Genomic DNA, 72,089 nt, shown 5'->3' on the forward strand with positions numbered 1-72,089 from the left:
TTGTGTGGCTTGGAGGAAAGCGTTCAAGTCGCATTTTTCCGATCCGTTTGCTATTCTTGTTTTTCCCTTCAAAATAATTGCGGTTTCGTGTTTGGATTGTCCTTTCGAAGATGTCTCTGCAAATTACTGTACACTCTTCAACAACCTGGCCATACATTAAAGTAAGATCAGTAAAGCCCAAATGTTATCTTTGAAATAAAAGATGGCATGCAAACAATATGAATGAAATAGCAATTCTTTAACTGCGTTCTTGGCAGTAAAACTTTGCTCATTTTTGCTGTGATCGTTTGACTTTCAGTTATACATTGCATTGTGCACGCGAATTGTGCAAACACTTTTGATAGGTTTCCACTGCAGAATCGGCAAAGGTATTAGCCAAAACATAATTACTAAGATTTTCCAAATTGCTTCATGTTCTGTCTGCTTTACTGGCTATCTTTGCATGTATTGCTTCTTTGACACTGAAGATGCTTTTCGAAAGGGCAAACAGAGGTCTCAGTTCGATTGCAAATGTGTAAATAAAATATTCCACAGGAATCTGTTTTTGGCCATGTTCGTCTACTCAATATATCCAATTTTTTAAATCAACCCTGCTCCAAAAATCCTTTACCTACCGTCAGACTGTGTCCTTTACCATGCAGCAAGCTTACATTAAACATGTCTCTTAGCAACTCTGATGATAAATTAAATCACTAAGGAGTTTTCCACTTCATATTTGCAATATCACTAAGACCCCTTATTTGCAATCCAAAAGCAGCCCGATTCACCTATATCTCAGCTCGCCTTGCATGGACCCCTCATCTTTGTCTCCCTTACCTCTATATTTCATCATTTCAACATATTCCGATCTCCCACACAATAGCCACAGTAAATTTAAGGTGATGTCAGCGTCTAATGTCCATATCATAACACGCTTTAGCTCCCATTTTCCTACAACACCTTTCATTTCAATAATGTCATCCTTGTTTACAAGACCCTTTCATGCTTCAGATTTTTGTATCACTGTAATCTCCACCAAACGCTCATCGACGATGTACATGCCTCTAATTGTAGTCTCCAGTACACTCCCAGTTTTAATTACTCCACCACCTGTGGGATACAAACTGTTTACTTGTCTGCCGCACGACTTTGCTTTCCCATTTTAATACAGTTATTATAAGTTGCCTCTTTATCAGGACTTGCATAAAATGACCTAATATTTCCTTACTTGCCCCAGTCCCATTCTTTCTTTCTTAAGGAACAAGTGGTAGTTGTTGCGACATCCGTTATATTGAAGGTATTGGATAAATATTAGTTGTTTTATGCAGTGGCGCTTTGGAGAGTGTTCCAGAAGGTGGGCGTGACATTGGAATTAAAAGCAAATGCATATTGTTAATAATTAGAAGATCAAAGTTATTTTTTAAATGGAACAATGAGCTAAAAAGTGACAGAAGTCATTCAATCAGTAACTTTGAGATGAGTAAACAAAAAAATATACTGGGAATGAAACCCAGAATAGAACTTTGTTCGGTGTTTGGAACGAGCAGAGGGATTAAGTGATATTGGGTCCGTTAATATGGCATGGAGATTGAGGCTTTAAATACTGCACAAGACATAACATAGTTTTATTCATTCAAAGATTCACATGTGTCTGGGAAAACCAGTATTAATTGTCTATCCCTCGTTACACATGATAAATTGTCATGAGTTTCTTTCTGAGCAGGATGGCTCTGTTAGATAGAATTTAAGTGGAAATTACATTGTTGCGTTTTTGGGGCTTTTTTTAACAAGTGATTTCGGTTCGGAACAGTAGGTATTGTTCCATAATGGAGAATATACCCTAAAAAGTATCATTTTTGACAATTGTGTATCTTCATGGTCAGCATTGCAAATTGTAGCATTTTATTACAGACTTACTCATTTTGTTTTTTTGAACTCGAAAGCTGTTATGGTGTTTTTTGAAATGACCTCTCTATTATTAGGCCAGCTGAAAAGTGTTTGTTCTGCACCGTAGTCAGACTGCTGTCACTCAGTTCACCAGAGATTCCGCCAGAAACAGGCTAAATAGATACAAATAAACAAATAAGTGAATTGCTCAAATTCCTTCAAAAGACATTTGAGTCCGGGTCGATACAATAAGAATGTTTTAAAATATTGAAAAGGGGGAAAGAAAAAATGCGATTTTAATTGTTCGAAGGTGTCAGAGATACATTGTTAATTTTTTAATAAGTTTAGAATAATTATCGAGTCTTCATCATTGTCTTCATCATTACAGTTGTGAATCTGTGAAATTTCCCAACATGTTTAATGTTTCGTTCATTAACCATGTCAACATCCACAATAAGCCTGGGTTGTTTGGTGAATGGAAGGCGTGTGGAGTCGTCAGCAATCTTTGATCTCCCGAACAGAACTCAAGAAACAAAATTATTCTTATGGGGTTAGGCGGGGTAAATTTTCAAAGGATATTTGCACTCGTGTGAGAGTAGAGGACCAGAGAATATAGTTGCAGGATAAAGTTGTGATCATGGAAGACGGAATTGGAGAAGAATTTCTTTTCTCAAAGGTTTGTGAATCTTTGTAATTCTTTACCCCAAGCTGCAGAAATCTAACAGTTGAGCATTTTCAAGGCTCAGATTGGCAGGTTCTAAATAAAATGCTGGAATTAAGGGTGACAGAGATAAAACAGGAACGAGGATTGTGTGAGTAGTAAATCAGCTTTAATATTATTAAATGACGGAGCATAGAACCATAGAAGCATAGAAAATGACAGCTCAGAAACAGGCCTTTTGACCCTTCTTGTCTGTGCCAAACCATTTTTTGCGTAGCCCCACTGACCTGCACTTGAACCATATCCCTCCAAATCCCTCTCATCCATGAACACGTCCAAGTTTTTCTTAAATATTAAAAGTGACCGCGCATTTACCACTTTATCCTGCATTCCACACTCCCACCACTCTCTGCGTGAAGAAGCCGCCCCCACCCCCCCAACCCTCACTTAATATTCCCTTTAAGTTTGTCTGCTTTCACCCGTAACCCATGCCCTCTGTTTTTTTTTTCTCCCCTAGCCTCAGTGGAAAAAGCCTGCTTGCATTCATTCCATCTTTACCCATCAAAATCTGACACACCTCTATCAAATCTCCCCTCATTCTTCAACGCTGCAGGGAATAAAGTCCTAACCTATTCAATCTCTCTCTGTAACTCAACTTCTCAAGTCCTGGCAACATCCTCGTGAACATTCTCTGCACTTTTTCAACCTTATTTACATCCTTCCTGCAACTAGGTGACAAAACTGTACACAACGCTCTAAATTCGGCCTCACCAATGCCTTATATAACCTCATCATAATCCTCCAACGTTTGTACTCTACACTCCGATTTATAAAGGCCAATGTACCAAAAGCACTCTTTCCGACCCTAACCACCTGTGACGTAACTTTTAGGGAATTCTGGACTTGTATTCCCAGATCCCTCTGTTCAACTGCATTCTTCAGAGTCCTGCCATTTAGCCTGTACGTTCCACTCTAATTTGTCCTTCCAAAGTGCAATACCTCACACATGACATGAAGAATTGAATGGTCTATTTCTGTTCTTATCTCTAATATTCTTAAGTTCATTGCCTCTGTCAGAAGTAAACATGCATTACCTCCTGACAAGTGCTGGGACATATTTTTGTTGGAATGCAAAAGTTGATATCACATTGAGAGTAGTGATGGGTACTTTGACAGCCCTCCACTCTTGTTGACGATCAGTACACTGGGGAATTTTTCGGGTGAATTACTGGAGCTAATTGAAATTTCTGGAAGGGTTGAAAGATATATTTCCTCTGTTATTCTGTTAACGTTGTTTTGGCACTCGAACTGTGATAATACGACTGACGTCAGGAGATCTTTGATCTTTAATATCTATGGGTGTTAAATCACAGTCTTGAAGCACGTTATGATACAAGAGCAGAGTTAGGCAATTCAATCCCTGAAGCCTTTTCCGCCATTGGACAACATGCTGGTTAATCTCTTTGTGTTTTAAGTGCTACAATCCTCTAACTTTTGGCCTCTTTCCGAACAATAATCTATCTACTTCCGCCTTGAACAGATTCAATGATCTGGCTTCCTTATCACTTCATTGCTGTCCCAAAAATCAGACCACTGATTTGAAAACGATGCCTCTTCAGTTATGGGTTCACCCATAAGACTCAGAATGTCATCTTTTCCACGTCTGATGCGTGAACGCTATTTCGAATCGTAAGCACTTCAACTAGGTCACAGTCCACAGTTCGAAATTCCACTGGAAACAAACATAATTTTTCGACATTACCCTCATAAGAAAACCCACTCATTCCAGGAATAAATTCAGCAAACCTGTTCCAACCCATTTATATCCTTATATAAATAAGGAGACGAAATCTGCTCACATTATCCAAAATGCAGTCTCACCAATGCCTTGCATAACTGAAGCATAATATCTTTATTATTTATAAGTTCATATCCTCTCTTGCTAAATTATGCATTTGCTTTACTCTTCTTAATTAATAGGTTTTGGGGCTCATGCACAGAATAATTAGATCCCTCCGAAATTTGGAATTTTGCAGCAGTTCTTCGCGTCAGTCATAGTTTTTTCTCCCTCACAATCTTATTCATAAGGCAGCAGTGTAAAAATACCACAGGTAGCCGAATGTGAAATGGTAGAATTAAATCTTCTGGCACCTGATGCTTAGATGAAAAATCCAGGCCAATGTAAGGTCAGGTGAGATTCATTATCCATAAACATGCTGCGTGACGAGGATTCAAATGTGCAGATTTTTTTTTTAATTGAGTGAAGTATTCGAAAATCGTAGCATGCATACCTGGTAAAGCCGACGTCCATAATTCTGCTTTGAATCGCGTGCAAGTATAATTACCCTCCTGCATTTAACGCTCCATTATTCCAAATTCTATTTTTTTTCCTCTCAACGATGTCACATGTGTTTGGCTGAGTTTACACAGACTCATTATACGTCAGATGTCGAGTGTCCAGGTTCGTCTGCTAAGCCTATGCGAGGTATTACTAATCTCTTTGATTTTTTACGGATTATGCCAATAAGTAGAAATTATTTCTAGTTATGGGTTCACCCATAAGACTCAGGATGTCATCTTTTCCACGTCTACTGTGTGAGTATTATTTCGAATGGTATATAATTCAGCAAGGTCAACAACAACTAAAATGCCATAAGTAGAGATTAGTGAGTCCCGCGATATTTACTGTAAGGGAATCTGCAGACGTTCCATAATCTTCCACAACTAAACTCAGAAAATAAGTTGCATAAGGAAGGATAGAGGAAGTTGGGATAAATGTTGGAGATTCAGATTCATAGAACCTTACAAATGGTAGTTTACCTGGAATCTGCACTGGTGTTTCAAATATCCACTATATGTGTTCATGACTTGGGCGACAGATTCCTAATTTTGCATATCAGTGTCCGAAGGGGAAATAAGCACGTGTCACAATAAGTGGTACAGGTGGGATCACAACTTTTCAATGGTAAATATACGGTTTAAAAATGTGCATCCGACAGTACAGCAGTCGCAGATAAATTCGAGCGAGATTTTCACATGCATTTCCTGCAAGTACAGCAAATGTATATACATTCTAAATGCTGAAGGATTATGATCGGCAGAAGAAGAAATCCGTTTCCAACTACACACAGAAGCAAACAAAGTAATTGCAGGAGTGGGCCATTCGGACCTTCGATCCTGCACTGTCTTTCAATGTAATCTTGGCCAATCATGCACCTTCAATGGCCGACTCACGCTTTCCCTCCATATCCCTCGATCCCTTCAGCCGGAAGGGTCACGTCCAGTCCATCTTGAATATTTCTGACGAACTGACCCCAACAGCGTTCTGTGGTAGATAATTCCACAGGTTCATAATTCTGAATAAGGGTTATCTCCAATAATCTCCGATTGCAACGGGAGCTTGATCAATTAGGCCAGTAGGCTGACGAATGGAAGATGGAATTTAATTTTGATAAAAGTGAGGTGATGCATTTTGGTAGATTGAACCAGGGCAGAACTTACTCAGTTAATGGTAGGGCATTGGGTTGAGTTACAGAACAAAGAGATTTAGCGTACAGGTTCATAGATTCTTGAAAGCGATGTCACAGCTGGACAGGGTGATGAAGAAGACATTCAACATGCTTGGTTTCATTGGTCAGAACATTGACTACAGGAGTTGGGACTTTTGTTGAAGTTGTACAAGACATTGGTAAGACCACACTTGGAGTACTATGTACAGTTCTGGTCACCCTATTAGAGAAAGGAAATTATTAAACTAGAAAGAGTGCAGAAAGACTTACTGGGATGCTATCGGTTCTTGATGGTTTGCGTTATAAGGAGAGGCTGGATAGACTGAGAGTTTTTTTTTCTCTGGAGAATCGAAGGCAGAGGGGTGATCTGATCGACGTCTATAAAATAATCAGGGGCATAGATCAACCAGATAGTCAACATCTTTTCCCAAAGGTAGGGGAGTCTAAAGCTAGAGGGCATAGGTTTAAGGTGAAAGGGGAAGCTTACAAAAGAGTCCAGAGGGGCTTTTTTTCACACAGAGAGTGATGAGTGTCTGGAACAAGCTGCCAGAGGTGATAGTAGAGGCGGGTACAATTTTGTCTTTTAAAAATCATTTCGCCCATTACATGGGTAAGATGGGAATGGGGGATACGGGCCAAACACGCACAATTGGGATTATTTAGGGGTTTAAAAAATGGACGCCTGGACATGTTGGGTCAAACGGCCTGTTTCCATGCTGCAAAACTCTATGAAAGATGTTCACCCTCATCTCAGTCCTGAATGCCATATCTTTTTTTCTGAGGCTGTGTTCCCTCGTTCTGGACTCCCCAACATGGGAACATTCTTCCCGCATCTAGCCTGCCCAGTCCCATTTGATGTGATACGTTTCGATTAGATCCCCTCTCATTCTTCTAAATTCCAGTGAGTAGAAGTCCAGTTGATCCAGACTTTCTTCATATGTCAGTCCTGCCACTGGGGGAATCGGTCTGGTGAACCTTTGCTGGACTCTCTTAATAGCAAGTATGTCCTTCCTCAGACCAGGAGATCGAAAATGCACACAGTACTCAAAATGTTGCCTACCCAAGGCTCTGTATAACTGCAGCAAGTCATCCCTACTCCTATACTCAAATTGTCTTGCTATGAAGGCCAGCATGCCATTAGCTTTCCTCACTGCCTGTTGTGCCTGCATGCAAACCTTCAGCGACTGTTCTACCATAAAACCCAGATTGTGTTGCACTTCCTTTTTTCCATTCAGATAATAACCTTCCTTCCAGTTTTTGCCACCAGAGTGAATAACCTCACAGTCATCCACATTATATTGCATTCACCCACTCACTCAGCCTGCCCAAGTCACCCTACAGCATCTTACCATCCTCCTCATAGCACACACATCGTCACCAAGCTTGATGTATTCTGCAAATTTGGAGAAATTGCATTGAATTTCTTCGTCCAAACCATTAGTGTATATTGTAAATAGTTGGGGTCCCAGCACTGAACCATGTGGTGCATGAGTCAATATCTGCCATTCTGAAAAAAAAGAGCTGTTTATTCCCACTCTCTGTTTTGACTCTGGCAACAAATTCTCTGTCCACATTGCCCCCAATACCATGAGAATTGGTTTTGCTCACTAATCTCTTGTTTGGGACCTTGTCAATGTCTTTTGGAAATCCCAATACATAACATCCACTGGTTCACCCTTGTACGCTCTGCAAGTCACGACCTTAAAAAAAAAACACACACACTCAAGATTTGTCAAGTTCCATTTTCCTTTCGTGAGTCCACGCCGACTTGGAGGCAACCAATTACTGCTTTCCAAATCCTCAGCTGATACATCCTTAATAACATATGACAGAATTCTCCCCGCTGCCAATGTCAGGCTAAACCGTAATTCTCCGTTTTGTCTCTCCCGACTCTTTGAAAAAGTGAGGCTGCATGAACTACCCTTCAATCCATTTGAACTCTTCCAGAATCTATAGAATGCTTAAAAATGATCACCAGTGCGTTCACTATTTCTCGCGCCACGTCAATAAGCTCTCTGAGATTCAGATCATCAGGTCCTGGGATCTTTCGGGTTTTAATTCCAGGAAATTCCAAAATACAATTCCCTGACGAATATCGATTTCCTTCAGCTCCTCCTTCATGCTAAACTCCATCTCCCTTAGTAGTTATGGAAGGTTTTTTGTGTCCTCCTCAATTAATACACCTGCAAAGTATTTGTTCAGATGCTCTGTCATCTCTCTGTTGCCCATGTGAATTCATTTGATTCTAATGCAGGAAACACCCTTCGTCTCCAGCAGCCTTTTTTTTGGTCTTTGCATATCTATCGAAACTATTGCAGTCAGCTTTTATGTTTTCCACAAGCATGCTCTCCTCTTGTATTTTCCCCTTCCGAATTAAACCGCTTGTCCTCGTCTGCTGAATATTTAAGTTTTCCCAGTGGTCAGGTTTGCTGTTTTGGCTGGCCAATTATTATGCCTCTCCTTTCACTTTAAAGCTATCCCTGATTTCCCTTGTTATCCATGGTTGAACCATCTTCCCCGTTTTCCTTATACGCCAGAGAGGAATGTACAGTGGTTGAAGGTCATTCATCTGTCATTAAAATCTCTGTTATTTCCTGTCCACTAATAACCCTTTCAGTATCCTTTGCAAGCTTAACCTAGCCAGCATGGTAGCACAGTGCTTCATAGCTCCAGTGATCTGGGTTTGATCGCCAACTTGGGTCACTGTCTGTGTGGAGTTTGCACATTCTCCTTATATCTGCGTGGGTTTCCTCTGGGTGCTCCGATTTCCTCCCACAGTCCAGAGATCTGCAGGTTAGGTTGGTTGGCCATACTAAAATTGCCCTTTAGTGTTTTGAGATGTGTGGGTTAGAGGAGTTAGCGAGTAAATGTGGGAATATGCGGGTAGGGCCTCGTTGAGTTGTGGTCGGTGCAGACTCGATGGTCTGAATGGCCTGTTTCTGTACTGTGGGGTTTCCATGATTCTATGAATATGCAGGTTGAAGTCACACAACAACAACTGCTGTACCATTACTGCACGCATCACTACTACTGTTTGATGGCCTGTGTACAACTCCCACTGACGTTTTTTGTCCTATGGTGTTCCACGCGTCCACCCATTAGATTCAACATTGTCCAGGTGAATGCCCTTCCTAACTATTGCGTTAAGCTCCTCTTTAACCAGCAGCGCTACTCCACCCTCTTCCGTTCCGTCTACCTTTCCTGAATACTGAATACACCTGGATGTTGAGTTCCCATCATTCTTCACGCCGGAGCCAGGCCTGTCATTGCTCTTCCATGATATCCGTTAATGGCTGTCTGTACAGATAATTCTTCCACTTGATTACAAGTGTTCCTCACATTACGGCAAAGAATCTCTAGGCCTTTTTTGGGTGATGCATTTAATGCCCTCTCAGAATTCGGACATAAGTGGCCCTTCGTAATTTTTGTCTTTGGTTTCCCTGTCTTCCACTTTTCCCCTTACTGCTTGCTGTTTCTGTCTCCACTTCCGTCTGACTTCCTACATCAGTCCCAATCCCCTTGCCAAATTAGTTTAAAGTCTCCCCAACATATTTGTATAATTGTTTTCAAAGGTACAACAATGAATCAGATAAAAAGCTAATTGAACGTTATTTCAATTAATATAATTACAAAGGGCGTCAAGATATTCGTTTCTTAGCCCAAAAGATGAGTGTTGGCATTTACTCAGCACGGCGCTCTGAGGTGTTTAGCATTTCTCACTCAGTCTTATTAAGATATCCCTTGTCCTATTTAGCTCAACAGTTAGAATTTGTTAAAACAAACCCAGACGTTCTACGCATTTATAGTGCTAAGGTGCAAGCTGTGAGCTGTCTCCATTTTTGTTTCTATTACTGGTTCGGTCAACGGAGCGCTGACCTCTGAGGGCATGTCTCCCTTCACATCATTTTTTTGGATGCTGCTGCACAGAGTTCCATGTTAACCCTTCATGTGCCAGAGCGCTAAACTATACAGAGAGGCTAATGCCCACATTATATGATCTCAGTCCAAAAAAAAATTGCTTATAAGCTGTTCACCCTCAATTCCCTTGCTGCTCCTTAACGGCAGCTAAAATATCCACCTTAATCTAATCGCGCAGATGCATGTGCTGATTTGTTGCCATTTTTTCTGGTTTCCAGAAAATGACAAATTGCATTTTAATAGGGAATGGAATCTACCTGTTAGTTGAAGTTTGCACATTGTCACATGGTAGAAAAATGGAGGCCGAGATTCTCCGGCCTCCGAAGGACGTGTTTCCCGCTGGCGGGAAGTGATGTGTTGTTTGCCAGCGGTGAGATTGTCAGGTCGCCACTATCAATGAGAATTCTCAATCACCCCAAACTGGCGGGAAACCCAAAGGCAGGGGGCCGCAGTCAGCGGGGCAGGAAAAACCCGCCAGCTTGAATGCGGCTGGGGAATTCTTGCCAAAGTGTCGGGGAAGCAGAAAGAATCACTTTCATATCGTTGTGCCACAGGTTATTAAGACAGTAAAGCAATGAATGTTTCAATTTGAGGTATATTAGTGAAAAGTCAGCAAATTATGATAAACCTGTAAATCAAATTGTTTAGTCCACCGTTAAATAATTGGATAGTTCTGTATGACACATTATAAAATAAATTCAAACTGAGGCATTGAAGATAATGCAGAAAATATGCTCAAGGATGATATTGAAATACTTCAATTTACAATCCAGCTTGCTGCTAACAGCCTGCTTCACCTCCGTCTCCATCATGGTGAGGTAATACCGGCCACTGAAGAAAGGAATGTTTCAGAGGCTGTACAGAGGAAATGTTTTCTTTGTAAGAAAGGACATAATTCGAGGCCACAAGTATAAAAAGGGTCAGCAAGAAGTCGAACTTGGACTTCGAATGAAACTTATTCAGTCGAAGAGTTGTGAGAAGGCAACATTCGCTACCCCGAGTTTGAATTGAACGTTATGCTGGTGTTTCAATGGAATCTGAACAGTGAAACCCTGCAAAAGGGGATAGAAGGTTGCACTGTTAGAAGTAGGAAGGAAGAATAAACTACAGTGAAGCAACGGAATGCCGCATCGACAGGTTAGAATTAACATCCTGCTTCGATGCCATAAAACTTGTGTTCGTTTTTTTGCGAAAATCTCTACTGAATTAAAATTTTATTTATTAATCACTATATTCTCAATATTTTCCCGAACTTATGAATGATCTACAAATGGGAAAGCATTCAAGAGAAATACCAGATTAATTATTCACATGATTAAATTTTGTCCGAAAAATAACAGCGCTCCATTCATGCAGCACCTCTGACTAAAGTGACCAGATTTCCATTAATGTAGTGAACTTCACAGAGGAATTTCACAGGAAATTTAGCAGATCAAATTTGTGTTTGAAGAAAAGGAGAGACGTGAGACATGGCAGGAGAAAGATGGGTCAGTGATGTTTTAGGACAAATGTTACTTGAAGACTGGAATTGTTGAAAGTCAGAAGATTTTTATTCGATTTACTTTGATTTATTATTGCCGCATGTATTAGCATATAGTGGAAAGTTTTTTTTGCGTTGCAATACAGACAAAACATACGGTTCTTAGAGAAGGAAACGAGAGACAGTGCAGAATGTCATGTTACAGTCATAGTTAAGCTGAAGAGAAAGATCTACTTAATGCAAGGTAGGTCCATGAAGCAGGAAAGATGCTTTTCTTGAGTCGGTTGGTCTCAGAGTTTTGTACCTTTTTTTCCCCGACGGGAGAAGGTGGAAGAGAGAATGCCAGGGATGCGCTAAGTTTTTAATTATGCTGGCTGCTTTATCGAGGCAGCGGGAAATGTAGACAGTAATGGAGAAACATTCACATGACAGAATATCTGATAGGACAGAGACAATGGCATGTATTAGTCTACTATATTAATTTGGCAATTTGGTGAGATTTTGCGAGCCCAGGCAAGTCGTGGAGCTTCCAGATAGTGTGACATGAACCCAAGATTCTGGTTGAGGCCATCCTCATGTGTGCGGAATTTGGCTATCGGTTTCTGCTCAGCGACTCTGCGCTGTCCTGAAGGCCGCCTTGGAGAATGCTTCCCCGAAGATCAGAGGCCGAATGTCCGTGACCGCTGAAGTGTTCCCCAACAAGGAGAGAACAGTCTTGCCTGGTGATTGTTGAGCAATGTTCATTCATCCGTTGTCGTAGAATCTGTATGGTCTCCCACGCCTCGGGACATGCTTTCCTGCAGCGTATCTGGTAGACAACGTTGGCCGAGTTGTAGGAGTATGTACCGTGCACCTGATAGATGGTGTTCTCACGTGAGATGATGGCATCCATGTCGATGATCAGGCACATCTTGCCGAGATTGCTGTGGCAGGGTTGTGTAGTGTCGTGGTCCCTGTTCTCCTGAAGATTGGGTCGTAGCTTGCTGTGGGCAATTGTCTGTTTGAAGTTGCGTGGTTGTTTGAAGGCAAGAAGTGGGCTTCTTATAAGACCATACGACACAGGAGCAGAATTAGGCTACTTGGCTTAGACTATGCCATCGAGCCTGCTCCGCCATTCAATCATGGCTTTTATTTTTATCATCCCCATTCTCCTGCCTTTTCCTCATAACCCCCAACCCACTTCTTAACCAAGAACCTATTTATCTCTGCCTTAAAGATATTCAACGGCTTCTGCAGCAAAGTGTCCCACAGATTCATCACTCTCTGGCTGAAGGAACACCTCCTCATGTCTGTCTTAAGGATCATCCCTTTAACCGGAGGTTGAACCCCTGCTTCTAGTTTTTCCTCCTAGTGGAAACATCATCTCCACATTCACTCTATCCCGCCCTCGCAGTGTCATGTACGTTTCAATGTGATTCCCCCCTCATTCTTTAAAACTCCAACTAATACAGACCCAAAGTTCTCAACCATTCCTCATACGTTAAGCTCTTCGTTCTGGGAACATTCTTGTGAACGCCCTCTGGACCTTTTCCAAGGCCAGTACATCATTCCTTAGATACGGGGCCCAAAACTGCTCACAATGCTCCAAATGGGTTCTGACAAGAGCCTCATCCAGCCTCAGTTCACGCCTGCTCTTCTGCTCGAGCCCTCTCGACATGAATGTTAACATTACATTTGCTTTCCTAACTACCAACTGAAACTTTCACCTTAAACTTACGAGAATTTTGAGCAAGGATTCCAAAGTCCCTTTGTGTTTCTGACTTCCTAAGTATTTCCCCATTTAGAAAATAGTCTATGACTCCATTTCTCCTTCCAAAGTGCAGAGCCTTGCATATTTCTCTGGGGCCGATCTTTTTGTGCATCTTTTCGTGGTCTTCCTGTGCATGTGGTAAGAATATTCTATAATATTTTCCTGGACTGACAAGCTACAGGAACATATGAGGTTTAAAAGGCTAGATGTTTTCAGACACGGTGACACTATTTCCAGCAAAATACATAATACATTTGCACACTGTGATGGGAAAATATAATGAAACTGCTTCATATGTGTAGCTCAGAGTAATTGCAATAAGCGTAGTAATCAGCCTTTATTTCCCACATCACTGTTAATAACTACTACAAATCACCTTGAAGCAGGGAAGGGAGTAGAGATCTGGAGAGCTGTTGGAATAAAATTACAGAGATTAACCCCTGCTAATTGAAAGCCCAATACTGTAGTGATTAAAATTGACGATGCACAAAAGGAGAATGGACGGCTTGGAACAACTTCAGAGAGTTGGAGTTTATTTTTCATGCTGCTGGCCCTGAGTAATTGGTGACCAATTAATTGGCTTGCAGCTCCCGAAGGCATGATTCCTTCCCAAATGCAGGTGGAAATCTGCCACTGAACCAATTGGCAAACCGCTGCCAGTTAAATCAATTGGATTATTTCGAAGTTTACTTTGCTGGACCTGACCGCAGTTGGATTACTCTGCACCATTCTTGTCTCCGTTCCTCAGGAAATTTCTACGTGTCCTATTTTGAAACAAAGGATCGAAAGGAAGATCTTCCTGATGAGATGAATGTGCTGTGAGGATAAATGGAGCCTACGCTTTCTGAAGGTTTGAAAATGAAGGATGTTTGCATTGAAAGGCAGAAACAAATAAATCTCTTGGGAGGACAAACAAGATAAATGGTTCGATATTTCTCTTTGAAGTTTGTTGCATCAGAAATTGACGGTGACGGTCACTTATGCTTAGGTTTTTACGATTGTTAAGTAAAACGTCTTAACTCCATTGCACATCTCAGTGTGTTTCTACCACAGAGACAAAGATCACCACTTGGTCGCTAACCCTTGTTTCGTTGCTGTTGCTGGTTAAAATCCTGGAACTCCCTTTCTAACGTCACTCTTTTATCGCAATGCCATGCGACTCGACCAGGGCAGTGGGAAGGGAAAATTCCGCCCGATGTGTTCCAAATCCAAGTGGACTGCAACCGTTCTATAAGGTAACTCATCACCACCTCCGCAATGGCAGCAATGAATTAGTCAAAGCTAGCATACCCTTATCCGATGACCAACTTTTTTTTCCCAAAAACATTGATTGAATTAGTTTTCGGAAGGAGAGATATTCAGGAACTAAAGGAACCAAATGACGGGTGCAGCTGAAATACCTGATTTGTAAAAGCATTTCAATAAACTGTTTCTTCATGTTTACATGGTAGCTTCTCATCCTTACGGAATTGTGTACCAGAAATTGATGAAATTTTCAGTTATCCGCTTAACCATCTTGCCATATTTCAAACATTAGTTTCTGCAGGTCTATGTTCAGGTCCCTCTGAGCCTGCATTCCATTCAGAACAGTATGTTTAATTATTTTGGTCGTCCCTCATTCCTCCTACCAAAACCGACACTTCAAGCGTCTCTACAATGAATTCCTCCCGCCACATGACTACACGTTCCAAACAATATTGCTAGATGCTCTTCAGCTAACGTGCTGTCCATTTAAATGTTGTTGCACAATCTATCTATTTCAAAATTCAGTCTAATTAAATCACATTCTAAGTCCTTAGTAAATGCCAAGGGAAACAGTCCGTCTCGAATATGTCACTTGAAAAATCTACTGTATACCTTCCTCCAGTGATAATAATCACTGATGTTAGACTGCACGTCTCTATACAAGGAATAACCAATCTTTGGAATGACCTTTTAGAAAAGTCGAAATCAATTCTCTTATTGACACTGAGATTGCTAAGGACGAGTGAATCACGAGAACTAATTCACTCATTTATTGTTCATGGCTGAAGTTTATCCAATTTATATAATCCTGGCATTAATAATAACATTGAAACGATTGGGACACCCATGCCCAGTATTGGCTCTATCCTCGTTTATCTCGTCACAGATTGATAAGGAATCTAGATTTCATACACTTCCCATTCTGTTTATGGCCACCTTATTGAGGGACGGAGGCTTTCTTTATGACTAAGGTATGATCACCTGACGTCTCAATGCAAAACTTACTTATTTTTTTCTGAGGTTTAGCCACTCCAGTTGTATTCACGTCCCTTGGAATGTCACATTTATTAAATTCCTCAATAAAATAATCCGTTTCTACCTGAAAACCTGAAAGTGATCATGTCCATTCATAACCGGATTTTGTACTCATGGTACGATTGTAGGAATCGTAATACAGTTGTCAAGGGTCAGACATTATTATTTTTGATTGATGAATGTTTCAGGAACGTGAGTCAATGAATGGAAGTCCAGTGAAAGACGGCATTATCCCTGAGCACAAATGTGTTGACTTGTATATTTTCTCTATGGGTATTTCTTTTTCTTCAGCTGTTATGTGTTTTTTAAAAACTACTGATAACTGGTGCTGTGCTGTGAAATATCATGTGATAGGGAAAGATGCTATATATGTATGTATTATTTATGTATATGCTATGTATATATATATATATATATTATACACAAAACCAATCCGTGTCAGTGACATTCACTGCAATATGCAGCGGGATTTCGCCCCGATGTCACTAATAACCTGCGGTTCTGTATCATAAGGAACTAAAACAAGGAACTGATTCTCTCCTTCCAACTAGATGCGCTTATCTCTGCTTTCATGTCACCAACCGATACAAAACATGTGCCCCCATTTTAGTCACAGCCCAAATTATCTTTATTTATGAAAAAACACAGTTTGCTTGCGATAGGTGCAGAGTGAACCAATGCCATGCAGCTCAGTCCATGCTATTTTCAGTCCATGTCACTTAGATGGCGTTATCTCAGCTATATTGCTGGGCGCGCCAATATACTTATTCGGTTCCTCTTCAATTTCTCAGACGGAAATTGCTGTAAAAGTGAGTGACCGTGAAGAATAAATTGTGGGGCAGGGAACTGAAAATACCCCTTTGTAAACATCTCAGTTCCGCATTTTTTTTCTTGCCAAGTAGTTGACAATAGTGTACAACATACTTCACATCTTAACTGAAACAAATAGTCAGCAAGGGTCTAAAAGTGGATTAGTCGGACGGATAGATTAATAAATGTTTAAATATTTGTATCCATAAAAATCAGTCAAAGAATTGGAAAGAATGCATCGCAGTAGAATCAGGCAATATCAATTCAACATGTTTTCAATTCCACCAGTTGTCTGATTCTGATATCGATGTACATGAGGCAGGTGATTGCTCACCCACGCTCAGTGATGTGAAAGTAACTTGCATGAGCGCTAATTTTCAGTTTCTGATACAATTACAGTTTTTTAACCGAAAGATTAGATCACAAATGAGTGTCTTTGCGTAAGGAGTCACCGATAAATGTGATTATTAAATTCTATTCCTGTTTGTCCATCAACTAACCTCAATTCAGCTAAATTGATTGACTTACAATTATAAAGAAGTAGCGATGCAGAATTTATGAATCATTTCATAATTGTAATTTTCAGCTCACATGAAATAGAACATAAATATGTAAATTGGGGACGAAGCCGCCCCATGTTGATTTGTTTTAACATCTGCAACTTCGACTGATATTTCCGGCGAACCATGTAATTTGGAAGGCGGGGAAGGGGGCATGGGCGGTGTTGTTGGGTTCGCACAGTTGGATAAGAAGCAGAAAGCAAAGAAACGTGTCGACCCACCCATTCCATCCCTTTCCCAGGAATTGGATTTTCCGTCCACTCTTATATGTTCATTTTCCTTTGGTATACTCATCAGAAAAATGTTTAATTTTCCAAATCTTCTCTCGTGTGCTGCACAACTCCTAATACCTGATGCTCTTCTGTAAATGGATAAGGTCTAATTTCTCCACAGCCAAAAATGTGTTGAGCTGTGGTAACAAATATTATATCTTCAACAATCAATCTTACGTTTTTAGTGTCTGACACAAGAACATAAGAGCTAATAGCAGGAGTAGGCCATCTGGCCCCTCGAGCCTGCAGTGCCATTTTTTGGCTGATCTTTTTGTGAACTCAGCTCCACTTACCCGCCTGCTCACCATAACACTTAATTCCTTTACAGTTCAAAAAGTTATCTATCCTTGCCTTAAAAACATTCACTGAGGTAGCCTCAACCGTTTCTCTGGGCAGGGAATTCCACAAATTCACAACTCTGTGTGTGAAGACGTCCTCCTCAATTCAGTCTTAAATCTGCTTCCCCTTATTTTGAGGTTATGCCCCATAGTTCCAGTTTCACCCATCAGTGGAAACAACTTCCTTGCTTCTATCTTATCCAATCCCTTCATAATCTTATATGTTTCTATAAGATCTCCCTTCATTCTTCTGAATTCCAAAGAGTATAGTCCCAGTCTACTCTGTCTCTCCTCACAATCCAACCTTCTCAACTCTGAAATCAACCTAGTGAATTTCCTCGGCACCCGTCCAGGGCCAGTGTATCCTTTCTCAAGTAAGGAGACACAGTACTCCAGGTGTGGCCTCACCAGCACCTTATGCAGCTGCAACATCATCTTGCTGTTTTTAAACTCTATCTTCTAACAGAGAAGAACAAAATTCCATTTGCCTTCTTAATTACCTGTTGCACTTGCAAACCAGCTCCTTGAGATTCCTAACCAACTCCTTGAGATTCCTCTCATGACCTAACATTATACACCATCTCCCAAGCCAACGTGCCACAACCAACCACCCCCCACCTCCCCCCCCCACCTCCGCAACACCCCCCCCCCCCCCCCCCACCCACCACCACCACCACCATCCCTCAGAATGTGAATCAGTCATAATGATGACTGATCTAAACATCTATTTGGGTTTCCCACATCTCATTATCCCTTCTGGGTTGGTGACGGACATTTAGTCGGTTCCTGATTTCACATGTTGATGGCACCAATGGCAGGTTTGTAATACGAGAAGAGATTAAGTCAGTTGAGATCATATATTCAGCAGAGTTGAGAAGAGTGAGACAGGATCTCTACGAAACTTATAAAATTTTAAAAGGTTTAGACTGGTTTGATTCAGAAAATAAATGTTCCCAATGGTGGGAGAGTCCAGAACTAGAGGTCATATTTTGAGAATAAGAGGTAAACCTTACTTGACTGAGGTAAGGAGGAATTTATTCACCCAGAGAGTGGTGAATCCGCAGAATTCACGACCGCAGAAAGTAGCTGAGGACAAAACATTGCGTGATTTCAAGAAGAAATTGAATACAGCTCTTGAGGCTAAAGCGATCAACGGATTTGGGGGAAGGGCGGGTCAGGATGTAGATTTTGATCATCAGCCATAATCAAAATGAATGGTGGAGCAGGCTTGAACAGCTGAATAGCGTACTCCTGTTTCTATTTCTGATGTCTGTTTCCTATCAGTGCATTGAATGTACACATTGCAGTCCGAAATAATCACGAATACAATAAGCAATAACACCATATGTGGAAAGCAGAACAGAATTCATGTGCCATATCTTGTTATAAACAGGCGAGTGCACCAGGCGAAGTCCTGCTGAAAACCTGAATTCTTGACCATATTCTTCAATGTTGAATGTCAGCAACAGGTTCCTGATGCGACCAGCAAGTCTCAGAACTTCTTGGAAACTCACAAAGTCCAATACCTGCAGTAGCTATGAGCCATGATGTGGAGATGCTGGCGTTGGATTGGGGGAAACACTGTAAGAAGTTTCACAACTTTGAGACTTTAATTTCCCTGGTATTTCCCCGGTATAGACTGGAAAGTGCGTAGGGCTGGGGGCCTGGACGGGGAGGAATTTGTAAAATGTGTACAGGAAGGTTCTTTGGAACAATATGTAGATAGCCAAACTAGAGATGGGGCTATACTGGACCTAGTACTGGGAAATGAGCCCGGTCAGGTCATCAAAGTTTCAGTAGGGGAACATGTGGCAAATAGTGACCACAATTCTGTTAACTTTAGGATAGTAATGGGCAAGGATAAGTGTTGTCCTACGGGTAGGATGCTAAATTAGGGAAAGGCTAACTATAGTCAGATTAGGCAAGGATTAGTCTCCGTTGATTGGGAGAGGCTGTTCGAGGGTAAGCCCACATCTGGCATGTGGGAGTCTTTTAAGGATAAGGCTGCAGGACAGGCACGTGCCTGTAAAAAGGAAGGATAGGAAAGGCAGGATTCGAGAGCCGTGGATAACCAGGGGGTATTGAGGATCAGATCAAAAAGAAAAGAAAGGCGTACGTTAGGTCCAAGCAACTGAAAACAGACGGAGCGCTGCAGGAATACAGAGAAAGTAGGAAGGAACTCAAACGGAGAGTTAAAAGGGCAAAAAGAGGTCACGAAATGTTGTTGGCAGACAGGATTAAGGAGAGCCCTAAGGCATACGTTAGGAACAAAAGAGTTGTCAGAGAAAAAATTGGACCTCTCAGGGACAAAGGAGGTGAAATATGCTTAGAACCCAAGGGAACAGGGGAGATCCTAAATTAATACTTTGCGTCAGTATTCACAAAGGAGAGGGACGTGTTGACTGGGAGTGTCTCAGAGGGAGGTATTGACCTACCAGAGAAAATCTCAATTTCAAGGGAGGAAGTGTTAGGTTTTTTAGGGAGCGTTAAAGCTGACAAATCCCCAGGACCTGATGGCATCTATCCTAGACTGCTCAGGGAGACAAGAGATGAAATTGCTGAGCCTCTGACGGAAATCTTTGTCTCTTCATTGGACAAAGGTGAAGCCCCAGAGGATTGGAGGATAGCGAATGTGGTACTGTTATTTAAGAAGGGTAGCAGGGATAACCCAGGTAATTATAGGCTGGTGAGCTTGACGTCCGTGATAGGGAAGTTGTTGGAGAGGATTCTTAGAGATAGGATGTATGCACATTTAGAATGGAACAATCTCATTAGTGACAGACAGCATGGTTTTGTAAGAGGGAGGTCATGCCTTACAAATTTGGTGGAGTTTTTTGAGGTGACGATAACAGTTGACGAAAGAAGGGCTGTGGATGTTGTCAAGATGGATTTTGACGAAGTCCCTCATGGCAGGTTGGTGAAAAATGTTAAGGCTCATGGGATACAAGGAGAGGTGGCTAGATGGCTAGAGAACTGGCTTGGCCACAGGAGACAGTGGCTATCAATCAAGGGTCTTTATCGAGCTGAAGGTCTGTGACCAGTGGTGTTCCGCAGGGCTCGGTACTGGGACCTCTGCTATTTGTGACATATGTAAATGATTTGGAAGAGGGAGTAACTTGTGTGATCAGTAAGTTCGCAGATGACACAAAGATGGCTGGACTTGCTGATAGCGATGAACATTGTCGGGCAATACAGCAGGATATAGATAGGCTGGAAAATTGGGCAGAGAAATGGCAGATGGAATTTAATCCAGATAAATGCGAAGTGGTGCATTTTAGTAGAACTAATGTAGGGGGGAGTTTTACAATAAATGGCAGAACCATCAAGAGTGTAGAAACACAGAGGGACCTAGGTGTGCAAGTCCACAAATCCTTGAAGGAGGCAGCACAGGTGGAGAAGGCGGTGAAGAAGGCATATCGTATGCTTGCCTTTATAGGAAGGGGCATAGAGTATAAAAACTGGGGTCTGATGTTGCAGCTGTATAGAACGTTGGTTAGGCCACATTTGGAGTACTGCGTCCAGTTCTGGTCGCCACACTACCAGAACGACATGGAGGATTTGGAGAGAGTGCAGAGGTGGTTTACCAGGATGTTGCCTGTTATGGAGGGTCTTAGCTATGAGGAGAGATTGGGTAAACTGGGGTTGTTCTCCCTGGAAAGATGGAGAATGAGGGGAGACCTAATAGAGGTGTACAAAATTATGAAGGGGATAGATAGGGTGAACAGTGGGAAGCTTTTTTCCCAGGTGATGATCTCGAGGGGTCACAGGCTGAAGGTGAGAGGGGTGAGGTTTAACTCAGATATCAGAGGGGCATTTTTTACACAGAGGGTGGTGGGGGCCTGGAATGCACTGCCAAGCAGGGTGGTGGAGGCTGACACGCTGGGATCGTTTAAGACTTATCTGGATAGTCACATGAGCAGACTGGGAATGGAGGGATACAAACCAATGGTCTAGCTGGGAGGCCGAAGGGCCTGCTCCCTGTGCTGTACTGTTCTTTGATCTTTGTTCAACACCAGGTTAAAGTCCAACAGGTTTATTTGGTAATAAACACCACTAGCTTTCGGAACGCTGTTCCTTTGTCAGGTGAGGGTTCACAAACAGGGTGTATAAAGGCACGCACAGTTTACAGAATAGTGCTTAGAATGTGAGTCTTTACAGCTAATCTGCTATATATCAGATTACTTCTATTTCTATTTCTACAATTTCTAGACATTGATTTATCAGGATAAATAAAGCAAAACAGACCTCGTTGTGTGTACCTGATTGAGGTGAGGTTTTGTGTGTAATATCAGATAAACACATTGTGATAAGGTAATATCCATTCACTTTTAATGATTTTCATAATTCCAGTAAATGGAAACACCACATTCTTCAGATCCTTGCTAAATTGTAACTGGGTCATTGCATAAATACATGCATTGTTGCAGCAGATCAGGAGTTGGAACATGAATCCCAGATCCTGAACAAAAGTTGTTAAACACAATTGAATTTAATTTAAGAGATACAATTGGTCTTATAAACAATAAAGAGGCTAAAATTTCCTGACAATGCAAAGAGTAATTTGATGGATTGTCTTCACTTCTCTATTCGGGGACAGTTGGACTCTCCCCAGTCTTGTGTCTCTGAAGTGTCCTGCGGATTTTGCCCGACACGAGATTGTGTTTAACGGTTAACACATTGAGCAGAAGAATCAACAGTAAAGGAAGAAACAGGGTTAAAATATAATGTAAGTTTGAACAGCTCCCCACGCTGGTGAGTAATGATACCAACATCTACAACACATAAATCAGGAGTTGTTGGAAAGCCAATATCGATCTTCACAAGTGAAGTTCCAGAAAGTGTTCTTTAGACCAACTGACTCACTGTTCCGAGAACCACAGCTGCTGTTTTCCCAGTGCAGTATTTCATTAGTAGTTTCTTACAAGCAATGGCCATGAATCGATCAAAGGTGAAAATGACAGTGAACCAGACAGAAGAACCAGCGACTGAAAAAAAGCAGGACAGTATGGGTGTTGCACACTTGAATATTATTCCTGAACTGAAACTGTTCAGTCAAATTGATGGGTATTTGCCTCAATATGAGATCGATGATAACAATCCGTAGATCTGCCACTGACATGGAAATTAGATAATTTGAGATACATTTGTCCGCATCTTTCTAGAGTTGGAATAAGAACAGTCAATTAATTGAATGTAAGGAAGAGGGACACAATGAAATCAGATTTCAGACTGAGACCATGAGAAGCAGTCAGTCGGAATTCTGGGAAAGAGATGCAGCACTTTTAACGAATCCACACACAGAATAGAATGGCTTCACCTGTTCTATTTGAGGCAAGATTTAAAGTAGAAAAATACCGCACGGTTGTAGCAAGAACCCAAATTCAGCAAAAGTTCAGAGCTCTAATTTTATCCCTCCTCCAGATTTATATTTGGGAGGTGCAATGCTGGCAACAGTTTTGAACCTAAGGTCATTTTCTTTTTTTCACTCAGTGTGGTGAGTGTCTGGAATGAGCTGTCAAAGGTAGGAGCAGCGTCATGTACAATTTTCTTCCTGAAAAAAACATTTAGACAATTGCATGGGTAAGGTTAGCACTGATGGATGTGGGCCAAATGTGGGCAATTGCGACTATCTTAACGGTGACAACTTGCAACATGGGCAAGTTGGGATGATGGGTGTGTTTCTATGCTGTAGACCTCTATGCCTCGACTCTATGACATAAATTCAGACGACAATTTCAGAGTTTCAATCAACTTATCATGGGGAATTTGTTGGAGATTCAGATAATATTAACGGCCCTTCTAGTGATACGAGAGGTGCCAGAAGCAGGGTGATGACAAATATCACACTGCAGCTATTCAGCAAAAAAAAAACCCAGATCTGAACCAAATAAAAGAAGGCAGTTCCCCCCATATTGTTCACTGATATAATTTGATGACACACTAACAACGATGTTTCATTTCATACTTCATAACATCGGGCAGTTAGCAATTTATTATTTGTGAAAGTAAGATTGGTTCAGTGTTCCTCTGGCTGACAAAAGGCCAGGAGTTGATTTTTGATTATGGTGGCGCACTGGTTAGCTTTGTTGTCTCACAGTGCCAGGGACCCGGGTTCGATTCCAGCCTTGGTCACTGTCTGTGTGGAGTCTGCACTTTCTCCCCTTGTCAGTGTGGGTTTGCTCCGGTTTCCTCCCACAGTCCAAAAATGTGTGGGTTAGGTAAATTGGCCATGCTAATTTGACCTTATTGTCAGTGGTGTAAATATGTGGGGTTGCAGGGTGAGATGGGCCAAGTGGCTTCCTTCAGCACTGTAGGATTGTAGGGTTCTATGACCCATGTGATATTATTGACAGGATTGTTGGTACATCGAATTCTTCTCAGCACAATAGACATTAACTTACTCCAAGAGATATTCAATGAACTGGTCAGGCTGACAAATTATTTTATCAGTGATGGGATTCAAACCCAGCGTCCCGACAAACTTGATCCAAAAGCCAGCACCTTAAAGCATTGAGCCATATTACCACCTAGACTGTCAAGCTTACTGTTGCCCTGCGTGATATGAACACTGAGTTAGAATGCAATGCATGACAACAGGAATAGAACACTATACCGGAAGGTCCTTGTAATTGTCGATAAGGATTTGATTACCGCCCGTTTGATGGAGGATTAACTCTGTATAACAAACGCTAAGATCTTTGTTTCATTCAATGAGGAATTCCTCTTTATTATAACAGTTCACATAGCGGTGAAATCGAATTCAGCCATAGCCGGGAATGGAACAGCTGTGAAAGTCCCGAATCCTAACGGATTCGCTGGACAAGCTGGCCGTGATCTTACCAATGAGTTGAGAATGATCAGTTTACCTATTGCCTTCCTAGTTGTCCCTTACACAATAATCAAGTCTCTCAGATACAATAATCTGTTTAGAAACAGATTGTTCAGCTTAAACTGAGCCTGAGCTGTGTTGGTAACAGCATTAACTCTGAACCAATAGACAACCAGGGCTCCACTATCACAGGTCAATGTTGTCTTGTCCATTATCCCTTATGTTATTTAATCATTCTGCCTTGCTCTCCATCACAGTCTTTTTCCCTTTTCTTTTCATTTTAAACATTTGCTTCCTGACTTACAATCACAAAAGATAGAATTACTCAATGGCCAGTTAATAATTCATTGTAAATCAACAAATAATTGAACTTTTTCTCATTATGAAATTAAAATAATTTGACAACATTACTGCCAGGTTTGACCGGAGAGCTCTTTGTGTGTAAGGCGAACACGATAACCAGCGTGTTTGGGCGGCACGGTAGCACAGTGGTTAGCACTGCTGCAGGGACCTGGGCTCGGTTCCTGGCTTGGGTCACTGTCTGTGTGGAGTTTGCACGTTCTCCTCGTATCTGCGTGGGTTTCCTCCCACAGTCCAAAGATGTGTGAGTTAGGTTGATTGGCCGTGCTAAAATTGCCCCTCAGTATCCTGGGATGTGTAGGTTAGAGGGATTAGCAGGTAAATGTGTAGGGATATGCGTAGGATTGTGGTCGGTGCAGACTTGATGGGCCGAAGGGCCTGTTTCTGCACTGTAGGGTTCTATGTTCTAGCACACTACAAAAACACGTAAGCAATGCTGCATTTCAGACTGTGCGGTTATGCCGAAATTCTAGAACTTATTTTGCAGAGATAGAGGGCTTGGTTTTACCATCTTCATTCCAAGTGCCAAATCTGGGCATAATGCAGATCCGATGCAGAAATCTGCTTTCAGGCGTCCCCATACCCTCTCAGCCATCTCCAGTCCCATTTGCGCTGTGGGCAGGGCTAAGCACAGCCAGAACGATTGGAGCTCTGAACTACACATGCGTAGTAGGAAAAAAAATTGAAAAAGTGCACTTGTGTCAGATCATTCCCGAGCTGCAGAAAGCAGCCCGGGAGCGACAAGCGGGAGAGATGGTGTACACACACATCACTGTCCCCCTTATCCACCCAACCCCGCACTACTCACACACATCACTGTCCCTCTTACCCAGCTCCCCCCCCCACTGCCCACACACATCTCTGTCCCCCTTATCCAGCACCCCCACTACCCATACACATCACTGTCCCCCTTATCCACCCCCACTACCCATACATATCGCTGTGTCCCTTATCCACCCACCCCCCTACTACTCACACACATCACTGTCCCTCTTATCCAGCCCCCTCACTACCCACACACATCACTGTTGCCCTGACCCATCCCCCCACTAGCTACACACATCACTATCCCCCTTATCCACCCCAACCCCCCCCCCACTACCTACACACATCACTGTCCCCTTATCCACCCCCCCATTACTCACACACATCACTGTCACTCTGATCCATCCCCCCACTGCCCACACACATCACTGTCCCCCTTATCTAGCCCCCGCCCTACCCACACACATCACTGTCCCTCTTATCCACCCACCCCCACACTACCCACACACATCACTGTCCCTCTTACCCAGCCCCCTCACTACCCACACACATCACTGTCGCCCTTATCCATCCCCCCACTAGCTACACACATCACTATCTGGAGTAAGGAGAAATATGATGACACCAGGCAGACAATTGGACGAGTAAACTGGAAGGAGGTGTTCTTGGGGAAAAGTACTGAAGGAAGGTGGCGGTTTTTCAAGGAATGTTTGACTGGAGCTCTGCACGACAACGTTCCGATGAGACAAGGGGGTTTTGGTAGGTCGCAGGAGCCGTGGTGCATGAAGGTTGTGGTGAACCTGGTCAGGAAGAAAAGAAAGGTGTATAAAAGGTTCAGAGAGCTAAGAGATGTTAAGGATCTAGAGGAGTATCAGGCTTGTAAAAGGAGCTTAAAAAAGAAATTAGGAGAGCCAGAAGGGGATATGAGAAGGCCTTGGCGGGTAAAATTAAGGAGAATCCCAAGGCATTCTACAAATATGTGAAGAGTAAAAGGATGAGAAAAGAAGGGATAGGACCTATAAAAGGTGAAGGGGGAAAAGTCTGTGTGGAACTGGAAGAAATGGCAGAGGTGCTTAATGAGTACTTTGCCTCGGTATTCACGGTGGAAAGTGATCTGGGAGGTTGTACAATCGGTTTGCGGCAGACTTAAAAAATTGAGTACGTGGATACTCAAGAAGTGGATGTGTTGGAACTTTTAAATTCTATCAAGATAGATAAGTCACTGGGACTGGATGGGATGTACCCCAGGTTATTGTGGGAGGTGAGGGAAGTGATTGCAGAGCTCCTGGCAATAATCTTTGTGTCGTCGATGGAGACAGGAGAGGTTCCGGAGGATTGGAGGATTGCGGATGTGGTTCCTACTTTCAAGAAAGGGAACAGGGATAGCCCGGAAAATTACTGACCAGTGAGTCTGACCTCAGTGGTTGGTAAGTTGATGGAGAGGATCTGAGGGACAAGATTTATGAGCATTTCGAGAAGTTTAGAATGATCAGGAATAGTCAGCACGGCTTTGTCAGGGGCAGGTCGTGCCTTACGAGCCTAGTTGAGTTCTTTGAAAACGTGACTGAACACATTGATGAAGGAAGAGCGGCAGACGTGGTTTACATGGACTTCAGCAAGGTGTTTGATAAGGTCCCCCATGCAAGACTTCTTGAGAAGGTGAGAGGGCATGGGATCCAAGGGGCTTTGGCCTTGTGCATCCAGAACTGGCTTGCCTGCAGAAGGCAGAGAGTGGTTGTGGATGGGTCTTTTTCTGCATGGAGGTCGGTCACCAGTGGAGTGCCCCAGGGATCTGTTCTAGAACCCTTGCTGTCTGTCATTTTCATAAATGACTTGGATGAGGAAGTGGAGGGATGGGTTAGTAAGTTCGCCGACGATACGAAGGTTGGTGGTGTTGTGGATAGTCTGGAGGGATGTCAGAAGTTGCAGCGTGACATAGATAGGATGCAACACTGGGCGGAGAAGTGGCAGATGGAATTCAACGTGGATAAATGTGTAGTGGTCCATTTAGGCAAGACCAACAGGACGCAGGAGTACAATATCAAGGGTAGGAGTCTTAGCTGGGTTGAAGAGCAGAAGGATCTTGGGGTCCGGGTCCACAGGATTCTTAAACAGGCCTCGTAGGTGGAGGATGTGGTCAAGAAGGTGTATGGTGTGCAGGCCTTCATTAATCGAGGGATTGAGTTTAGGAGTTGGGAGGTAATGCTGCAACTTTATAGGACTCTTGTCAGACCCCATTTGGAGTACTGTGTGCAGTTCTGGTCGCCTCACTACAGGAAGGATGTGGAAGCTATTGAGAGGGTGCAGAGGAGATTTACAAGGACGTTGCCTGGATTGGGAGGCATGCCTTATGAAGATAGGTTGAGGGAGCTAGGTCTCTTCTCCCTGGAGAGACGAAGGTTGAGAGGCGACCTGATAGAGGTTCATAAAATGTTGAGAGGAATAGATAGGGTGGATTCTTGGAGGCTATTTCCCAGGGCTGAAATGGTCGGCAGGAGAGGACACAGGTTTTAGGTGCTGGGAAGCAAGTACAGAGGAGATGTTAGGGGAAAGTTTTTCACTCAGATGGTGGTGAGTGAGTGGAATCGGCTGCCGTCGATGGTGGTAGAGGCAAACTCATTGGGGTCTTTTAAAAGACTTCTGGATGGTATATGGGATCTAATGGCATTGAAAGTTACAGATAGTTCTATGGCTTGGTAGGTATAGATGTGATTGGCGCAACTTGTGGGCCGAAGGGCCAGTTTGTGCTGTAGTGTTCTATCCCCTTATCCACCCCAACGCCCCCCCCACTACCCACACACATCACTGTCCCCTTATCCACCCCCTTCATTGCCCACACACATCACTGTCACTCTGATCCATCCCCCCACTGCCCACACACATCACTATCCCCCTTATCCAGCATCCCCGCCCACTACCCACACACATCACTGTCCCCCCTCTCCAGCAACCCCCCCCCACTACCCACACACGTCACTGTCCCCTTAACCACCCCCCTCATTACCCACACACATCACTGTCACTCTGATCCATCCCCCCACTACCCACACACATCACTGTCCCCCCTCTCCAGCAACCCCCCCCCACTACCCACACACGTCACTGTCCCCTTATCCACCCCCCTCATTACCCACACACATCACTGTCACTCTGATCCATCCCCCCACCGCCCACAAACATTACTGTCCCCTTCTCCAGAACCCCCCCCACTACTCACACACATCACTGCCCCCCTTATCCACCCTCCCCTAGCCACACACATCACAGTCCCCCTTATCCAGCAGCCCCCCCCCCACTACCCACACACATCACTGACCCCTTATCCACCCCCCCCATTACCCACACACATCACTGACCCCTTATCCACCCCCCCCCATTACCCACACACATTACTGTCACTCTGATCCATCCCCCCACGACCGACACACATCACTATCACTCTGATCCGTACCCCCACTGCCCACACACATCACTATCCCCCTTATCCAGCACCCCCCCCCACCCACACACATCACTGTCCCCCTCCTCCAGCAACCCCCCCACCACTACCCACACACATCACTGTCCCCCTTATTCACCGCCCACCCGAACTACCCAGACCGATTGCCACTCCTGCCCCATCTCCTCTGATCACCCGCAGAGTGGCAGCGGACCCCCCTTCCCGCACCAGAGGTCCATCCACCCCCTCCCCACCAGAAATCCATCTCCCCCCGCCCCTCCAGTGAATGATCAGGCCTTCCTCCACCCCCTCCCCGAGGTACATCTTACCCACCTCTCCCCCCCACGACAACGCTCTGGCCTCACTCCCCGCCCCCCCCACCCCCGACCCCCATGATTACAATGAGGCCTCACCCACCATTCCTCCCTCACTCCACCTCCCCCCCAGAGGAACATCTGACCTGCCTCCTCCTCACCAGACAGCGATCGGCCCTCTCCCCCTCCACCACCCCCCGCCGCCAGAGGTACATCTGACCCGTCTTCTCCTCGTCCCTCCCCCACCCCCACCAGACAACGACCTGGCCTCACTCCCCTCCTCCCCCCAACCAAGGAATGAGCTGACCCGCCTCCCTGCTCCCCGATACCACCCCCCTCCCCCCCCGCCACCACTTACCTGAGTTAGTGAGCGCTGTTGGAAGCACTGAATGCGCTCTTCAGAAGCTGGAGTGCCGGATTCAGACTCTTACTTAGCAGGTCCAGATTGGCAAACGCGGTGGTAAAGGGGGAAATGCTGATGAGTCTTGCCAGGGTGAAGAAATCTAGGCAAATAGAATGCCTTTAAGTCAAGTAGTGCTTTGCAATTGGCTGAGGTAATCTGTCATGTTTTGGACTGACATAATAACATGAAATGAAATTGAATCTAAGCTAATTAGAAGATCTTAAATAGAAAAAGGTATAATTTGTTGAAGTGTGGCTCAGTGCTTCAGATCTTTGGAGAGATCCTGTAGCGCTGTCCCTGAGCAATTCCACCATCCGAACGCTTCCCACAGCATAAGTTAATATTTTGTCTGTCTTGTACAACTTCTGTGTTTTAAATAAATTTTAGTTACACCTTATGCAGAGAATTTGCCTTTGCAAGTTCAATTTTTGAGTTTTCTTCAGATTTTTTAAGAAAATCTGGCCACCATCAAAGAATCCCCCACTACACTTGTGAAACAGATAAACAAATAATTTAATGCGTAATCAAAGTCAGTAAATCAATTAGAAATGCTCAGGAATGACAGATTTATTTGTAAGGATTCAGGAATATGGAAGATATATCCAACATGTCGGATTGCCTGTCTCTGCTATAAAAGGAATAAAGAAGCACTATAGAATCTGGAAAAAAAAGATTTGCAAGGGCAATACAATAACCGAGACATTGCAATTATTGAGAAAATTTAACAGTGTAGTGCTCGTTGAAGAGATCTATCTATTCATCGAGCAGTTGGAATTTTAAATTCATTACCACAATGGTGGATAAAATCCTTCCAAAAATTAAACTAGATGAGGGAAGAAGGATTAGAAGGATGAACTGGAGACGGTCGGAATGGAAGGACAGTCACATGAAATATAAACACCAGCAGAGACTATTTGAGCCAAATGGTCTATTTCTGGACTCCACGCAGTGTCTACAAGACCAGATCAGGACCTAGGAATACTGCGGCGAGTAACTGAATTTGTGATTTCCCAAAGCCTATCCACCATCTACAAAGCACAAGTCAGGGATGTGACTGAATATTCCCCACTTGCCTGGATATGTGCAGCTCCAATAACACTCAAGAAGCTTGACACCATCCAGGACAAAGCAGCACATCTACAAACATTCAATTCCTCCATCACGACGCTCAGTAGCAGCAGTGTGTACTATCTACAAGATGCACTGCAGCAATTCACCAAAGATTTTTGAACAACACCTTCCAAACCCACGACCACTTCCACCTAGAAGGACAAGGCAGCAGATAGTTGGGAACACCAGCCCCTGCAATTTCCCTCCAAGCCACTCATTATCCTGACCTGGAAACATATCGCTGATCCTTCGCAGTCGCTGGGTCAAAATCCTGGAATTCCCTCCCTAACGTCATTGTGGGTCAACCCGCAGAACATGCACTGCAGCGATTCAAGGAGGCAGCTCACCACTGCTTTCTCAACTAGGGATGGGCAATAAATGCTGGCCAGCCAGCGATGCCCATGAATGAATAAAAAAAAAATTCTCTGTAATTCAGTGTAATCTCCTGCTGGTTCCTGATCAGCATATTCCACACCCAGTACATGTACTGAGCATGCTCAGAGCCCACTCAGTGGGCCCCTGTGCAGAGAGGTGGAATACAAAGCTATTAAGAATACCATTCCAGAACCTGGCTCATCATCACCTTCGAGGATAATTAAAGTCGGGAAACAAACACTGGCCTGGCTGACGATGCCAACATTGAAAGAACAAATGAAATAAAAATCTGTCTCTTCGTAGCCTCTGAAATAAGAAATTCCAAAATTCCAGGATGTAAATTCACATTATTCTCTGATCCTAGAGAGGGGATTAAGGGTTATGGGGAGAGAGCGGGAAAGTGGAACTGAGCCACGACAGATCAGCCATGATCTTATTGAATGGCGGGGCAGGCTCGAAGGGCTAGATGGCCTACTCCTGCTCCTATTTCTTATGTTCTTATGTTAAAAGGCAAGTTATCCAGATAAAGCAAATCCTGGCCTGGCCAGCCAAGAAACCCCAATTGTCATAATGAACATAGTTCAGTCCTGGATGTGATTAACAGCAGAATCAAATCTACACAATCACTTGTGAACTCGTTGGTGTCTCACAAGGTGGGATGCTTGAGTGAATTTTTCTCCACACTTGGAGCATGTGAAAGGTCTCTCCCCAGTGTGAACTCGATGATGTACAGTGAGGTTAGAAGAAGACCTGAATCTCTTTCCACAGGACGTACAGCTGAACGGCCTCTCCTCAGTGTGAATTCGCTGGTGACTAAGCAGATCAGAGGATCCCGCAAATCCTTTCCCACAATCAGGGCAGGTGAACGGTCTCTCTCCAGTGTGAACTCGCTGGTGCATCAGCAGGTTGGATGACTGACTGAATCTCTTTCCACATTCAGGGCATGTGAACGGTCTTTCCCCAGTGTGAATCCGTTGGTGTCTCAGCAGGTTGGATACCTGACTGAATCCTTTCCCACACTCGGGGCAGATAAATGGCCTCTCACCAGTATGAACTCGAAGGTGTGCAGTGAAGTGAGATAACTCAGTGAACTTCTTCCCACACTCAGGGCAGATGAGCAGTTTCTCCCCAGTGTGAACTCGCTGGTGTGAACTAAGGTTGGAAGACGACCTGAACGTCTTTGCACAAAAGTTACAACTGAACGGCCTCTCCTCTGCGTGAAGTCTCTGATGCTTTAGCAGGTCAGAGGAAGCAATGAATCCCTTCCCACATACAGGGCAAATGAATGGCCTCTCTCCAGTATGTACCCACTGATGTATCAGCAGCTTAGATGACTGAGTGAATCCCTTCCCACATGTGGAGCAAGTGAATGGTTTGTCCCCAGTGTGAGCTCTCTGGTGTGTAAGAAGGTCAGATGACTGAGTGAATCCCTTCCCACACTCCGAGCAGGTGAATGGCCTCTCCCCAGTGTGCGCTCTCTGGTGTATTTGCAGATGGGATAACTGAGTAAATCTCTTTCCACAAATGGAACAGGTGAATGGCCTCTGCCCAGTGTGAACTCGCTGGTGTGTCTGCAGGTTTGATGACTGAGTAAATCCCTTCCCACACTCTGAGCAGGTGAACGGTTTCTCCCCAGTGTGAATGCGCTGGTGTGAAATGAGGCTGAATGACTTCCTGAATCTCTTTCCACAGAAAGTACAGCTGAATGGCTTCTCCTCTGTGTGAGTCAATAGGTGTTTCTGGAGGTTGTATAAGCGTATTAATTCTTTCCCACACTCAGGGCAGGTGAACGGCCTTTTGCCAGTATTACAGCGCCGGGAAGAATAATTCAATCCTTTCCCAAAGTCCTCACCTTTGCACAGTTTCTCCATGGTGATGATATCCCCGTGTCTCTCCAGATTAATCAGTTAAACTTATGTCTACACACACGTGTATAGTTTCTCCCCACTGTACATTGTGTGAATTTTTTTTCAGTCTGTGTAACTAGTCAAAGCTCTTTCCACAGTCAGTTCACTGGAACACTCTGACATAGGGGTGTGTGTGTGTCTGTCGAGGTGCTTTTCGAGTCACGCTGATGTTTCAAATCTTCTCCCAAACTCACAGCAGACAGGCATTTCTCCTTCCACATTCAAAGATGACGAGAGCTAGACTGCGATGAATCGAATGCTTTTGTTAGATCTTGATGCAAAGTTTGGTTGAAGATTTTCATCTGCAAATTTTCCCTTCCAATATCCTGTAAAAGTTTACAAAATTAATCACTGTCAGTACAGGATAGAAACTCAGAACAGATAATTCTAGTTGGTATGCATTTTTTTTTTACATGCAGTGCTGCAAATGTCTATCCCACATACATTCGTTCCTCTCTGTGCTTAAACACAAATAGTGTTGGACAATATTTCTATATGTTTGCAACTAATTCTTACAGCTAGGAATAACAAAACATTATCTCCTATAATCTGGCCTTTGTAAACGTGAAGCCATCCAAATCTGCTGTCCATGTCTTAACTCAGAGCAAGTCCCATTCCCCTATCAGCCCTGTGCTCCCTGATGAACTTTGAATTCCAATCTTTATTTTAAAATCCTTGTTTTCAAATCCTTATATGCCCTCATAACTATCACTGAAGTCTTCGATAGTCATACAGCCCTCCTCAATATCTATACTACTTTAACTCTGGCCTTTTGTACAGTCTCTAACATAATTGGTCTACCATCAACTGTCATCCTTTCAGCTCCCTAAGCTACAAGCTCAGAAATTTGGCCAGTCACCTCTTGGTCTCTCAACCTCACTTTCCCCTTTTGCCACACCTCATATAGCCTAAATTTTACAAACTTTTTGGCCACCTGCTCTAAAATCTCATGTTATTGAATGTCACAGTTGGTGTTGTAATTTTCCTGTGAAGTTTATGGAGTGATTGATGTTAAGTTGTTGCTGTTTCTGGCTGCAACCCCAGCTTCCTGTTTTACAACAGCCTATTGATTTTTTAAGGTGAGAGGGGAGGGAAACAAATGTGTCCAGAGAGGCTTTTTTTTTCACACAGAGGTGGTGAGTATCTGGAACAAGCTGCCAGAGGTAGTAATAGAGAAAGGGACAATTTTGTCTTTTAAAAAGCATTTAGATAGTTCATAGAATGATAGAACCCGACAGTGCAGAAAGAGGCCCTTCGGCCCATCAAGTCTGCACCAACCACAATCCCACCCAGGCCCTACCCCCATATCCCTACATATTTTACCCACTAATCCCTCTAACCTAAGCATCTTAGGGCACTAAAGGGCAATTTTAGCATGGCCAATCAACCTAACCCTCACATCTTTGGACTGTGGAAGGAAACCAGAGCACCCATAGGAAACCCATGCACTCATAGGAAACCATGAGTATAGAGGGATGCAGGCAACTGGGATTAGTTTAGGGGTTTAAAAAAAAGGGCAGCATGTACAGTTGGGCCGTAGGGCCTGTTTCCATGCTGTAGACCTCTACGACTTCATACCAAACTCTATTTTTGATTTAGTGTCCCCTTCTGCACATTTCAATCCCAGTTTGCAGCCTCTGTAAAGAAATGATGCACTTGTGAATTAATCAATTATTTTCTCTTCTGGCCACTGGAACCCTGAAGCCCCACCCACTCTTTTTTCAGGAAGTGAGTGGCACGTGAACCAGTATTCCCAGGATGTACAAGGGCGGGAGCTGCAGCTTCATATTGGGGGTGTTGGGACCTCCAGCGGGAATTTCTGAATCCTCCCTGTCCACTTCCTAGGGATTTCTTTCCTTCCCAGAGATCAGAAGCCTCACGGATTAAGGGCAAATTGGAACCTCTTATTGATCGTTCCCCCCCAATTCGGAGGAGGTGGAACAGCTGGGGCGGCCGGTCCTCCAAGCAGACTGAAGCCAGGTGTCCCTGGAGAGGGAAGCATGCAGTGTCCACGGGTGCAGTTGACACCTTCTGTGCCCGTTGGGCACCACTGGAGCTGGGGCGCATTACTGACCCTAATAATCACATTTCAGTCTGATGTTCTCAAATTTCCTTTGGACTTTGATTTTGCTCGGGCTGTGCCCCCTTCCTTTTGAGGAGCTGCCCCTTTTACTTTGTCCTGATTTAACTTGAGTTCCTTTATTTGGTTTGACCTTAAAGAGAGGCCAAGCAGAATGAATGAGGGAGCTGGGTTCATTTACCCCAGCTCCTTCTGATCAGCTGGCCGGGCCAGCCGCGCATGCGCGCCGCCGCACACCGCTCCCCAGAAAGATGGCGGCCGTTAACCCCGGTGCCTGCTCGGGAGAGACTCGTTCGGCCACAAAGCGGAGTCTTTGGCTCCATGTTCGGGGTTCAGGGCCTGCACTGGGTGTCTGTTAAGCTTCCCCCACCTGTGTGTTGCCGCAATCGCTCCCCTTTTCGAGGCCCAATAAACTCACCGTCAGCAGACAGAAACAAACAAGGACCAGTGCAATCGCCCGCACTGCGCATATGCCAGTCACTGGGCGGGACTGCGCATGCCTGTGACGTCTGGGGGCGGGGCCACCTCCAGGAATAAGAATGCTCACCAATGCCCCTCCCACCGTTCCATTCCCCATATCTTCCTACACCCCTTCCTCACATCTCCTCCCCCAGAGTTTGCCTTCCCCCTCCCCTCTCCCCCTTACCCACACCACTTCCTCAGTCATCCTTCCCCCAGCCCCATTCCTCTCAATGCCAATCTATACTAATCCCATTTACTCGCACCAGCACTATTGCCTACTATATAAAAGCAAATTACTGAGGATGCTGGAGTCTGAAACCAAAAGACAAAATGCTGGAAAATCCCAGCAGGTCTGGCAGCGTCTGGAAGGAGAGAAAAGAGCTGACGTTTCAAGTCCAGATGACCCTTTGTCAAAGCGTTGGTATCAGCTTTTGGTATCGCCCACTATACCGTGGCGATTTAATTGTTGTCCAGATGCTTCTCAAAATGAAAGAGTTCCTGCCTCCACTACCTACTCAGGCAGCGCGTTGCATACAGAAACCCTACAGTACAGAAAGAGGCCATTCAGTCCATTGAGTCTGCACCAACTACAATCCCACCTAGGCCCTATCTCCATATCCCTACATATTTACCCACTAATCCCTCTAACCTATGCATCCTGGGACACTAAGGAGCAACTTAGCTTGGCCAATCCACGAAACCCACACATCTTTGGACTGTGTGAGGAAACCCACACAGACATGGGGAGAATGTGTAAACTCTGCACAGCCAGTGACCCAAGCCAGGAATCGAACCAGGTCCCTGGAGCTGTGAAGCAGCACTGCTAACCACTGTGCTACTGTACTGCCCATATTGCCAACAAAGTTTGGTTAAAAAATTCTTCCTTCACATCCCCTCTGGGCTCTGCTGGGTGTAAACAGGGATTTCATTTTCTGACTTTACATTCTACACCACCTGGTTCTGAATCCATCATGCAAACCAGCCTCCCATCCCTTGACTCTGTCTACACTTCGCACTGCCTCGGCAAAGCGGCCATCATAATTAAGGACCCCACACACCCCGGACATTCTCTCCTCCACCTTCTTCCTTCTGGAAAAAGATACAAAAGTCTGAGATCACATACCAACCAACTGAAGAACATCTTCCCTGCTGCTGTCAGACTTTTGAATGGTCCTACCTTGCATTAAGTTGATCTTTCTCTACACTCTACCTATGACTGTAATACTACATTCTGCACTCTCTCGTTCCCTTCTCTATGAACGGTATGCTTTGTCTATATAGCACACAAGAAATAATACTTTTCACTGTATACCAATACATGTGACAATAATAAATCAAATCAAAATCCTCTCTGCCCAGCCACAGTGGCCATAGCCCATGGCGCAGGCGCACAACCGCACACTGCCCGCGCGAAACATGGCGGCCGTGAATGCGAGTCTGGAAGGAGGAAAAAAGTGGACTGCGCTTAGGGCAAACGGGGGAACCGGTAAATTATCCTTCTGTGTTTACACTTTACTAAACATGTTTATGAATCCTGAACACGCACCCGCCGCATCATCGCTCCTTCCTAACGGCCATTCCACCCAATTTACCGACTGGCCATCACACCACTGATTCCAGGTCGCCATTACTGACACTGCGCATGCTCCACTGCCAGCCCCGCCTCCCGTTCACTCCGATTGGTTGGAGGACCAGCCTCTCCCGTTCGGTCCTCCAGTCCCGCCCCTCTGTTCCTTTTGGTCCAGAGCTGCCGTCAATCAGCCGGGCATTGTGACGGTTTCAGATGGTGGGCGGGGCCACAGTCTCAGGCTGACTCGCTGATTATTGGCAGCATTTTCTGTTTGGGAATCAGAGCTGGAGATGGATGGTCAGTTTCCCTGGGGCTGGGGGATTCACACTCATTTCCCCAGGACACTCATTATCACTGCAAATTTATAGGAGAATATTCCCGCTTCTATCGCGGAGGAGGAATTAACAGTGAATTTAGTTTCATGTTCAACAGGGGGGATAGTTATTGTCTCATTCTTTAAAACAAAATTCCTCTTTCACCTTTAAACAGGGAAAGATAAGTCGAAGGAAACTAATCCACTGTGACCCCAAAAACCAGATACTGCAAATCCCACCTCAAAAGAGAAAATATTAGAAACACTCAGCAGATCAAACAGCTTCCATGACTAGAGGAACAGAGTGAATGATTCAGGTTGCTCAGTTTTATCAAAACTGCAGTAATAACTTAATTGCAAAGTATTAAATATCTACAGGCTCAGGGAAAAGAGAGGGGGAGAGGAAGAAACAACAGTCTTGTGACTGGATGGATTTGATTTTTATTTATTGTCACGTGTTATTATGCAGTGAAAATTATTGTTTCTTGCATGCTATTCAGACAAAACACACCGTACATAGGGAAGGAGATTTTGATTTGACACATGTATTAGTTTACAGAGAAAAGTATTGTTTCTTGTGTGGACAAAGCAGACTGTACATAGGGAAGGAAAGGAGAGGGTGCAGAATGGAGTGTTCAGTCACAATAGTACAGTGCAGAAGAGTCCCTTCGGCTCATTGAGTCTGCACTCACACATGAAAGGCCCTGACCTGCCCACCAAATCCCACTTGCCAGCATTTGGCCCACGGCCTTGAATGTTGTGAGCCAAGTGCTCATCTAGATACCTTTAAAAGGATATGAGGCACCCCGCCTTGACCACCCATCCAGGCAGTTATTCCAAACTACATCAACCACACTACCCTCATCCACACACTTGGTTACATGCTCAAAAAGATTTGTTAGGCATGACCTCCCTCTGCAAAACCATGCTTTAATCTCCCTAATCAAACCTTGCCTCTCAATGGACTTAGTTTATCTCCTTCAGAATCTTCTCCAGTAGTCTCCCAACCACAGATGTGAATCTCACTGGTCTGTCATTCCCTGGTTTGTCTCTACAACCTTAAATCGTGGGACCACATTAGTTGTCCTCCAGTCATCTGTCACCTCCCCGGTGATGTGGGTATGCCGGCGTTGGACTGGTGTAAACACAGTAAAAAGTCTGACAACACCAGGTTTTAGTCCAACCTATTTATTTGATAATATACTCGCAAGCTTTCGGGTTAGCCCCTTCGTCGAGTATATTATCAAATAAATAGGTTGGACTAAAACCTGGTGTTGTCAGACTTTTTACTGTGTTACCTCCCCGGTGGCCAGAGAGAAATTAGCTAGGATGATCAACTTAATGAGGTAGGTCCATTCAAAGTCTTGCTGGTGTAGAAAGATAGAAAAGAAAAGGGCTATAATAAGACTGGCAGACTCTGGTAAGGTTTTTGTTTAATCAACTTAGATGTAGGATTCACTTTAAAGAAATGGGGAGCAAGTTTGCTAGTAATTGTAATGTGGTGTTTTAAATAATTTATAGTCTTTAATTAGTCCATACATATAAATATATCTTCTGTACATTTTCAGAAATTAAACAAAAAAATTTTGATGCAGTTACAGACTGTCCCTTTGATGCCAAACATACGGTCCTTTAAAACACCCAACTGTTGGAATCACAGGCCATAAAGGACACTTAATTGCTTCATCAGACACCTTATCAGAAACAACTGATACAAGACAGAATTTTAATGAACCTGCCTTCACAGTCCTGATCAAAACAGAGTCAGAAAGATATTAATCTCTTAGCTAATGAGAAAGTTATGGTAGAGGACTCAGTGGGAACTGACAAGAATTAATGGTAACATAATGACACCTCTCAAGATTGTAGCTAGTGATACAAAGCTTAGTCATTGAATTGATAAGCAATATGTATGTATGTTTTATTATGTTGGTAATAAACAAAACTTATTAGGGCTAAAATTGGGAAATGTCCTGAAGGCAAGATGAGTTTTCCACATCCCTTAGAGATTCAGTTAACTTCATTGACAAGGCCACAAAATACTAATGGCTTTTGTAAGTTTCCTTTATCAATTAAAGAATACCATATGAGACTGTTTTGGTGAAGATGCTTTGTGAGGCTGCGATAAAAAATAGAGACATGATGCCTGATTAAGAGACTAGAGAACAGGCTTAGGGGCAATATAGTGGGGTATCCCATGAGGTAGCATGATCTCATAGTTCAGGGTGGTTCAATATTTTTTTCTTTTGGATCAATACGTAAAGTATGTCATTTGTAACACTTTTGATTGGATTGTGTCCAACTGACTGTGAGCTGCAGAATTGTATAAACCAGGATGATTTTCTTTGTCCTTTGGAGTGGTGTCTTGACCAAGTGGTGTCTTGTGCTGAGAACCAACCCCTTGCTAGCAAGTAAAATAAAGATGGTTAAGTATCTTGTGTTATTGTGTGTTTGTGTTAAAGTCAAACTCGGAAGTCAAAATTTCGACAATGGAGAGATTAAATAAAAAAGGGGATGAGTGTTATCCAGATAAGGAAACAACATAAATTGTTAAATCTCATAGGATCCAGAGTGAGGCAACCAAATGGGTACAAAATTGACTTAATGACAGAAGGCAAAGAGTTCTGGTCGAAGGTTGTTTTTCAAACTGGAGGTCTGTGACCAGTGTGTGCCTCAGCGATCGGTGCTGGTTCCCTGTTATTTGTCATTTATATTAATGATTTGGATGATAATTTAGGAGGCATAATAGTTAAAAAGTTTGCAGATTACACCAAGATTGGTGACATAGTGGACAGTGAAGAAGTTATGTCTAGGATTGCAAAAGGATCTTTGTAAGTGGGTTGAAGAATGGTAGATCTAACCAGGGGAGGTCTTACTCAGTTAATGGTAGGATATTGGAGAGAAATATAGAACAAAGAAATCAAGGGGAACAGGTTCATAGTTCCTTGAAAGTGGAGTCACAAGTGGATAGGATGGTGAAGAAGGCATTCGGCACGTTTGGTTTCATTGGTCAGAAGATCGAATACAGGAGTTGGGACATCTTGTTGAAGTTGTACAAGACATTGGTAAGACTGTACTTGGAATACTGTGTATTCTGGTCACCCTATTATAGAAAGGATATCATTAAGTTGAAAGAGTGCAGAAAAGTTTTACCAGGATGCTACCAGGATTTGAAAGATTGAGTTATAAGGAAAGGCTGGATAAACTGGGACTTCTTTCTCAGAAGTGTAGGAAGCTAAGGGGTAATTTTATAGAGGTCTCTAAAATAATGAGGGACATAGATCAGCTAGATAGTCAATATATTTTCCCAAAAGTAGGGAAGTCTAAAATAGAAGGCATAGGTTTAGGTGAGAGGGGAAAGTTATAAAAAGATCCAGAGGGTAGTCAGTGCCTGGAACAAATTGCCAGAGGTAGTAGTAGATGCGGGTACAATTTTGTCTTTTAAAAAGCATTTATGCAGTTACATGGACAAGATGGGAATAGAGGGATATGGGTCAAATGAGGGCAATTGGGACTAGCTTAGTGGTTAAAAAAAGGGATAGCATGGACAAGTTGGAATGAAAGGGCCTGTTTCCATGCTGTAAACCTCTATGACTCTAATTTGACGAGTGCAGCAACAAAAGAAAGTTCTCAGAGAGATAAATGGGAACAGCAGAATAGCAATTTAGCATGGCCAATAAACCTAACCCACACATCTTTGGAGTGTGGGAAGAAACCAGTGCACCAGGAGAAAACCACACAGGGAGAACGTGCAAACTCTACACAGAAAGTGGCCTGAGGCCAGATGGGAACTCAGGTCCCTGGTGCTGTGAGACAGCAGCACCAACCACGATGCCACAACACCACCTGAATGGTGTTTGCTTGGTAGCTTTGGAAATGAATGTTGAGTCTGGAAGGTTAAGTGTCTGATCACAGATGAGCTATTATTTCTCAAGTTTCTGTTGAGTTCCATTGAGACCAGAACTCTCCACTCACCTGACGAAGGGGCAAACCCTGAAAGCTTGTGGGTTTATACTTCTTACTGTGTTTACACCAGTCCAACGCCGGCATCTCCGCATCATGAGTTCCATTGGGACAGAGCAGGAGACAGGGGACAGAGCAGGAGACAGAGGACAGAGAGCGAGATTGGGAGTGAGGCAGAGAATTATACTAGTAAATGATTGGAAACTGGGGATCAAACATGTAGAAAAATGGTGCTATTCCACAAAGCCATCATGCAATCGGGATTTAGTCTTCTCCATGTTGAGGAAGCAACTTTGCAGTGAATGCTGAATCCAAAATTGCCAAATGCACAAGTAAATCATTGTGTCATCAGAAAAGTGTGTGTTTGTGGACTTGGAACTCATAGGGAAGAAGGAGGTTACAGGTTAACATCAGAGCCAATGTTCCATCATCTTAGAAAAGGGAAAGGTGCATTGACTGCCTCTGCTCAAGTCAGACAGTTCACTCTTCATTCTCCTCCAATTCCCATTCCCAAAGAGTTTCTAAAGATTCATAAAGCAGCAGATTGAGTTTTCTGGTTTTGTTTCTTCTCCATTTTCCCCACCTGCCAACTGGCAATATTCTCCAAAATCTCCTCTCAATCCCCTGCCTTGTATCATGTCCAGGGATCAGCACATGCTGTTTAGTGGAGAGATTATGGAGACCAGGATTGTTCTCCTTGTAGCAAAGAAGCTTAAACAGACATTTCAAGGAGCTGTTCAACATTTTAGAAGTGCGACACTTGGTTTGATAGAGCAGGTAGTTTCCACCGATGAGGGTGAATAACGAGAGGACTGGGATCGAAGTGAATGAAAGAAATATAGATTTGCATTTAAATAACATATTTCCCAACTAATGGCAGTCATAATTAAGTCATTGTCATAATGATGGCCAAATGGCTTACTTCTGCTACTATGGCTACTATATTTCCCTTAAAATTGGGCCAATTCCAGCCCCCAGTGAAAGATGCGGTTATTCCAAAATTATAGCAAAGTTGATTTTTACAATGTTTTACCCAGAATATTAACACCTAAATTCGCACTGGATATTGTTAACATGAGATGCCAATAAACATTGTTCAGCCCTTGTGTGTGGGGGTGCAAAGTTGATAGGCTGAAGGGCACTCTTGCACTGTATGATTTGATGATTCTCTGGATGTGATTGACAGCAAAATCCAATTACTGTAAACACCATTCTCCTGTCCGTATTGATTCACTTGTTATTTACTTAATCCTTTACAAATGGCAGCACAGCTTACCAGTGTTTGGTACCCACAAGGACGAAGAACCCAAGTACCTGAATTTCAATTCTTCACACCAGTTCAGACAAAAAAAATGTTTTACTGAACTTCCTGCCGAATTACATCACATTTATCACTCTTCCACCTTACCTACCATGCCAGAATTCTTTCTCTCTTTTATAAACTCAGGGTCAATTATTCAGAATTAGGCTGACGTCTTTTACCTCCATGCAAAAGTTTAATTTTTGCTTCTGAAACCATTCCATTTGTTATCTCTACGATTGTCTCTTTTTGAACCGTTTATAGCCCTGAATTTTATGCGCTAATATATCTCATACTCTTTCTTTTCTTGCCTCGCTTTCAGCCCCTGCACTTTGTCTACTCATTTCGACAGGATTGCACTTTCGAGGGCTGGATAAACCTCCCTTGAGTATCCTCCTCCTATTTTCCTCTTCGGCATTCCAGAGGCTCTAGATTTGTGCGAGTCCCATTGTTTTGAACTCACATTCATTTTATCTTCGTACAGACTTCCCTTCAATTATTGTTACTATTTGACTTTGACACAATATAGTTGCCAAAGGAAAATTATTTTCTTTTTCGAAAGACATTTTGAAATTTTTCCTAAAACTATATTGGATCTTGCTAATATTCTGGGTATAAGTAAACATCGGACCTCCAGTAAAAGAAACAGCGAGGGATGTGGTCCAGTTATAACAATCACCAGACATGGAGTAATATAAATAAATGATCCGCTGCAGTAATACAAAATGACAGAACCTGATGTGAGAGTATCAGATATGTTGGCTAGCACTTTAATAACAGAGATAGGACCTCATGAAATCTAAACAGAGGTATGTGCTTTTTCATGATTCACCAGAGTTGTTTTGATTTATTATTGCCACATACATTAGTTTACAGTGAAAAGTATTGCTTCTTGCACACTATACAGACAAAGCATCTGTACATAGAAAAGGTGAGAGTGCAGAACGTAATGTTACAGTCATAGCTAGCTAGTAGATAAAGATGAAATTAATATGAAGTAGGTTCATTCAAAAGTCAGAAAAGGCTGTTCTTGTGTTGGTTGGTACGTGACCTCAGACTTTTGTATTTTTTTTCCAGATGGCAGAACGTGGAAGAGAGTATGTCCGAGGTGCGTACGGTCCTTGATTATGCTGGCTGCTTTTTTTGAGGAAGTGGGAAATGTAGACAGAGTTAGTGGTTGGGAGGCTGGTTTGCGTGATGCACTGAGCTTCGTTTATGGCCATTTGTAGTTTTTTTGGTGTGGTTTTGGGCAGAGCCTGAACCATATCAAGCTGTGATACAACCAGAAGGAATACATTTTATGGTGCATCTGTAAAATTAATAGCAGAGACGAGATCTAAAATGAAAATAGAAGAAGGATATGTTTAATGATAATGGATTTTTTTTTTGTTAAGTGGCATCTGGAATATGCAGCAGTGTATTACAAATGATCAGTGTTAAATTATTTCATGTTAGAACCATGTTCCCATTATGAATAGACAAGGACAATTTTCCATACTGATAACAGCATTAGATTTAGAATGAGAGACAGGATATTTTCTAGCATGCTCGGAAGAAACAATGAAGGGCAAGACTTACCGAAGCAGCAGCCATTACAATAAGAATTGAAACTGGGTCCAAATCAGTTACAGCAAAACCATGGTTTATTACTGTGTAAGGAATATCCTGATCAATCCAATAATATTAGGGACAGGTTACAACATCTTGCTGAACGTATCAATGAACCCAGTGTGATGATAACACTAGCCTGTATCTAGTGCACTGAAAGCAGTGATTTTGAGTCAGAGGCTAATCAGATAATGGCAAATATTTTCCTAATAACCGAGTCAACGATATTGGACGCTGAACGGAACAAGGTTTGTTCAACGACACAGACAAGGCCTAATGTAACAGGAACTGTGAACAAGTCATAAAAAATCTTAAATAAATGGCAGCACTCTCACTCCTGAGTCTGAAGTTGTGGGTACAAGCATCATTCTAGTGACTCAATCATATTACATTTCCCCAGGGTGAAACTTTTTAAAAACGAAGATTCACACAGAGTTGGTGATTTTCTGACCACAACTCTATCCAGTGACATTATCGTTAATGCAGCGGGCTAGAAATAACTGTAGACTTCAGAAATATACTTGACAATAACCAGCATGTACATACGGGCACTTCCAGGTCACAGGATTGTCCCAATGGGTAAACTGTATAATTATCAATGTGTGCCTAGGCATTGCAGAGGACAGATATCAGTGTCCAAAATTATACTAAAACAAGAAGATACTAACATACAGATAGAGAAAGAGAGAAAAAAAACCTAATTAAACACGCCATTTGGCCCAATATAGCTCTCCCAGTTATTATTAATGCTCTGTTCAGTTACTTCCATTTCGCATAATTCTGCAGACGGAATTGTTCACTTTTTTGTTATTTATTTATTAATTCTATCTGGGAAGAAATAATGCACAAAGTTTTGAGAATAAATTCGGGGAATGCGTTCGGTAGTATACAAGCTTTCAGAGAGGCAGCGAAAAGATCGATTGGCCGAATGGCCTCCTCCTGTACTTTAGAGATTCTGTGACTCTGTTTCTGCGATTTTAAGCCCTGTCTAATTTCTCTCGCAGACCTGGGTCTGTTTGCAGCAGCCTTTCAGGGCGTGAATTCCGACACATGACAACTCACGGTGCAAAAGGAAAACAGATTTCCACATCTCACCATCCAGTTCAATTAATATGGACCTTCCGTTCTAGCAATTGATTTTTCTTCCGGTTGATGCAGACTTTCTTTATATTTACTCCATCAAGGTCATTCTGATTTTGATATGTATGTGAAAAAGGTGCTCTCGGAGCTGGAGACTGAATTGCAGACAGAGGATTGAAACACAGTCCGTGAAACTGAGGGATGAAAAGAGAAAATAGGGTAAGGTCACGATTGTCAAATGCTGTGAAATGATAAAGTAAGTAACTAAACGAAATCGATGAAGACTGCGAGGCGCAACGCTATCGTTCCCCGGATTTAGACAACAGGGTGAGTTCAGTGACCGATCCACACTCACGTCCAGTTATGTCTGGGAATAGAAGATCTTAACATCACATGTGTGTCATTTATAAATGTCACCACAAAAATTATCTGTGCGACTCTGTGCTGATTCTGTGGCCAGATAGAGGCCGACTTGGCAGGTGTTTCGACCACATTGTGGCCCCTGGATTTATTTTCTCCTCAGAAGTGAGATATGTGGTTTGGAGGAAACCGCAGAGAAACGGGAAGTTGTGTTACCTGAAAACGAAACAGCAGGCGTTAGTTACATGTTATCACCGTGAGCAGTCTTCCTGCCTGAGAGGGTGAACTCACTCTGTCATTATCAGGAATCACCAAACATATTGGTTCTGGATTATTCATTGCAACCACATCAATTATTACACTAAAGGAAATAAGATTGATTTTCTTCTGGTTTTAAATCATTCTTCATGTTGAAAATGCAGAGATGCTTAGCACTGCCAGAAGCAAGGAGAATTTAAAAAAAATAAAATCCTCATTATTGATTATTGGAAAATGTATATTTTCAAGTCAGCCATGTGCTGGCATAGTTAGAGACGAACGCAGAAAAAAAAGTGATCTCTGGCTGTGAGAGAGGAGTTAAATGTGTTATTTTGTGCCTAAGAAGGTTTAAGTAGCTTAGTATTGTTATGTGTTTGTGACGGAGGTTAAATAAATCAGGTTGTGTCTCGGAGGGGCAAAGTGAGTGAGGTCTTGAAGACAGCAGAGAAGATACGTGGGTCAGCTGCTGTAGGGAATGGGGGTGAGAGGGAGGACGCGTGAGGCATAGAGATAGAGAGAGAGAGAGGAAAATAACATAGGCAGAAACAGGTGAAGTGAGTTCATTGAAATCTCAGAAAAAGGATTAGTTGAGACCTGTTATAAACTTACTTGCATTGATAATGGACTAGACTGCATCGCCTTCTGAACAAAACCAATCTGGGGTCATGGAAAATGTCAAAGATGGAAAGTGTATAATTGGAATGCAATATCGTTGCCTGCCCGAAATTTAAACAATTCCACCTTTACAATGTTTGTCAATAAACTTAAACTAAATGTCAATTTCTGGAGAATTGTACTCACACACGCACACATGCACACACACAAGAGCATACATACATACACATTTACACACACACACACGCATGCACATACACACACACACATGCACACACACGTATGCACACACACGCAAACACATGCACACAGAGGAAATCACAAAACCTATGTGAGCTGATTTCAGTGGCACATATTAAATAGTTTGAGGGTTTTTTTTACTCTGATTGTCAGAAGGAAACAGTGGGAGTCCATTCCATTGAGAAGGTGGCTGGAATCTTTGAACAGATATGGGCCAAATCAAATATAATTTTAAAAATCCACGAAAACAAATCAGCAGAATAATCATAGCCTTGTGAACAATTATAGAGTATATGAGTAGAATTGAAATAACATTGAGCTTGTATTTCAAATTAAATGTGATAGGTTTGACACTAGCAATGCCAGTCACATTGTCCAGACAGTAGTATTTGGGCACATTGTCTTGCAACAATTAGATTTTAAATGTTTTTTCATAAAGAAAAATGTCTGAGACTGGGCCCGTGCAGTGATTAAAGGTGCAGGGTTTGATCAATATATACTCTAGCAAGCTCCAGGGCAATGACTGATGAGTAAGATCTTAATTAATATAAACTGAGACAGGGCCTAGTGCTATATTTACTTTACAGGGAGTAGATAAATACAGACCAATACAGGGTCGAGTGCAGCGATTACTCACACAGGGGCTATATAAATTTAACATGATGAAGTGTCTTGTGCAATATATGCTGCTACATCGTCAAGACCAATAAAAACATCTGATTTTAGAATAGTGTTGTATTTCCTCATACAGGCCTGAGATTAGTTTTAACGGAGACAGTGTCTACCCGAGTATTTACTGATACAGTGCCAAGAAAAATAAATCTTTTAAAGGGTTTGTTGTCTCCATTTATTGATACGGGGTCTAGGATAAAACAGATTGATCTGAAATATGTTGCAGCATTTATTGCTGCAGGAAATAGATTTATATAGATTGATACAGAATATAGCGCAGTATTTACTGATACATACTAATGTAGGTTGATTCAGATTATAGTGCTGTGCTTATTTATAAAGGACATAGATTAATATAAATTGGTACAGAATATTGAACAATATTTACTGATACAAATTCTAGATTAATATAAATTGATGCAAAATGCAGCACAGTATTTACTGACACACGAACTAGATTAATATAGATAAGTACAAAATATAATGCAGTATTTACTGATGCAGGAACCAGATTAATATCGATTGATACAGAATACATTGCATTATTTAATGATTTGGTTTCATATTGATTGATACAGAATATTATGCAGAAATAACTTATACAGGGGAATATTGATATAAGGTGAGGCAGGGTCCAGTGAAGTGATTACAGGATTTAGTCCACATAATATGTAGGGATATGGGGGTACGGCCTTGGTGGGATTGTGTTCGGCGCAGACTCGATGGACCGAAGGGCCTCTTTCTGCACTGTAGGGTTCTATGATTCTATGATGATTGATACAGGGCCTAGATGAATATGAATTGACAGAGGATTTAGAGATAAGAAAGACATAGAGACCCTACAGTGCAGAAAGAGGCCATTTGGTCCATCGAGTCTGCACCAACCACAATCCCACCCAGCTCCTACCCCACATATTTACCCACTAATCCCTCTAATTTACGCATCTTAGGACACTAAGGGGCAATTTTTAACATGGCCAATCAGCCTAACCCGCACATCTCTGGACTATGGGACGAAACCAGAGCACCCGGAGGAAACCCACGCAGACACGAGGAGAATGTGCAAACTCCACACAGACAGTGACCCAAGCCGGGAATCGAGAATTTAGTGCAATATTTACTGTTATGGGGACTTTTCTAATATCACTTGATGCAGAGCTCAGTGCAGTGATTACTGAAATAGTTTTTTAGGTTAATACAGACTGATACAAGTTAGAAAGTAGTTTTTATTGATGTACAGGCCCTAGGTTAATATAAATTGGTACAGGGCCTAGTGCAATATTTACTGATACAGAGTGTAAATTAATATATACCAATAGATTATAATGCAATGAGTACTGATACGAGCCCTAGATTAATGTTAATGATACAGAGTGCAGTGCAGAACTCAGATTAATATAAATTGATATATTATAATGCAGTGATTACTGTTACAGGCCCTACATTAATGTAAACTGATACTGGGCCTAGGGCAGTGATTAAAGAGACAGCGTTTAGTACATTTGCAGCTCCATCCCCTAATGCTTTTCTTAATGCAGTTTTGTACTCAACGAACTTGGTGTCATCATCTGCTCCCCCATTAGTTATCCAATCTCTGTTTTTAATGCATTGGGTAACATTTCCCACACTGGTGTGCTAACTTTCTTTTAATAAGTACTCTTACATCGTCTAAAGTTAAAAAAATGCAGCTTTCCAGCTTCATCCAAGTGTTCCCAAAAGGCTGATTTTTATGGTTTCTTTTCAAGGGCCCCAGACCTTCTGTAATCATTTGTTTATCGGAGGAAGACAAGGGTACTTCCTCAGTTACAAAAGTAGGTCATAGAATCCTACAGTGCAGAAAGAGGCCCTTCGGCCCATCGAATCTGCACCAACCACAATCCCATCCAGGCCCTGCCCCCATATCCCTACATATTTTACCCACTAATCCCTCTAACCTACGTATCCCAGGACACTAAGGGGTAATTGGTTTAGCATAGCCAATCAACCTAACCCACACATATTTGGACTGTGGGAGGAAACCGGAGTACCCGGAGGAAACCCACGCAGACACGAGGAGAATGTGCAAACTCCACACAGACGGTGACCCGAGCCGGGAATCGAACCTAGGTCGCTGAAGCTGTGAAGCAGTAGTGCTAACCACTGTGCTACCGTACCGCCCCTTACTCTGCCTCCTTGAGAACGATGTACCTTTGTCCTGATGGGAGTCATGAATTTAGATTTAACCGATGTTGTTGTTAATATCTTTTTTCATTTTTTTAAGTTAATTCCCCCTGTCGCCACTAGATGGAGGTTTGCTCTAAAAAATTTCATCTTTCAAAACCATCTTAGAATTTTCTGATCCTGAGGTTCATCTGGCTCTGATGAGTTTATTTCATCAGAACTAATTTCAGCTTCAGAATGGTAAGCTTCCCTTTTCATTTGTATGGTTAATTGTTCTCTGTTTGTTGTTTTCTTGATCTGTATTTTGAAGATTTTGTTGTTTTTCCTTAGATCCTTTTTCTAATCGATTTCTTGATGTAGCGGCCAAAATGATTCCAGCCATCTCCGATTTTTGTTTAGTTTGCTGATTCCACCAATCTTTTTTAATTCCACCTGATGCGTCAGGGTTATAGCCCTTGCTGATCATTTTCTTGCTTAATTTACAGTTTTTATTGGCGAAGCAGCAATTCCCCATTCTGCCATTTTATACATGAAATCTGTTTTTTTTTTAAGGAAACATTATCAAAGAGAAATGACTTAATTTTTATAGCTTCTCTGTTGTTAAACTAGTGTTTAATTCTTAATCTCTATTTCTTTAAGTTGTATCTTCTACATTCTACCATTTATTCGTCTTTTGACTACCATTTAATTCTCCAGTATTTCTAAATGGTCTTTTTTTTAACTAACAAGAGCGCGGTTTTTATTACACTGCTAACTCAGCGAAACTAACTCCCTTTACCTTAGTTTCCTGCTTGATGCGCCCTTCACTATTTCTCTATTCAATCAGCCCCTTTTTTTTCAGGACCTGCTGTAAGTGAGTAAGCTGCTATCCTTACCCCCACTTTTGCGCCAATAAGCCTCTCTTTTTAATTTTTCTTTTGCCTTTGTGACCCACAAGGGGTTCGGATGTTTAATGGATCCAGACATTCAGGGTGCCTCACCCTCTATTAAAAAAGGTGAGCAATAGAAAACGTTATGAATCTATCACTTAAGTATTTTGTAATGTTATTCAAACCATATATTAATACGTTAGCTGCTAATTGTCCTTAAATTGGGTATATAAAATTAATCAGAATTCTCAACTATAAATTTAGTTTTAGTAACTGGTTAGTCTTATCTCTGATATCGACCCGTTGTTTGACTTTTGTCCCAGAATATTTCTTTCTTTATGTTTCAGTTTCTTAATTAAAAGTCCATTGTGCTTTTCAACATCTTTCATTTCAATTCGAATTTATCTTGCACATTGGCCTTGAATGATAATTCGACATTACGTTTTCATGTACAATTTCATAACATACATATTTAATAGAGCTAGTACAATTCAATTACTTATTTAAAACCGCTGTTTATCTGATGTTAGGTTATTCCTATAACTAATTCCTAATCTACCTAGTCTCTTTTAGGTTTATTCCTATCCACATTCATAAATGGAGAAAGAGCAGACAATGTTTGAAAAGATGAGCTAGTTCTTTTTTAATTCGTTGTAAAGGGGCGTTGCTGGCTGGCTAACATTTATTGCCCATCCTGGTTGCCCTAGAGCAGTTGAGGGTCAACCACTGGGGCCAATGTGGGCCAGACCGGGTAAGGACAGTAGGATTTCCTTCCCTAAAGGGAACTTTAACAGTACATTTGAAATAAATATATAATTACATGTAATATGTATGATTCATGAATAAATACTGTTGGCAACACTGGACACCAGTAGAGCGGCAACACTTGAAAAATATTTTTTATTGTAGCCCAGGTTCACAAGCTGGAACTGCGTGAAAATGAACAGTGATGGAGAAAACCAAAGTATAGCCACCAACTCCAGAAGGTATGGAGCCACCAACCATTTGCTTAAGAGTCAAACACAATAATCAATTTACGCCAGTTAGACTTTGACAAATTCATTGCACACTATATTAGTGTGTCAGTGATCTCTCCAAAACTAATTCTCTTCCTGTAAAATTTAACCTAGAACCACAACATGACCACATGGTTTACAGTACTATACAAGTCCCTTTGACTGTTCTACTCCCCACAGTGCTGCTGTGATGTAGTGGTTACCCCCTGAGTAGAGGGGGTGAAAGTGAGGGGGGCATAGATGGGGACTGCAATGCACAGCATTGTGGAGGTGGGGTGGAGCAGGGTTTGAAATGCGTTTACTTTAATGCGAGGAGTATTCGCAATAAAGTGGATGAACTTGCAGCGTGGATCAGTACCTGGGACTTCGATGTTGTGGCCATTTCAGAGACATGGATAGAGCAGGGTCAGGAATGGATGTTGCAGGTGCCGGGGTACAAGTGCTTTAGTCGGAGTAGAGAAGGAGGTAGAAGGGGGAGTGGGGTAGCATTATTGGTCAAGGACTGTATCACAGTGTCAGAGAGGAAGTTTGATGAGGACTTGTCTGTTGAGGTAGTATTGGCTGAGATTAGAAATAGGAGAGGAGAGGTCACCCTGTTGGGAGTCTTTTATAGACCTCCAAAAAGTTCTAGAGAGGTTGAGGAAAGGATTGCAGAGACGATCCTGGTTAGGAGTGAAAGTAATAGGGTAATTGTTATGGGGGACTTTAACTTTACTAATATTGATTGGAATTGCTATAGCTCTAGCTCGTTAGAGGGGTCAGTTTTTGTTCAAAGTGTGCAGGAAGGTTTTTTGACTCAGTATGTAGATAGGCCAACTAGAGGTGAGGCTATATTGGATTTGGTGCTGGGAAATGAGCCAGACCAGGTGCTAGACTTGGAAGTTGGTGTGCATTTTGGTGATAGTGACCACAATTCGGTTACGTTCACCTTAGTGATGGAAAGGGATAGGCATGAACCTCGGGTCAGTAGTTTCTGCTGGGGGAAGGGTAATTATGACGCTATTAGGAGAGAATTAGGAAGCATAGGTTGGACTGGGAGATTACAGGGACTGGGAACGTCCGAAATGTGGAGTTTTTTCAAGGAGCAGCTTTTTCCTCGGATGGAGAAAGCTAGCACGAGGGGGCATGGCTTTAAATTAAGGGGGGGTAGTTATAGGACGGATGTCAGGGGTTGGTTCTTTACCCAGAGGGTGGTGAGGGATTGGAATGCCCTGCCTGCTGCGGTTGTAAATGCGCCTAGTTTGGGGGCGTTTAAGAGATCTGTGGATAGGTTTATGGACGAAAAGGGATTGGTTTAGATTAGTGGGTCAGTGTTTTTTTTAAACTGGTCGGCGCAACATCGTGGGCCGAATGGCCTGTTCTGCGCTGTAGTGTTCTATGTTCTATGTTCTATGTTCTCCTAACATGGGAAAGGGCCATTTGATAGATTAGATAGGGACAAACTGTTTCCACTTATGAGGATCAGTAACCAAAAGATTGGGATAGAAAATAATTTGTGAAAAACTGACTTGTATTTATGTAGCACATTTTCCAGTTGCTGGATGTCACAGAGCACTTTGAGCCGATGAAAAACAGTTACAATTGGAAAAAAGCTCCAATTAAACAAGGAAGAGGGTACTCGGATTTGAGCTGAGGACTGCTTGATCTGCAGGCAAATGCTCTACCACTGAGCTATACCTCTTCAGTTATGAAGGCGTGCTCGGGATCTAGTATAGTCTTATGAAGTGGTGGAAAGGGATTGGGCAGTTGGGCGGCATCCCACTTTCTCTCTCAGTTACTGGTTTCTGACTGAAGTCGGAGAGTTTAGCGTTTAATTGAGAGAGGTGTTTTTTAACATTTGGCTGAGATTTGGACCCAGATCTAGGAGATATTTGTGTCAGTGTAAATGATAAAATATACCCCATTGCTATACAGATTTTACCTGAAATCCTCATATCTATCGGCAGCACTTTGCAGCCTATCACTGTCCTCTATGATTTGTGTTTGTCCTTGACCTGTTGCCCTTGTGACATTTCCAATTCGGACACAAAACTATAATCTGACTCCACTGCTTCTGAAAGAGCTGTTTTCGGTCAGGAAGCAATTCAGTTTTGTTAAACGGATTATCACAAGCTACACTGAAGCCGATCGATAGCTGTGAAAGTGCTGGATCCTAACCACTACCACCGGGACCTCATGTTCCTGATTCTCCAGATACTGATTACAGGAATGTGCACAGAGCCAAATATTCACAGCCGCGGTCTTCTTCCAAACTTGCACACATGCTTTGAAATTATTCAACTTTTTCACTTTAGCTTCCAGTGTGATGAAGGCAGAGCTGTGATCAGCTGAAGTTTTTCAACAGATTTACCACAATAAGTTTTAACATAGAAACACAGATCTGTGCATATTAACCCCGAGATCTCTCTGTTCCTCCATATTCCTCAGAACCCTGCCGTTGACCCTGTAATCTGCATTCAAGTTTGTCCTACCAAAATGAATCACCTCGCAGTTATCAGGGTTAAACTTCAACTGTCACTTTTCAGCCCAGTTCTGCATCCTATCAATGTCTCTTTGCAGTCTACAAGTCCTCCACCTCATCCACTACTCCACCAATCTTGGTATCATCAGCAAATTTATTAACCCACCCTTCAGCAGCCCCTTCCAAGTCACTGATAAAAATCGCAAATAGCAGAGGCTCAGCACTGCCTGCTGTGGTACACTGCTGGTAACATAGAACATGGAACGTAGAACATTACAGCGCAGTACAGGCCCTTCGGCCCTCGATGTTGCGCCGACCAGTGGAACCAATCTACTGACACTAACCTAAACTATTCCAATGTTATCCATATGCTTATCCACTGACCATTTGAACACCCTTAAAGTTGGCGAGTCCACAACTGCTGCAGGCAGGGCATTCCACTCCCTTACTACCCTCTGAGTAAAGAATCTACCTCTGACATCCGTCCTATAATTACCATCCCTTAATTTAAAGCTATGTCCCTTTGTGTTAGCCATCACCATCCGAAGAAAAAGGCTCTCACTGTCCACCCTATCTAACCCTCTGATCATCTTGTACGCCTCAATCAGGTCACCTCGTAACCTTCTCACTAATGAAAATAACCTCAAGTCCCTCAGCCTTTCCTCATAAGACCTTCCCACCATATCAGGCAGCATCCTGGTAAACCTCCTCTGCACCCTTTCCAATGCCTCCACATCTTTCTTATAATGTGGCTACCAGAACTGTACGCAATACTCCAAGTGCGGCCACACCAGAGTTTTGTACAGTTGCAACATGACCTCACGATTCTGAAATTCAATCCCTCTACCAATAAAAGCTAACACACCATACGCCTTCTTAACAACCTTATCAACCTGGGTGCCAACTTTCAGGGAGCTATGCACATGTACACCGAAATCTCTCTGCTCGTCAACGCTACTAAGGGTCCTTCCATTAGCCCTGGCTTACTGGCTCCATTAGCCCTAGTAACTGGCTTCCAGTCTGAAAATTTTCCCTCCACCACCACCCTCTGTCGTATATGCGACAGCCAGTTACTCATCTGATCGGGCCAAATTTTCTTCTACCCCATACCTCCTTACTTTCTTCATGAGCTTACCCTGGGGAAGCTTATCAAACGCCTTACTAAAATCCATGTATATGACATTAACTGCTCTATTTTCGTCTACACACATAGTTGCCTCCTCAAAGAATTCACTCAAATTTGTGAGGCAAGACTTAGCCCCATGGAACTCTGATGACTATCCCAGATTAAGCTGCATCTTTCCAAATGATCATAAATCCTATCCCTCAGGACCATTAATTTACCGACCACCAAAGTAAGACTAACTGGCCTATAATTACCAGGGCCATTCCTATTGTAAGAAGATGATGTTAACGCTGCTGTTTGAATGTGGTAGAACATAGCTCACTCATTTTGACAGCAGAAAACAGCAATTGTAATATAAATATGAATTGTTGTGGGTTGATGTTTCTCCCTGCTGTTCAAACTGGCACAGGTATCACTCCCGTTTTCAAATGCGAAGTAATTCCACCTCCTCTTAATTCATATGTTGCACCAGAGCAATAAATCGTCACTTCCTGACCGGGAATCGAATCCAAGGTGTGGCAATTATTGAGCAAGTGTGTGTGTTTGTGTGTGTGAGAGAGTCTGTATGTGTTTGTATGTCTGGTTTGGGAAAAAGGCATCATGTCCCAGGATTAGCTGTGCTATGTGTGGTTTGGGAGAAAGGCATCATTGTCCCAGGATTAGCTTCGGTAGTTCCATGGTGTAATGCTTTGCACTTTGGGGTTTTGAATCTGGCAATCTGAGTTAGAATCTTGGCAGAGCCATTATCTCGTCCATCTTCCTCTTGTTTCAATTAGGACAGATGAATCTGTGAACATCAGTCATATCTCTCACTTCTTGCCAGTTATGATGGAAGTTTAATGACCTGAACCATTCACTGTTTCTCCTGCAACAGATTGGGTCTCACCTGCTGAGGATTCACCACATGTTTCTGCATTTGAATGAGAGAAAGATGTGTGGTCAATTCCCCGGTATCCTGAGTATGTCTGACACTGATTTCCACAGTACACTGCTCTAAATGCTTGTTTTCAATGTGAAATTAAATGGTTTAATTCCACACAGAGGATTTACACTTGTACTCTTCTGGGAAGATGGTGACATTGTGGTTAAATCAGTGGATTTTGAATCTCAGGGCCTCCGCTCACAGTTCCGGATCCCACCATCACCAAGAACTGAAGTGAAGGCTAGTCTCAGCCATGGAGCTTTCTTCCCTGATTGTCATAAAACTCATCTGGACCTTTTGCAGAAGTAAATCTGACAGCCATACCCTGTCTGGCCTCTATGGGGCTCCAGACCCATAGCAATGAGATTGCCTCTTAACTGCCCTCTGAAATGGTCCAGCAAAGTACTCAGTTGAATAGGGTCATTCCTAAGTTGCTAACTTGTGCTGTGGCTAAAGGGGAACATGTGGGTGTAACGTACGCAGATTAAACTGGAGCCACTGTGATGAGTTCTGTGGTTGGAAGCTCATCTTGGGGTGAATTATTTCACCAGGATTTGAGCAGCTGAGTTCAGTCTCGGATAGTTCCCAGGAAGAGGGAACTATCTGGAGGTTAGGAAGTGCAATTTGTAGCAGGGACTGGAGACAATGGCTTCAAACTTCCCAACATTTAAATGGAGGATATACCTGTCCATTGAGTGCTGGATGTTAGACACATCATGAGTGTGTATGTGGCTTGGAAATAATATTGATCCTATAACTGTTACAATGGTGCTTCTCGGCAGAGGAATCTTGAGTCTTAGGTGTGTAAAATCTATCTCTTTCAGCTACTCTGTACCCAATTCTCTCTCTTTCTCTCTGTTCACCCATAGACATCTTGTGAAGATCCAGGCTGGATGGCAGTCTCCCTTCCCTGAAGCACGTTAGTGATTGAGTTGGGCTTATTGTGACCTGAAAATCATCAGATTTTGAGCATGAAAGGAACAAATATTGTTTGTTAAGGGCGGTGAGGGGGGTGGGGTCCTGTTAAATTTCTTGTTGAATTGCAGATACTTCCTCAACTCATTTTTCTTCCTCCTTCCATAGGAGCCAGAGTCTTGAGGGTAGGTTCAAACTGGGTGACAGGTTTCCTTTCCTAATGGACCAGTTGTGTTTTAACAACAATCTAGCAGTTTTCATCATCACTTTTTCCCAGTGCCAGTTCCACAAATTACCAGATTCATTCAGCTCAATATCACGTGCTACCTTTGTGTTTTTGTGGCTTGTCTCTCACTCATTCTTTTCTGTTTTATATCAATTTCACAGGGTGTTAGAAGGTGATGATTCTCAGTAGGGAAACTGAGATCAAACGTCACATCCGGATCTGACAAAGCCACCCAATTTATCATAACATGAATATCGTCGGATTTTGAAGATGGAAGGAATAAGCACCGTTCAGAGTGGGAAGAAAGCGTACTTGTGTTCTGTGTGTCGATGAGGATTCAGCCGATCATCTGGGTTGTCAAAGCAGAAATGATAGAAACCCTACAGTGCAGAAAGAGGCCATTCAGCCATTTGAGTCTGCATCAACAACAATCCCACCCAGCCCTATCCCCGTATCCCTACATATTTACCCGCTAATCCCTCTAACCTACACATCCTGGGACACTGAGGGGTAATTTAGCATGGACAGTGCGCACAACCCACACATCTTTGGACTGTGGGAGGAAATAGTAGTCATGATGTGGAGATGCCGGCATTGGAATGGGGTAAACACAGTAAACCTGGTGTTGTCAGACTTCTTACTGTGGGAGGAAACCAGAGCACCTGGAGGAAACCCACGCAGACATGGGGAGAATGTGCAAACTCCACACAGACAGTGACCCAAGCTAGGAGATGAACCCAGGTCCCTGGCGCTGTGAAGCAACAGTGCTAACCACTGTGCTACCGTGCAGCCCATAAATGCAGTCAGAGTGTGAAAAAAGCTGTGGCACTGTGGAAACTGTGGGAAGGGATTTAAATTATCCAGTTCAGCTAGAAACTCATTGCCACATGCACGCTGTGGAGTATGAGAAAGGTGTCTGCCCACCTGCAGACACACCTGCGAATTCACACTGTACAGAAGCCATTCACCTGCTGCCAGATTCATCAATTCAACTGCCTTGCTCACACACAAAAGAGGTCAGGCCATTTCCCTGCCCTTGAGTGCGGCACGGGATTCAGTAATTCATCTAACCTGCTGAGATGCAAGCGGGTTTACACTGGGAAGAGGCTGTACGACTGTTCCGTGTGTAGGGAAGGATTCACTTGGTTATCTCACCTGCTGGGACACCAGCGAGTTCATAAGAACATAAGAAATAGGAGCAGGAGTAGGCCATCTAGCCCTTCGAGCCTGCCCCGCCATTCAATAAGATCATGGCTGATCTGTCGCTGCTCAGTTCCACTTTCCCGCTTTCTCCCCATAACCCTTAATCCCCTCTCTTATCAAAAACCCATCAACCCGCGTCTTAAAAATATTTAGCGAGGCAGCCTCCACCACTTCAACAGGCAGAGAATTCCAGAGATTCACCACCCTTTGAGTGAAGAAGTTCCTCCTCAACTCCGTTCTAAACTGCCCCCCTTTTATCTTGAGGCTGTGCCCCCTAGTCCTACTGTCTTTTTTGAGCAGGAAGAGTCTCTCCACCTCTATCCTATCCATCCCATTCATCATCTTATACGTCTCAATGAGATCTCCCCTCATTCTTCTAAACTCTAACGAGTACAAGCCCAGTTTATTCAGCCTCTCCTCATAGCTCAACCCCCTCAACTCCGGTATCAGCCTAGTAAACCTCCTCTGCACTCCCTCCAAGGCCAAAATATCTTTGCGCAGGTGCAGCGCCCAAAACTGCACACAGTACTCCAGCTGCGGCCTCACCAATGCCCTATACAGCTGCAGCAAGACCTCCCTACTTTTATATTCAATCCCCCTCGCTATGAAGGCCAGCATCCCATTCGCCTTCCTGACCACCTGCTGCACCTGCAAGCTGGGTTTTTGCGACTCATGCACAAGGACCCCGAGGTCCCTCTGCACCGTCGCCTGCTGCAGTTTTTCGCCCCGTAAGTAATAGTCCTTCCTACCATTCTTCCTACCAAAGTGGACCACCTCACACTTGCCAACATTAAATTCCACACTGGGGAGAGGCCATTCACCTGTCCTGCATATGGGAAGGGATTATCTCAGTTATCCATCCTTCTGAGACACAAGCATGATCACACTGGGAAATAGCCATTTCAATGCCTGGACTGCGGGAAGTGCTATGAAAGCTCCCAAGAACTGATGTCCCATCAGCGTGCTCAGATTCTTGAGAGACCATTCAGTATCTTCCACTGTGAGCCTGGGTTCAGGGAATCATCTTAACTCATTGGACACCAGCGAGTTCACACTGGGGAGGGACCATTCACCTGCTCCCAGTGTGGAAAGGGATTCACTCAGTCATCCATCCTATTGACACACTAGTATCTTCACACCAACAAGAGACCTTATGAATGCCCAGACTGTGTTTTAAAAGATTCGAGGAACTGATATCCCATCAACATATTCCCACTGACAAGAGACCATTCAGGTGCTCTCACTGTGGAACTCAGTTCAGGCAGTCATCTCATCTCACTGTACGCCAATGAATTCACACTCGGGAGAGGCTGTTCACTTGCTCCAAGTGTGGGAAGGGGTTCACTCAATTACCCACTCTGCAGAAACACCAGCAAGTTAACAGTAACAACAGTTTTTTTTTCTCTTTGTGAATCACATCCAGAACTGAACTATGTTCACTGTTGTCTGCTTCTGTTGATGATAATAAAGTCCAGCCCAGTTACAGAGTTGATATTCTGGGTAAAATTCAGATAAGTCAGCATCTTGTTAAACATAGTGCGGATAAATTTTTAAGATCTATATGACAAATTAGTCTTCCCTCAATCTTCCCCAATAGGCGTAGACAAAGGTCATAGGTAGAGAAGGGCACTCAATTTTAAAATGGCGGCACGGGCTCGTTGGGCTGAAGGGCCTGTTTCCCATGTTGTGTTGCTCTTTGTTCTTTTTGTACAAGTCATTTCCTTTTGAAGGGCTCTCCCTCTCATCGTCTCCTCCATCCTCACCTCCAACAACAAATGTGAGGAGCTGATGGATCTTCTTTGTCACTAAGACTGAGACAATCCCATTAGCTGTCTCCGCTGATTCCCTCACTTCCACCAGCTCATCAGGAGAAACTGTCTCTAAATCTTCCCCTTGTCCGAGCCTTGAACTCTTCTCTTTCCCCAGTTTCTCTCCCATCTGTGTCATACTCTCTCCGTGCTCATCATGTCCATGAGACGTACCACAGCTCATCAACATGCTCCCCACATCATCTGAAGACAGAGTCAGTTATCATATGTACACTGACAGGGCCCAGCTCTAATTCACCACCACCTCTCTCCACTTCTCCACTTTTATTCAATTTTCAGACTTTGTCTGATATCCAGTGGTGGATGTGCAGAAATTTCCTCTGATTGAATATTGGGAAGACTGAATACATTGTTTTCATTCTCCAGCTCCCAACTCCATTCCTCTCCCTGGCATCTGTCTGAATGGAAACCAGACTTTTTCCACTCTTGATCTCAGGGTTGACCCAGGGATGAGATTTTGACTCGGGTGTGCATCCCAGTGATTTGCTAGACACATCGATGATTGAAGTATCTCCCCACAGACAGAACAATTAAACATTTTGCCTTCCATAATCAGAGGCTGATCATACATGAATTCAATGATTACAAAAGATCTGGTTGAGATTTTTGGTTTGAGTTTCCTGTCTGTAAATTGTCTCTCTCTAAGCCCCTGTGAACAGTATTTACAAAACCCATCACTGTCAGTACAGAATAGAAATTCAGAACAGAGTATTCTAGTTTGTGGGATAATCTTTCTTATTTCATTGCCCAAATCTATAAATCCCTGTCCCAAACACACTCCTCCTTCTCTCTGCCCATTGTTCCAGATTCAGTGTCCTGTATTGTACATGGGATTTAATGGGATTGAGAGTTATAGATAGGCCTTGTAGGTATGGATATGATCAGCGCAACTTGTGGACCGAAGGGCCTGTTTGTGCTGTAGTGTTCTATGTTCTATGTATCTAATTAATTCTTTCCTCCTCCCCCTACCCTCTCTTCCTGTCATTAAAGTGTGACTCAGGCTGTGAGTCAATCCCACTCCTTCACTCTCATTCTAACCAATCATTCAGCTCACAACAACAAATCATCTTTAATGACTTCATTCATCATTGTGAATGTTTGGAAAGATCAGCTTTTGCCAATTGTGAAGAACAGAAAGTCTAGGGGTTAGTTCAAAACTTCCTTCTCCCCAGGTCTGTTCAAACAAGCTGTGTGTATCTGAGTTACATTGATACAGACTCACTCACTCAGTCAGTGATCAGATCTCTCTGAACTGTGACACAAGCTGTTTCTGTCTCAGTTACTTACTATGAATTAGAATTAAATTCAATCCATTTGCTGATCTCCCAGTAATGGACTTGCTGCCATCTGGATCAAAACTGTTTTCAGCACTAAGTCTCCGCTGTGATGTAATAGTCTCTATGACATCATTGCAGCAGGACTGGATGACATCATCAGAGTCCATTGTTTCTGAATGATCCACATCAACAACAACAGGAAATACTCATCAAGCTGAGCACATTATCTAGGCTGACACTCCAGTCTGACACTGAGGGATTGCTGCACTCTGACACACGCCATCCTTCAGATGGAGATTGTGGAAGCTCTGGCCTCAATCTTCCATTCTTCCTTGTACTGCAGTGGTGTGAAAGGAGGAAACCCACACAGACATGGGGAAAATGTGCAAGCTCCACACAGACATTGACCCAAGCCAGGAATCGAACCCGGGTCCCTGGCGCTGTGAGGCAGCAATGCTTAACCACATTGTATCTTTTCAAAAACATGTTAGATACAGCTGTTAGGTCTTATGGGATCAGTGAACCTGGGGGAGGGGATGGAGGGGGAAGGATGAACAGGTTACTGAATTGGATGATGAGTCATGAATCAAATGAATGGCCTACTCCTATTTTCTGCGCTAACCTGTGTTACAGATATTAAAAAGATTCAACACAGAGTGTGTCAAACACCAAGCTGACATATTTGAACTTTGATGAGGACATTAATACTACTTGGGCAGCACGGTAGCACAGTGGTTAGCACTGCTGCTTCACAGCTCCAGGGTCCTGGGTTTGATTCCCGGCTCAGGTCGCTGTCTATGTGGAGTTTGCACATTCTCCTTGTGTCTGCGTGGGTTTCCTCCGGGTGCTCCGGTTTCCTCCCACAGTCCAAAGATGTGCAGGTTAGGATGATTGGCCATGCTAAATTTGTCCCTTAGTGTCCTGGGATGTGTAGGTTAGATGGATTAGCGAGTAAATATGTATGGGGATAGGGCCTGGGTGGGATTGTGGTCGGCGCAGACTCAAAGGGCCTGTTTCTGCACTGAAGGGTTCTATGTTGATTGCAGTTTATTAACATCAGCAGGAAGCTGATTTTTCTTTACATCTTCCCAGTGACTGAAACGTTCTATTCTGCACTCTATAATTTCTCCTATGCCGTTCATGAACTAAATGTTTTATCTGTATGACACACAAGAAAAAATACTTTACACGTTATCTCAGTACATGTGAAAATAAATCAAATTAAAAGATCCCAACGATCAATGTTAATTCTGCATTTGATCAGCAGCGAAATCCAATCATTGCAGTTACCCCTGATTTCATTGGTGTGTCACTTGCCTTTCCATGTAGTCGGTGGTAATTAGAATCTAGAACATAGAACCCTACAGTGCAGAAACAGGCCCTTTGGCCCATCGAGTCTGCACTGACTACAATCCCACTCAGGCCCTATCCCCATATCCCTACACATTTACCTGTTAATCCCTCTAACCTACACATCCCAGGACACTAATGGGCAATTTTTAGCATGGCCAATCAACCTAACCCGCACATCTTTGGACTGTGGGAGGAAACCAGAGCACCTGGAGGAAACCCACACAGACACAAGGAGAATGTGCAAACTCCACACAGACAGTGACCCAAGCCAGGAATCGAACCCAGGTCCCCGGAGCTGTGAAGCAGTAGTGCTAACCACTGTGCTACCGTGCCACTCAGAGGAACTTGGTCAGAGGAATTAGTGAATTCCTTCCTAAAGGCAGAGCAGGTGAATGGTCTTTCCTCAGTGTGAACTTGCTGGTTTTGAGTGAGGTTAGATGACGTCTTGAACCCAGTCCCGCGGTGAGGGCACCTGAATGGTATCTCGTCATTACGAATATGTTGATGGCGCAACAGTTCCCCGGAACTTTTAAAACACTTGCCACAGTCTGGGCATTTAAAAGGTCTCTCGTCAGTGTGAACACGTTGATGTTTCAGCAGGCTGGATGAATCAGTGAATCCATTTCCACATACACAGCAGGTGAATGGTCTTTCCCCTGTGTGAACTCGTTGGTGTTGAGTGAGGTGAGATAATTCCCTGAACCCAGTCCCACAGTGAGAGCATCTGAATGGTCTCTCGTCAGTGTGAACACGTTGATGGGACATGAGTTCCTGGGAACTTTTAAAACACTTCCCACAGTCAAGAGCATTTTAAAGGCCTCTCTTCAGTGCGGACACTTTGGTGGTGTCTCAGCAGAGTGAATGAGTCTCTGAATCCCTTCCCACATTCGGAGCAGGTGAATAGTTTCTCCCCAGTGTGAATGCGCTGATATTTACTGAGGTTAAATATGTCTGAACCCAGTCCCACACTGAGAGCACCTGAACAATCTCTCATCAGAGTGAACAAGCTGATGATGCATCAGGTCTCTGGAACTTTCAAAGCAATTTCCAGTCTGAGCATTTAAACAATCTCTCATCAGTGTGAATTCGCTGGTGTCTCCAAAGGCTGGATGATCGAGTGAACTCCTTCCCACACTTGGAGCAGGTGAGCGGATACTTCCCAGTGTGATTGTGCTGATATCTTTCCAGGTCAGGTGGGCAATTGAATTGATTCCCACAATCCCTAAATTTCAACAAGTTTTCTCCATTATCACTACATTTATGTTCTGACAGGCCAAGTGATTGGCTGAAGCCTTGTCTGCTCACAGAATATACGTATGGTTTCTCCCCACTGTGAACTATGCTTTTTCCTTCCATGTTCAAAATCCGATGGTATTCAGGTTACGGTAAATTGAGTGACTGTCAGATCCTGAAGTGAGATTCGGTTTTAATTTCCCGGCTGCAAATCCTCCCTCTCTTACACCCTTGAAATTGGTTTAAAACAGAAAAAAAGCAGGAGTGAGAGAGAACCCACAAAACACAAAGGCAGGTTGTGATATTGAGCTGAATTAATCTGGTAATTTGTGGGGCTGGCACTCGGAAAAAGTAACCATGAAAACTGCTGGAAACCCAACTGGTTCCCAATATCATTAATGAAGTCACTTGTTACATGATCTGGGGCAGACTAAACATCCTGGCCTTCATCACAGGAGAAAGAGAATCCGAGAAAGAAAGAGATAAACAGAAATACATTGATAGCAAAGGAAAAGAAAGAAAACAAAGAACAAAAACAGCCCGGGAAACAGGCCCTTCGACCCAACGAGCCCGCGCCACCATCTTAACACTATCAGTCACCCCCTCCACCCATGACCCTTGTCTAATGTTTTATGGCCATCCACATTGAGGGAAACTAATTTAGGGACAATTTATTACTGACAATCAGCCTAACAGCCCATCTTTTATAGATTTACAATAATATCAAATTCTTTATGAAATTTGCCAAACCACCACCCCAACATTTAACGCCTTGAAAGACCAGGTTAGCAGCTCTACGTTAGACACAAACTGATATCAGGTCCTAGATAAGCAGAACATTTCTCTGCTAATATATCAGGAAGACTGAAAAGGTTGTTTTCAGTTTCCACTACCAACTCCCCTCTGTGGTCACCAACTCCATCCCTCTCTTGGGATGCAAGCACTGTTCATGGCGTCATGATTTATTGCAAGATTAACTTCCAATTACATATCCAGATCATCACCAAGATCATCTATTTCCGAGGGGGTGGGGGAAGGGGGTGTGGGGAGGAGGAGGACTGTTATTTTTCTTTAAACAGGGAGCAATAAGTCAGAGAAAACTGATCCACTGTGACCCCAAAAAACAGATATTGCGCATGCTGCAAATCCCACCTCAAAACAGATTTTTTTTAAATTTCAAAAATATACTTTATTCATAAAAATCTCAATTAAACCATTGCAAACCTACATATCTAAACATTGCAAACAGTGCAGAGAAAAAAAACATTTTCACAGTCCTATACAAAATTTCATTTGAAAACTTAGAACTATATACATGCCTCAAGATATATCATGTGTCGTTATTTCTCAGATTAGCACAGATACGCAGGCCAAGGGTATTCTGCAGTTCCCAGGCCCTCAGTCTGCCTCCGTTAAAAGGCCTTATAGAGTGGCCTTTCCCCATTGTGCCTTTGCGGTGGCTGCCCCAAGCTTCAGCGCGTCCCTCAGCACGTAGTCCTGGACCTTGGAATGTGCCAGTCTGCAACACTCGGTCGATGACAGTTCTTTCAACTGGAAGATCAGCAAGTTTCGGGTGGACCAAAGTGCGTCCTTCCCCGAGTTGATGACCTCAAAACGGAAAATGTTGCAAACACAAGGATGGCACAGTTACCTTACAGTGCCAAGGAACGGGGTTCCATTCCAGCTTTGTGGACTTTGCATATTCTTCCCATGTCTGTGTGGGTTGCCTCTGGGTGCTCCAGTTTCCTCCCACACTCCAAAGATGTGAAGGTGAGGTGGATTGACCCTGGCAAATGCATGGGCTTTCAGGATTTGGCCAAGAGCCTAGACAAGATACTCTGTCAGAGATTGGGCATAGACTCAATGGACTGAATAACCTCCTTGTTTGCCCTGGAGATTCCATAATTTTCCGAGGTGGGTAGTTTTAGTTATCCTGGTGACCAACAAACACAGAGACAGAGAATCCCTGGGAAGTTGCTGCAGAACCATCCTTTTCTGGTGATTAAATTTTTGTTGTATAATTGTCGCAGATTCATCCATCTGCCTTTTTAATGCTACTTTAACTGGTATTTAAAAAAACTATTTATAATATAAATTAACCCAGGCCTTAAATCTTCACAGCATAAAACTGCAGTCATTTTCAGAGTGGGAACTAAAACCTGTTGTTTTAATTCGGCCAGGAACAGATCACAGTTTGATACCAATCTCTGGTGTGACGGCACATAAGTCTTACAACACCAGGTTAAAGTCCAAAAGGTTTATTTGGTAGTAAACACCACTAGCTTTCAGGGTTTGCCCCTTCGTCAGATGAGTGGGAGTTCTGATCATAAACAGAGCATATGAGGGCACACACACAGTTTACAGCATCTCCACATCATGACAGCACGATTCCAGCAATCACTGTTTTCCTTCCTGACTCTGAACACAATTGTAAAGGAGCTTCTGTTCTGTGTCTAGGAGAACCGAATCATTGAGGAGACTGACTGGGACACGTTTCTCACACACCTTAGGATTAATCCACACAAGGATTTTGCTGTCGGTGAAGAGAGATGAGAAAGACCAAAGTGCTGTTGTCCCTCTCAGTGTGACCCTGAAGGACTACATCCAGCCTCAATTTCTGTTCGGTCCACATGATCCTCCCCAGGTTGTCCTTTCTGAGCTCCAGGCTGGTGATGTTAAACACTCAGGTGGGAAAGACTAAAATTTATAACAATGCGTTTAAAAGTAAACTGATTTATTTCACATTTATCCAGAATATTAAACACCAACCTGGTTCATTACAGGTAGTTCAGAGAAAGTACACAAGGATGATCCCTGATATGGATGGACTGGCTGATGAGGAAAGGTTTAACAGGCTGGGACTCTATTCATTGGAATTTCAAAGAATGGGAAGTGATCACATTGAAACATTTAGGATTCTCAGGGCTTAGCAAGGTAAATGCTGACTGGATGTTTCTCCTCATGGGAGAATCTAGGATCAGAGGGCAGAGTCTCAGAACAAAGGGAAGCCCATTTAAGACTGAGATGAGGAATTTCTTCCCAAAGGTTTGAGAGTTTTTTTGGGAACTGTTTGCTGCAGAGAGCTGTGGGTGCAGACTCCTATATTTACGGTCAAGGCAGATTCTTGATCAGTACAGAATCAGGCGCTATGGGGAAAGGACAGGAAAGCTGACATGAGAATTGTTGGAACAGTCAGGATCCTACTGAAAGCAGGCATAGTCTCGGGGCGAAATGGCCTCATCCTGTTGCTATTTCTTAAGGTTGTATTAACATCAGCAGAACAACCCCCTAAATAGCTAATAACTAAATAGCTGGGAAGGAGGTTGGGCAGGGGGGCGGTGTTCAATTGTATGGAGAATTAGAAAATCAAAGTTAAAAGGAGAGAGTAGAAGTCCTGGTTAACGATGAGGACTTCCAGCTAGTTAAAGGAGCTAAGGCTCAGGAGACTTTCGTAAGGTTTCAAGACCACGTAATAGAAAAGAGAATATAGAAGTGGCAGGAATCTAACCTCAGACAGAGCAAAAAAGATGACAAGTATGAGATGGAAATTGGTCACTGCAGGACTGAAGATCTTGTACCTAAATGCACGCAGTATATGAAACAAGTTAAATGAGTTGTTGCACACATTGAAATTGGTTGGTACGATGTTGTGGGCATCACAGAGACATGGCTGCAAGGGGAATCAGGGCTGGGATCTAAATATCCAAGGATATGTGTCCTTTCAGAAGGGCAGGCAGATGGGCAAAGGGCGGGGTTGCATTGTTAGTAAGGAATGAAGTTAAATTGATAGCAAGAAGTGATATGGGATCAGAAGGCACAGAATCTCTGGGTGGAGTTGAAGAATTGCAAACGTAAAAAGACTCTAATGGGAGTTATGTACAGGCCCCTTAGCAGTAGTCAGGATGTGGAGCAAAAAAAAACAGGAGGTAGAAAAGGCATATTAAAGAAAGGCAATATTACAATAATCATGAGAGACTTTAATAATCAGGTGGATGGGAAAAAAATCAGGAAGGTAATGGATCCAAAGGCAAGGAACTTGTGGAACATCTAAGAGATGTTGTTTTGGAGCAGGTTGTGACAGAGCCTACGAGGGAGCAGACAATTGTGGATTTTATGATTTGTGATGAGGCAGACTTGATTAGGAAACTTAAGGTGAAAGAACCCTTAGGGAGCAGTGACCACAACATGATAGAATTTACCCTGCAGTTTGAGAGAAAGAAGCTGGAATCAGATCTAACGTTATTACAATTAAATAAAGGTAACTACAAAAACATGAGGGAGAAATTGGTCAGAGTTGATCGGAAAGGGAACCGAGCAGGGAAGATAGTGGAACACCAAAGGCAGGAAATTTTGGGGGTTTGCGAGAGGACAACAGAAATTTACCCAAGGAGGAGGAAACATGCCAAGAGGAAGACAAGGCATACAAGGGCTAACAAGGGAAGTCAAGGACAGCATAAAAGCAAAAGGAAAAGCATACAAAGTGGCGAGGATTAGCGGGAAGCCAGAGGATTGGGAAGCCTTTAAAAGTGAGCTGTGGACAACTATAAAAGCAATAAGGAGAAGATGAAATATGCGTGTAAGCTAGCTAGTAATATAAAAAAAAGGAAGAGTTATTTTCAATATATAAAAATTTAGAGAGGCAAAAATAAACATTGGACCACTGGAAAATGAGGCTGGAGAAATAATAATAGGAAACAAAGAAATGGCAGAGGAACTGAATAGTTACTTTGCATCAGTCTTCATGGTGGAAGACACCAATGGGATGCCAGAGGTCTAGGAGAATCAGAGGTCATAGGTGTGTAGTGGATCGGATGGACTACATCCCTGGGTTCTAAAAGAGATAGCTGAGGAAATTGTGAAGGCATTATTGGAAATCTTCCAGCAATCACTGGAGGCAGGGAGGGTCCCAAAGGACTGGAAAGCAGCTAATGTAACACCGCTGTTTAAGAAGGGAGGGGGGCAGGAGATAGGAAATTATAGGCCGGTTAGCCTGACTTCAGTCATTGGCAAGACAGAGTACTTAGAAATGCATGATAAACTGGATTGAGTCAGCACGGTTTTGGCAAGGGGAGGTCACATCTGACAAATCTGTTCGAGTTCTTTGAGGAGGAAACAAGGAAGTTTGATAAAGGAGAACCAGTGGACATGATTTATTTAGATTTCCAGAAGGCCTTTGACAAGGTGCCACAGAAGAGACTGTTAAATAAGTTAAGAGCCCATGGTGTTAAGGGTAAGATCCTGGCATGGATAGAGGATTGGCCAACTGGCAAAGGCAAAGAGTAGGGATAAAGGGGTCTTTTTCAGGATGGCAGCCGGTGACGAGTGGTGTGCCTCAGGGGCTGCGCGGGACCACAACATTACACAATATACATTAACAATTTGGAAGAAGGAACTGAAGGCACTGCTGCTAAGTTTGCAAATGATATAAAGACATTCATGTCAAAAGGGCTGGAATACAAAAGCAGAGATGTACTTCTGAGGCTGTATGAGGCTCTGGTCAGACCCCATTTGGAGTACTGAGAGTAATTTTGGGCCCCGTATCTAAGAAAGAATATGCTGGCCTTGAAAAGGGTGCAGAGGAGGCTCACAAGAATGATCCCTGGAATGGAAAGCTTGTCGTATGAGGAACGGTTGATGACTCTGAGTCTGTACTTGTTGGAGTTCAAAAATATGAGGTGGGATCTTATTGAAACTTACAGGTAGGGCGAGGCCTGGATAGAGTGGATGTGGAGAGGATGTTTCCTCTCTTGGAAAAAGTAGAAGCAGAGGGATGCTCCTTTAAAACAGAGATGAGGAATTTCTTCAGCCAGAGAGTGGTGAATCTGTGGAACTCTTTACTGCAGAAGGCCATGGAAGCCAGGTCATTGAGTCTCTTTAAGACAGAGATAGATAGGTTCTTGATTAATAAGGGGATTAGGGGTTAAATGGAAAAGACAGGAGAATGGGGATGAGAAAAATATCAGCCATGATTGAATGGTGGAGCAAACTCAATGGGCTGAATGGCCTAATTCTACTCCTATGGCTTATGGTAAAGCTGATTTATTTGACTTAATCCAGAGTATTAGTTGATGTGTTTTGGAATTTATTATCATCAGCAAAAACAGATCCCAATGAATCACAGAAACACAGAATCCCTACAGTGCTAAAGGAGGCCATTTGGCCCACTGAATCTGCACTGACTCCAACTAGGCCCATCTTACCTAGGCCTAGCCCCACGCCATTCCCTTAGCCCCCTGCATTTATCCCGCCAATCCCCCAAAACCTCTAACACTAAGGGCAATTTAGCATGGCCAAACCACCTAACCTGAAAATCTTTGGAGTACGGGAGGAAACCGGAACACCCAGCTAGAATTGAATCTGGGGTCTTGGCACTGTGAGGTAGCAGTGTTAACCACTGTGCCACCCTGGATGTGATCAACAGCAAAGTACAATCACTGTGGTTACTTGTGAACTTGCTGATGTCTCAGCAAGTTGGATGAGGTAGTGAATTTCTTCCCACACACAGGACAGGTGAACAATCCCTCCCCAGTGTGGACGCGCTGGTGTACAGTGAGACTACACGACTGCTTGAAGCAAGTGCCACAGTGAGAGCACCTGAACTTTTTCTCATCAGTGTGAACTCGTTGATGGATCACCAGATTCCCAGAGCTTTTAAAGCACTTCCCACAATCTGAACAGTGAAATGGTCTCTCCTCAGTGTGAATACGCTGGTGCGTCAACAGATTAGATGACTGAGCGAATCTCTTCCCACAGTCTGAGCAGGTAAATGGTTTCTCTCCAGTGTGAATTCTCTGGTGCGCAGTCAGGTTAAATGATCGCTTAAACCCAGTCCCACACTGAGAGCATTTAAAAGGTCTCTCGTCAGTGTGAACACGTTGATGGGATACCAGGTCTCTTGGACTTTTAAAGCACTTCCCGCAGTCCAGACATTTAAAAGCTCTCTCGTCAGTGTGAACCAGCTGGTGCCTTAACAGGTGGGATGACTGAATGAATCCCCTTCCACACTCGGAGCAGATGAACGGTTTCTCCCCGGTGTGACTGCGTCGATGAGCTTCCAGGTCACTTTGGTAATGAAATCCCTTCCCACAGTCCCTACATTTCCACTGCTTCTCTTCAGTATGAGTGCGTTTGTTGTGTCGCGACAGCCCAGATGATTGGTTGAATCCTTGTCCACACACAGAGCACGTGTACAGTTTCTCCCCTCTGCGAATCGTGCTTTGTCCTTCCATGGTCAAAATCCAATGATATCTGGGTTACGACAAACTGGGCAACTGACCGTTCCTGCAGTGATGTTTGGTTTCAGTTTCCCAACTGCAAATCCTTATCTTCAATTACCCTGTGAGATTTAAAACAGAAAAATATAGAAGTGAGAGAGAACCCACAAAAACACAAAGGCTGGTTGTGAAATTGAGCTGAATGAATCTGGTAATTTGTGCAGCCAGCACTTGGAAAAAGTGACCATGAAAACTGCTGGATTGTTGTAAAAGCCCAACATGGTCACTTATGTCCTTCAGGGAAAGGTGTGAATGAACAAAGGCTAAACAATATGGAATTAATGTGGGATATTAGATTCAAAGTAACTTTGGGTAAACATCAGAACATAAGGACTAGGAGCAGGAGTAGGTCAACTGGCCCCTTGAGCCTGCTCCACCATTCAATAAGATCATAGAATCATAAAAAAAACAGCACAAACAGGCCCTTCGGCCCACAAGTTGCGCCAATCATATCGCTACCTACTCGGCTTACCTATAATCCTCAATCCTATTAAGTCCCATGTACTCATCCAGAAGTCTCTTAAAAGATCCTTATGAATTTGCCTTCACCACCACCAATGGCAGCCGATTCCACTCACCCATCACCCTCTGAGTGGAAAAACTTACCCCTGACTTCTCCTCTGTACCTGCTCCCCAGCACCTTAAACCTGTGTCTTCTTGTGGCAGCCATTTCAGCCCTGGGGAAATGCCTCTGAGAATCCACCCTATCAATAAGTCTCAACATCTTATACATCTCTATCAGGTCGCCTCTCATCCTT

At 43.2% G+C, this 72,089-nt stretch overlaps 2 protein-coding genes across 2 annotated transcripts in view; both read right to left on the bottom strand.

Moving 5' to 3' along the window:
- Positions 1-30,103: 30,103 nt before the first annotated feature.
- LOC145335608 (uncharacterized) lies at positions 30,104-35,482 on the bottom strand. The gene is made up of 2 exons (XM_080181408.1): positions 35,445-35,482; positions 30,104-33,272 (listed from the first exon to the last, which is right to left on the bottom strand). The coding sequence occupies exon 2, from the start codon at positions 32,908-32,910 to the stop codon at positions 31,663-31,665; it is 1,248 nt and encodes a 415-aa protein (XP_080037534.1). The 5' UTR covers positions 32,911-33,272; positions 35,445-35,482; the 3' UTR covers positions 30,104-31,662.
- Positions 35,483-65,286: 29,804 nt separating this feature from the next.
- The window catches only part of LOC145335614 (uncharacterized), a 12,274-nt gene continuing 5,471 nt past the window's right edge, over positions 65,287-72,089 (bottom strand). Inside the window, exon 2 of the mRNA XM_080181418.1 lies at positions 65,287-71,393. Within this exon, the coding sequence (XP_080037544.1) occupies positions 70,498-71,286 (789 nt within the window). The 5' untranslated portion in view covers positions 71,287-71,393 and the 3' untranslated portion in view covers positions 65,287-70,497. The remainder of the gene's footprint in view (positions 71,394-72,089) is intronic.

This window comes from Carcharhinus amblyrhynchos, unplaced genomic scaffold, assembly GCF_965287045.1.
Source record: "Carcharhinus amblyrhynchos unplaced genomic scaffold, sCarAmb.v2.hapA scaffold_39, whole genome shotgun sequence".
Classification (NCBI taxonomy): Eukaryota; Metazoa; Chordata; class Chondrichthyes; order Carcharhiniformes; family Carcharhinidae; genus Carcharhinus; species Carcharhinus amblyrhynchos.

Bases quoted from the DNA above. Each gene is read 5' to 3' on its own strand.
- LOC145335608 (XM_080181408.1), bottom strand. From the start codon at position 32,910: ATGGAGAAACTGTGCAAAGGTGAGGACTTTGGGAAAGGATTGAATTAT.